This window comes from Falco peregrinus, chromosome 13, assembly GCF_023634155.1.
Source record: "Falco peregrinus isolate bFalPer1 chromosome 13, bFalPer1.pri, whole genome shotgun sequence".
Classification (NCBI taxonomy): Eukaryota; Metazoa; Chordata; class Aves; order Falconiformes; family Falconidae; genus Falco; species Falco peregrinus.
In genome coordinates, this window is record NC_073733.1 from 14,623,578 (window position 1) to 14,695,666 (window position 72,089).

Genomic DNA, 72,089 nt, shown 5'->3' on the forward strand with positions numbered 1-72,089 from the left:
GTGGGAACCATTCTTGTTCTTGCTCAGACAAGCCCTGGGCACATCAGACATGCCCATGGTATCTTAGCACAGGAGAACTGTGCCTCCAGGACCCCACAGCCGTGTGTGTGTGTGCCTGGCTACTTTTCAGTAGCACTCCTGGGCACCAAATGTGCCTTTTGCAAAGGTTGATAGACTTTCTTACAGAGCTGGAAATTTGTGAGCTGCCTTCTCTAAACAAGGTGTTCCCGAGGCGTCGAGGTGCTTCAGGGGAACACCCAAGAGCGATGCCATGTCCCCTCTGGGAGCAGCGTGCTTGTTGGGGATGTTCTGTGCAGTGAATGGTGCTGTTTGTCAGCCCACAGTGTCAGGGTCACGTCTGGGCCTTGGGGGTTGTTATTTAACTGCACACCGACAGGACTGTGTTTTCTTTGGGGCTCTGTACATATGAGGGGGAGAAGCAGGACAGAACCATGCAAATATTGGGAAAAGAGTTTGTTTGCATGGATCAGGAATGGTGAATCCCTCTTATGGTTCCTTAGGGTTGATGGTCCAGCTCCTGCCCATCACTCCTCACGTGAGCAACAGCAGGGGCTGTTTTTTATTGCATGCAGCAGATACTGGGCAGTAACACTACTTCATGTGACACCAAAGAACAGTTTGTAGCACTAGTAGCCCTTCTCCCTGCTCAATATTTTTATTATGCTGGTGTGGGGAAGAGGATCCTGAAGGAGAAATGTGAAGGGTTTTCTGTAGGGAGGGAAAAGAGGAACCGATGTAGGTGAATGCCCTGCGTATTTGATGAACTTAAGGATGGAGCAGGCTGTGTGTCTGTGTGGGTTTGTAGGGCAGCAGGGACAGGACCGGCAGCTTTCTGCCTCCCTGGCTGGCACGGCATGTGGGAGCCTGTGACGTTCCTGCTGCCTGTCTCTGCTGCTTCCACGTCGGTGCTTGTTTGATCTCAGGTCAGTGATGCACAGAAGTGGCTGCAGACAAAAGCTCCTGAGCTGTGGCACTGAGCGCCCTGTGTGAAGCTGGGTTGGGATCCTAACTTTTCAAACCTGACAGCCCCTTGCTCCCAAGCTTGCCGGGGTGTGGACTTCACTTGCTGAGCCTCTTGCGTGGCAGGAGTTGCTGCTCACGCATCCCAGCAGCTTCACACTTGCTGTGGTGCAGAGCAGGAGGGATAAATAACCTTGACACTTGTTGACAGCTACTTTACAGATGTTGGCTGACACGGAGCCCTGGTGCCAGCAGCTGAGTGCTCCAGATGAGGGGCAGAGCCAGGCTGTGTGTTTGGGTGCTGCTCAGCTCCAGCCTACCTTTTCTGAAGACCTTCTTGTACCATTAACTTACCAAATTGAGAGAGGTTTTTTCTGGTGAATCAGGAGATAGAAAGGAGCTAGTCCTGCCTCATCTTTCCTCCTGCTGCAGCCACAAGGCTTCTGTCTGTGTTTTTAAAACTAGGCAGGCTGTTTAAAAACAGCCTGGTCGCAAGAAGAGAGTCCTGCTGACGGGTCCAGCAAGCGCTCAGCAGCGTGTAAAGATGAGCATTGCAGAGGTTCTCCCACACAGACAGCTGCATTTGCTGATGTTGGCCATCAGATGCTAAGCAGGTCATAAAAATGTCTGTAGGTTGGCTGTAATGATTCCTCTAATGAGCTGCTATTTCAGACTCTTCTCCAGTGACCGTGCTTGAAAGAAGGGTGGCTCTGCAAAGGCTGTGTCTTGTTCTGAGCGATGGCAATGGCTGTGGGCTGTGAAGTGGTTCTCCAGGTTTTTTAGGGGTCGGTTTGGTCAAACACTTTCCTGTTTGGCATGAAGAGATGGCATACAGCGTGGCTTAGGTTACACACAGACAATTGCATGGCTATTCTTATCCAGTGGTAGGATAACAGCCAGATGTATTTACACAACTCTTTCTTACCCCCATACCCCTGGATTTATAAACCATAGCATTTCCTCTTGAACATTTGCAGTTCAAGAAAGCCCCAACTCAACAGGTTTCCTGTGCTGTGGAAAGCTGCACTGAGGTTTTTGCAACCTGTCTTAAAACTCTAAGCAACAGAAAAACTGACTGAAAATGGTAAAGACAGCAATTCCTAGGCACAAAGTGGGTGGGAATGTCTATGGGAGCCAACGGCAAGGAACTCCTTATTTAGGGAGGCATTACATATAAATATGTTTGCTAAACAGGCCCTTCCCTTGGGATAATCCCACCTGCCTTCCCACAGGGAATATTGCATGGTGGTGGTGGAGGGGACCACAGGGGACGTTGTGTGTGTTTGCACTACTGGCAGGTTCATCTGAGCTCACCCCATGCTCCCAGTGAGGCCATGGCCCTGTAGCTGATCTGCAGCATGGGTGTTGCTGCAGCAGTGCAGAACTGCCTGCAACGTCTGCCCATCTCTCTGATCCCACCTGAGCAAACATTTCATATTGCCAGAAGAGAAGCAGAAGTCAGGTGCACGTGCACTGAAACCTCTCGTGACATTTACTGGAGAGCTGACCTCCCCTAGGCAGAGTGGTTAAACCCCAAAGTGGGGCAGCCTGAAAATGAGCACCTGGGCACAACTCAGAAATTTGGGAAGGAGCCCAACCGGTGGAATTGAAACTCCCAAATTACCGGTTATGAAAGGAGCTGTGCAACTTTCATAAAGGGCAACAGAGGACAAAGATGTTTCCCTGTTGTAGATCACTTTCACAGAATACCTTTTTGTTGTTGTTTTTGCAAAAGTTTGCACGTGTATCAAGTTTGTTTCGGGATTGAGGTCCGGGAGGTGAGGTAGGATTAGACAGTACATTCCTCCAGTGCTGTCCCTGCTCCTGGCGTGGGACAGCATCGCTCTTGGGCAGTGTGAGCCATTGCAAAGACTGCCCCCCAAATGAGCCTTCTGCAGACACCGTGCTTCTGGGTTCCTGTGCACGGCTTGGCCACATTGCTCTCCTGTTGGCAATTGCGTTGTCTTACAAGTGGTGGGTGCCCAAGGAAAGCCAGGGTCCTCCTTCCCTGCCTTCCACCCCGCCCCACAGAGGGTGCCTCTGGCTAACTGAAATAATTAAAGCCCTAATTCCAGCCCAGTGAAACCAGTGGGGGTCTTTCTGCTGGCTGACTGCCTGACATCTGCCTGCTTTGGGGTTCTCCAGGGAACTCTTGGTTTCTACTCTCGAGGCGCCTTTCCTGGCCTTGGCCAGCACCTGGTTGTGCAGCGCTGCTATAAACACACTTTAACGAAGCATGATCTTGATTTAAGCAGGGACCCATGTGCCCAAGGAGGAGGAAGCCTTGCTGTGACTGCCTTTGCAGACTAGCCAAAGTGAGCTCCAGGTGGAGCATGAAGTACCACCTATCCTGCAGGGGAGGTAGAAGAAAAAAAAACCACAAAACTTTGGCTCATTGAATTCAGTAGCTTTTGTTCTCATGATCGTCCAGATTTGGAGCATGTTTAGATCCTTGAGGGATGGGAAATTAAACTCTGTAAAAATCCACTCTTCAGAATGGCTCATAAAAAATATCTTTTGACGGGAGTTCAATTTCTACTATTATTTAATTCTGCCTTTCTGTCCTTTGGAGCTAAATGATCAGCCAGATTATGTGCTGTGCTTCATTACTTGAGAACATTGCAGCAACGAGCTGGAATAATGAGTGTGAAGCTTCATTCAGATGGTAGCCAAGATCCTCAGAGCTTCAAAAGATCAGATTTATCAATGAGAAATACTGAAATATCCTTGTTTAAAGAAGTGTGCATTTTCTAGGATGGTTCTGAAAATTACAGCAAAATCAGCTAAGGTGATGGACATAAAAAGAGATACAAAGCCTGAAGATGGACTGTGTGATTTCCACTAATATCATCTGAACTGTGCCTGTCTTGGCTGCCCTTTCCAGCAGCCAGAATTTTGCAGTTCTCCTTTCCAACTCTATATAATAAACAGCTGGATTTGGCTTTATGTGTGAGGGAGAGATCTCCCCACTAGCAGTGAAAATAGAAATAACTGACAAACTAGCATCCCAATGTAAAGAATGTAATCAACTTTTCAAGCTTTAAATCCTTTCTGGAGGGAAGAAACGGTAGTACCCATCAAACTATTTTCATCTCTCTTAGCTTCTTAACATTAGGTTTCAAGCACCATGTAATCCAGGAGAATAAGAACAATATCCATTTCAAATGCGCAAGGCTGCCAGGCTGCTTTTGTTCGCGTGAGCTATTGTGTAAGGGGGGATTCAGTCTGCCCTTATCTCCTGCATCTTCTCCGAGCTAAAATATTGGCATCGCTTTTCCAAAAATACATTTTTATCTGTGCAGAAATTAATTTAACTGTATCCTTTAGTGACTATTTGTCAGTTGTCTTTCATGATAGACTTTGAAGACTATCATGAGCTAACTGGCTTTGTTTCTTAGCTTCAGATGAAGTGACACTAAGAAACTTCAGGCTGAGGTATCTCATGACATTTATGTTCTCTCACTGGGCATTTTGGGCATTGTTTTGTCCCTTCCCGGATTCGTTCTACTTTACCAAATCACTCAATGATTATCACTTATACCTTGTGTCCAGTATGACTCCTAATTCCCTGGTCTATAATTCCCACAAAGTACCTGATTAACTGCTGAGGTATTCTGGATAATGTTGTCCTAACTCTGGTTAAGTGTCGTCAAAGCAATTTAGCAAGCCTTGCTGCCTTCATAGTATTAATGTTCTCTTAATGTTGCATTCTGATGATAAACCTTATTTTCAATAAATAAGCTCACAACATGAGTATGCATTTTGATCAGACCAACACTGATCTCCCATGCATTAATATGAATGAGCAGGATTAACACGGGAAAATTTGCAATTTCTGTAAACGCTGGGAGTCAGAGCCAGACTAAGAGTGTTAAAATTTTTTCTTGGCTTGTTCACCCTTAAAGGTTTTTCCCCAAGCTATAACCAAGCATATAAACACAGTCAAAGGCCAAGAGCATGGAATATATTTAGGAAGCCAAAACTTTAATGATATAAGTTGGAGATGTGATAATTAGCAGGGATTTTTATTCCGAATTTCCTACGTGGTTGGCTTGTGGGTTGCTTTTTTGTTTGTTATTTTTTTTTATTGAAATGTATCTCCTGAGCTGGCAGGGGCTGAAGTGTTGGATGCATGCAGAGGGTTGAGGGAGCCGTGCAGCCTGGAGACAAGGAGATGAAGCAGGGATTAATTGCCATCTTTACCTACCCAAAGTGGGGGCTGTAGGGAAAAAGGAGCTAGGCTTACCTAAAAGGTACAAAGTGAAGGGCCAGAAGGCACCTTCCCACCTAATTTATTTTGTGGCTATATGAGTTAAGTGGGTGTTTGTGTGTGGAGCAGTGCCTCCAGATGTATTTTTAACATGGTTTACAAAACATCAGGAATGACAGATGGTCCCTGTCCCCAAAGGCAGTAGGAGGGAAGATGTGCTGTTCACAGCCAAACTGTGATGGGGCACTTGTGGTCTGCAAGCTCGTCCACCCTGGCTTGCACAGGGCCTCCTGCAAGGGCATGGGCTTTCATGGGTAGCTTGCTTTCATGGCCTGTGCATCCATCTGGACTTAAAACCCCCTTCCCAAATGGAGACATCAAGCGAGTTCCTGGAAAGTGCAGTGACAAATGGCATTTTTTGCTACTCCTCTTTGAGACATCCTCCTCGCAAACTCCAAGCAGCTGCAGTCTCCTTGTCCGAGCGACTCAATTGTATACTCTCTGGTGAGCTCTCCTCTTTAGGTCACTGCAGTGAGGAAACAGCTTTGTCAGAACATCATCCATCAAGGATGAACGTGTAATGTCAGTGACAGCTCGGAAATGGAACGGGCTTTACTGGTGCAGCTGTAAGAGCATCACTGCACTTCCCACTACTCTGACACTGATTTATAAGGGGTTTCTCTGGCACTTGGGCCGTAACGCACATGGAGCTGGAAATTGGAAGAAGACACCGTGGACTGTATTTTCTCTCCAGAACTCTCCTCCCTCTGATTACTGCCTTCTCCCTCTGAGCATGTTTTGTTTTCAATTTTTGTTCTCAAATATACATCAAAGCACTGTATGTCATTACCACCCACAAATATTCCCTATCATTATTAAACAAATGAGATGCAACTGCTAGATAAAGTTAGTGAGAGTGCCTAGCTGGGGAGAATGGGGAAAAAAATAATAAAAAAAGGAGAAATCTCTCCTTTTTTTGGGTATTGTTTACTGTGCTAGGGACACTGGATAATTGGGACATGGATTTTCTTGGCGTACCATCTAAGACTGTGCTGTCAGAAAGCACGTCTCCCTCGGGGTCTGGAGCAGGAGTGGAAACACGGAGGCAGACGCCAGGTCTTCCAGGAGGAGGGCTGGCTCTGCAGTAGGCTGGCTTTGCAGCTCCCTGCCCAGGTGACGCTGACCTTTTATATGATGTTCTTAAGTTGTGATACTTCTTGTCTGCAGGGCTGGAGCTGATCCCAGAGCTGAGGACGTGCTGGGAAACATGGCTGTGCTGCCTTTCCCAAGACTGAGCAGAGTGCAGGGGATTTAAAATCACTTCCAGGGATACTGAATATGTATCTCCTATGGGAGCTAGCCCCTGCTGCCTCAGCAAGGGGCTACAGTTGCCTTAAACCCATATGTTATGATTTCACCACAACCGTGCCATTTTGACTGTCCACATTTCTGCAGAGCCATTTATATGCATATGTGTATGAATAGATTCAACTCCCTAGGCTGTTGCTGGGAGCTTAAGTCACTAGAAAATCCTATTTTCAGACAGAAACAACATGGCAACAAAAAAATTCAGACACCGTGGGATCTGTTTTGGTGCTTCCAAGGACTGAGAGCGCTGGTTCCTTCAGAAACAGTCCCAGCTCTTTTTTGGGAAGCTCCGTGGTGGTCCTGCTTGTGCAGAGCCAGCAAAAAAAAAAAATGCCTCCCTGGCTGATTTTCTCCAGTGCAGAAGGTGCTGCAGGCTTGCTTTCCTGCTCTTGGGAAGCGCTAGCTGCTGGGTATGGCTGCTGTCTCCGAATCCTGTTGCTTGCTCAGCCAGGAGAAGGCTAAAAGGGCTGTGTGAGGGAGAACGATGAGGGTGCATGCGAGGTAGCTTGGCTCTTCCTTCCTTTCTGCCAGTCTGTGTTGGTGTGTTTGGGTTTGCAGCAGCTCTCGTGGGTTCCAGGACTGCAGGGGAGCAGACAAACACCGCGATCTTTTTAGCAAAGCCACTCTGAATGCTGTGTAACTGTCTCCATGGAGGAGTGAAATACTTATGGGCACTGTTGAAGTGCTGGAGGCACCGAGTATTTGTGATACCACCCTCCCATGATTTTTTTTATTTTATGATACTGCAGCACGCAGTGAAATACCAGGCTACCTGTGACACAGCAGCCCTGCGCCCAGGGCAGCAACCAGGCTGCTGCCAGCTGAAATGAGCCTTTGTGCTGGAAGGTTTGCTGGCAACCGGTGACGTGACGTATCTGGTCCCCTTGTTTTTTAAATGTTAATGCAGTTTTGTAATTAAAGGGAAAATGCAGGGAAGCACAAAATGTGAGGTATTAATGGGTTGTTTTGTGGGATTTATTTGCTTCCTAGACTGATGGGGGGTTCAGTCTGGAGGCACAGTAAGGTTTCTCCAATTGCTTTCATGCTGGGTCAGGGTTAAGCCCTGGGTTTATCTGGCATTTGGGGACTGGAAACTTCCAGCATTGGGTGAGTCAGCAGGTGGTCCCATGCTAAGGCCCCTGCTGATGAGAAGTCAGACACATGTAAAGAATTGGCGTGATTGAAGGGATAGAGGTACAGCAAAGATCCTGCATTGCCTTTGTGCTGAACTTTGCAAATCAGTGACTTTGGCAGGAACCCTGTAGTATAAAACTTCCACCTCATCAGTGGAGATTGGCCCTGCTGCAGAGGAGATAACGCTGACCCTGTGGCTCCAGCCCTCCTTCACTTTCTGCAGGCTCAGTCACTCAAGAGCTGTCTGCACGTTTCCAAGCAAAGGGCATGAAAGGCACATTTGCAGCTGCTCTGGGGACGATCCAAGCCTGCAATGATGCAGGTTTAATGGTCAGCATGGCAGGGCAATTCCCAGCCCCTTGGTTCTATTACAAGAGCCTCTCCCTGCCCTCAGAAAGATCCAAAATCATGGAGAAAACTTTACTGGCAGATGCCCAGCTTCGCAATGGGCTGCTATTTCTGTGGGCTATAGGGCTGCAACTTGTTCCTTCTCTCCTTTTGTGCTATAATCTTGTTTGTTTGCTGTGAGGAGTGTGTGTGTGTACATGCACGCAGCCAGCAAAAAGCAGTTCAGGATGCTTATTCAGACAGTGCAGTGTGAATTCAGGAAATTGGGCTATGGGGTGAGAAAGCAAAGCCCTTGCTGAGTGCAAAGCAATGGGGAATACAGCTTAAGGAAAGAGGGGAAGCAGGTAATGAGCCTGTTATTTCCTGGCACTGAATTCCTGCTGAAGAAGCAGAGCTGAGAGCACACAAAGTGGTCATAACCAGGTGGAAAAACCCTCCAGTTCTCCTTGGCTTTTCTGGAAACAACCTCGTTCAGTGATGATGTGAGGGTAGGGAAAGTGCCTTTCCCAAGGCTGAGATGGGTTAAACGATACTTGATTGTAATTTTCAATCGCTCTAAATATTTAGTAATATTTGGTGGCAAGATGGTAAAATCTTTAAACGTAGGTCTTGTAGCCAGCAAACTATAACAAACAGCAAATGATTAACGTGTGACTAATATGAATTGACAGGCAGATAACTATCCTAAAACTTGACAAACTGAAATCTGTGAGTGCTTCTAAAAGATCTGCAAGCCAGAAGCACCCTTGAGAAAAACCAATTTATGCTGCCACCCTTCCCTCCTTGGAAGAGCACTGGAGCGAGGCAAGGATCTCTGAGTGCTTGGATATTGAAAGCAGTTCAGTAGAGGCAGCAACTGCCATTCTGAAGCTGCGCCGACATGTGAGGAAGAAGTGAAACAGAGGGTGTAGAAGGTCCCCAGGCAGGCAGAGCAGGAGACATGCAGCATGTGCTAGGCTACGTTTTCTGATGTCTGTAGGTGCGTTGCTGTACTTGGTCTCCCTAGTCAAGGCTTCAGGTTGGGATTGAAGGTTTGTCTTGTATGAAGAGGAGGGCAAATTTCTCTGGGTTATAGTATATAATGTGAGCAGGCAAATTGCAAGGTCGCACAGGGGCATTGCAGCAGAAAGCGGGATAAAACTGGGATGTCTTCAATCCCAGCACAACTCTGAGCAGCAAGGAATGGGGAGGGGGGGGGGGGGAGGGGGAAGAACATAGACATCAAGTTGATTTAACATGGGAATGATTCAGATACTTATGCACTGAGTTGCATAGCACGAGAGGTTACCACACCCCCAGTGCAACCAGCGTGAAGCCAGATGGAGCATCAGTCTGGGCCACCTTGCAGTCCTCTGTTGTGCTCGAGCAGCAGAAAAAACTTCAGAGCAAGACAAAAGGTTTGCATGATGTAGCCTTAAACAGCTCCAGTCCTTCACCCAGAGTGCTGCACTGGGCTGTAGTGGGCTCCAAGTTAAAAACTCTGGTTTATACTTAGGTTTAATTTGAATTAAAACATGCTCTTTAGATTTCATTTCCACCGAGAATTCTCTGATACCCAATGTGGATCACGAAACATGGGAAAGGGAACTCATTTTGAGTGTTTTCGTATTTGTCAGTCATCTTGACAAATTCTCCCAAGTTTTTGATGAATGGGCTCATAAAAGTAGCTACCTACACAGATGTGGAACCTAAATCTCATCTGCTGAAGGGACTGGCAAAAATACTAATGACCTGAATGTGAGTGGCATCGGGCAGGTAGCTGGACTGTTGCTCTGGGGAGCACGCTGCTCACTGCCTATAATCTATAACTTGCATGTAACGATTTTGCTGCCAGGGTTTTGTGGATAAGGCATACGAAACCAATCAATTTATGTGATGCTGGCAAGAATTCTAGTCTAAATATGGTCACCCAGAAGTGATTTTGCTAGTAAGTGTCTTGTTTCATTCTGGAGCTTTTGAGGTGCATTTTAGGGGTCTGAATTTATTGATTGCGCTCTGTGCAAACTGCATCTCTGTTGGGAGGGTTTGCTGGTAAAGCAACACCAGAGAGCTGCCTCTGATAGAGGCAGATAAAGGTGGTAAGTGGGTGAGGTAAAGCACAGGAGGCAGTAAAGACGTATTCATTTTCCTCCACTACTAATAAATTAATACAGTCGATGTCCTATGAGGACTTCACATGATTTCAGTGCATGAGCTCACACGGTATTAATCACTGAGCCTTTCTCTGTGTCACCGATGTGTATCGTGGGAAGAATAACAGCATCATTAATCAGCCACTGTTCTGCAGGAACCCAGAGCCTTGCTATTCAAGAGGGTGGATTTTTATTTTTTTCTGTCTTCAAAACTGCAGTTAAACTATTGGAAGATCTGTAGGAGACAGTTCTCTTGCTGAGGAGCAGATATTTGTGCTCTTGAGAAGCTGTCCACAAATACTTTTAAGTAACTAACAAAAATAACCTCCCCGGTTACTCTCTCATGACTGCATTTCGGGAGGATTTCAATAATCTCTCATGACAGGCTCCAAACATAACATGATTATCAAGACAGGAATAATGTCCTATTTCAAATAATGTCCGTTTCATTCCTGAATGTAAAAATCTAAAGCTGCTGAGAGATAAGGAACACGTGGCGATTATGTAGAGAATCACTTTGCTACTGGAAAGATTTTCTTGTTAGGTTTGCAGCCAGGAAATGTTTGTTTAGCTCCTTTGATCTGCAGATGCCGGGTTGTCTTAGAGTGGGAATAGCCATTTCTAGTTGCCTCAGAATTTCAAAAACTGTTTGATCCAGAAAGGTATTAGAGATAAATTCCCTGAGTTTCAAAGGGTATAGATAATACATCACATGCAGTAGGAGACACCACTGTTGTTTTCTGAAAGATTAGACAGGGCTATCTTAACATCATCGGGGAATTTTAAAACAGGCATTGAAATATATTTGTTCTGTCACTTATGAGGAATATTTGATGAAGCTTGTTTGATTTGATTGTTTCACTGCTGTGTGAGCTCGTTTATCTAATTATGGTATTGACCATTTTCTCATTGTATTGAATTTTAATAGTCCCAAGATTAATTAGATGTGCATAAAGAGCAGCTGCAAGAGATGTGAACCTTTTGTTCTGGATCTTTTTTTGTACTGTTTTGAGAAGAAAGAGATGAGAGATAACTGAATGCAATCAAAATGCAGTCATGCTCTTGATTAACAACATAATTAATTAAAAACTGGAAGTTTTTCAGGGAATATCTGCACTTGATATATCTAAGGCTCTGAACTGACCAGAGAAAGACGATGTTTGGGTTTCGCTTTATTGTTTATAAATATGATTGAATGTTTTAATAACAAACCCTGTATTTTTGCAATAGGAAAATAAACAAATAGGAAATGAACAGGCAAACAAGGAAGGTATGTTGGTTTCATTGCTGTTACGCTAACCTCAAAAGGGAGAGTCTGGTCTCCACTGCAGCTATTTTGCAGCTAGCTTTGCACTAGCAATTCTAATGCGCACCCAGCCCGATGTCTCATAGAGAAATACAGAGGGAAAAGTTGTTGGTTTTTTTTTTTCCCCTGGGATCAGGGCCTTTTCTTTAAAATGCTTCAGCTTAGGTGGGTGTTTTTGATAGGCACCGAAGGAGAAGGGGTGGTGCAGGCTGACCTGGGGTGGCAGCGGCTGACAGCAAGTGGGGGTGTGAAGGAGGCCGGTACCTTTTTAGCTAAGGGCTAAAATGTATATCGTGCTTTTTGGGAAAAAAAAATAAAATATTGTTTTGTCAGTCTTATTTAGCAGTTAGAATTGGGGGGGGGGGGGGGGGGGGGGCGGAATCTCTCAGGCTACAGCTGGTAGGAAAACCCTGAGGATTTTTATGAAGAATATTCCAAAATGTCCTCCTATTTTAAGGAAAACTATTGCCAAAGAACACTTGAAAATAGCTATTTTCACACTGAGTGCAAATCATGTCTAACATAAAAAAAACCCACAAACCAACCAAAAAACATTGTAATTGCTATTATTTGTGAATAGTCTGTTTATTTGCCAAAGATAAGGCACAGGGTAGCAGAACAGAGAGCTGCAAGTGATTACTTTATTTACATTTTATGTAATTATGTTTTTACTTTCAGCTTTAAACAGAATAATCTTTAAAAATATCTTTTGTGGGATGGAACAAACCTGAGAGCAATGTATCTATATGAATTCACAAAATAAAGTGTATGTTCTTGCTGTTCTAGAGGTATTATGCTTCCAGATTTAAGTATCTCCACTCCAAAATTGGTCCTGTATAAACCCCTGAATTCTCTCGGTGTGTCTGCATGTTTGCAGTGCGTTCCTTACAAGCTTTCCACCTGTCAGTTTTAACTTATCAAATTCCACTTAGCAGCACTGCTGAGAATCATAAAAAATGCTAGACTAGAAAGCTAGAAAATTTATTTCTTTGTGCAAGTGAAATTACTAATTTCAAAGTTTGGAGGAAATCTGGCTTGGCTCTAATTATTTCCCCAAAAGTTTTGATTTTTTTTTTTAAATGAAAAATAGATTGATTTTTGTTTGATACGTTTTCAGTGCCCGTAAATCCTTATTCTACATGAAATATTACTTTGCAGGAGGAATTAATAGCATAGATTTCCTTCTTTCGCTATTCTTATAGTTTATAAATATGCAAAAGTAAATTCCAGTAAGGAAATAAAGATACTTTTATTAATAATGTCTTTTCTGAGAGTAATTTTGGGTAAAACACCATCTTCATAGATTCACCGTGTAGATTTGCAAACCATAAAAGAAAGTATCACCATACCTCACAGAAAGGATTCCCTGGGAGGACAGATCCACCCTTTTCCAGCAGGGAACTGGGGAAGACGGGAGCGAGGGTCTGGGGTTGGGGAAAGCCACGCCAGTTTGATTCTGTTCTGGTGGTGGTGTTACTTTGGTTTGAACCCTTTTCTCTGCCCCAGTGTGCTGAAGCACAACACAGAGGGCTTCTCCTATTTATGCTGATGGCTGATAGTTAGAAATTAACGGTGCTTTGCAGCTACTTCTTGGTGGGCTCATAAAAATTCCTTTTAACTCTGCACAGCCCTTCAGTATGCAGAAATTCTCCAGTGCACCATCTGCTCAGGGCCTGTGGACATCTGCAAGTTACCTCTCTGTGACAAGGATATCTGAGAGCTGTGCGTCTTTAGCATCCCTAACTAGCCGAAACATTTCAAAGCCAACTACTGGTGAGAATGCAAAAGGGATTTTAGCACAAAATGAATGTGCGCTATGAAATAAAATACAGGAGCATACTTGCAACTGTTTACCTTCTGCTAAGCTTGTTGCTACTGAATTAATTCTGGAAACATGATCATTTCATTCTGCTGAAACAGTAATTCATGCATAGGATGTGTTTTTAGAGCTTCAGATCATTTAAAAGCACTTAGTTCTCTTAATTTATCACCTGCTTTCCAAAAATCTTAATTTGTAATTTTTCTACTTTGCAATCAAAAACCTATTATTGAAGAGGCTGTCACTGAAAATTTCCTCCTTCCCTCTTGTGATATGCATATTGGAAAATGAGTTCTCTGTCAAATGTGCTTGTGGAATTCACAGGGGCCAATTCTTTTCCAGATCTGATCCTACTTTCACAGCTATAAAGCATGAGAAACTCCTCTGAATATTCACTGCAAATTATCTGATCAGCTGTTAGCCAGTCTCCTGTTAGCAAAACCAGAATGTAACATAAGTTGGGTGGATTTACAGGCAGCTGAATAGCCCCTTCTTGAAATCGTTGTGCTCCTAAGAAGGAGAGTCATGTAATGCAGGAGCGGAGCCGAGATGAGGATGCCCTGACAATAAGGTACTGAAAGGCCACTGTTACGCTTTCATCAAGCAGAGAGAACAGATCATTTGAGTTCTGTATGTAATCTGTTGCTGTTGATAGCTGACCTAATTTCGGAGTGCAGAAATGACTTAGTAGCAATCCCATCTCTTGGATAAAGGCAGAGAGTAGAAGTGGTGTGTTGCTGAACGGCCTCTGCCAAGAAGGTCAGCAAGTTCTTAAGCGAAAATGTTTGATAGATGCTATTAAATGTACAAGGCTTCTGCCTATTGCTTATTGACGAATTCTAAAATGAAATTATTTTCTCTCAAGCTTGAAGGTCATTTCTGATACGTGCCTTGGCATTAAATTCGGGATCACTTCAAATTAAATGCCAGGAGCGGAAATGAAAAATTAAAAATGTTCATATGCTGCAATTATGAAAACCAAATCAATAAAGGAAAGACATTTAATGAGACTCACAAATGTCAGAACGCAACTTCAGGATGCATCCACATCCATGGTTGACTAAGACTTTACTCTGTGCATGCTCATACTGCACCAGCTGATAGAGAGGAAAATTGAACCTCACTGACACCCTTTATCTATTTAAAATAATTGCTTCCAATACATTGCTGGGGAAAGCAAAGTGGATGTATAATTAGACATCTCCCTTGATGGAAAGTCAGCCTACAAGCTTGGATGTCTTTTTTATTTTTAACATCCCCAATGCCATCTGGAGGTTACTCTAACCCCCAAAAGTAAGACTCTTGTGGTAAGACAGCTCTAGAGCAGCTTCAACAGGGCTGGGCCCTGAGGTTCAATTATCATGCCTGGTATAATGTCATAACTCATTACTTTTCAGAAATATAAATTTATAATGTAGTACAGCAGGCATAAATATTTTTGGCATTTGATGTGGAAGGGGTTAGAACACAATCAGAACGGAGCTGTACTTGGAGTGGCCTTTTTGGAAACATCGATGTGATGCCCACTTATTAAGGGAGCAGCCAACTGCTGGATGTAGTTGATTGCATTGCTTTGTGTCTCTGGGAGGGATTTTTCTCTGATTCTACAACCTGTAAAAATAGCCCCCATGAGTCTGGGTTCAGACTTCTTGCTGCATTTGCACATTCCATTAGGAAATTTTGCTATTTCCTGTTGTTTTTTTTTTTTTTTTTGCTATGACAGTATGGAAGGTAATGTAGGGTAGCACTTTTTGATTTAATATATTTGTATACACTTACATAGCATGCCCTGCGAAGCTTTAATTGGTTTTCTCTCTGTGTGAATACTGCTAACCTCTAAATATCCAGCTATCCTGCTACCCATTACAAAGAAACTATGTAATATGCTAAATTCAATCTTACTGTCCCCATGATGGATCCGGGAAATCCCAAGAGACCTTTGGAGAGCCCTTGGATCTTGACCTTTTCCCTGATACTCCCACATAGCCCCCATTTCCCTTGTTTCTGCAGCTCCATGTAGATGCTTGTTGCATGCAGCTGTAGTAGGCATGGGGCAGGCAGCCTGAGGGATAGGGTCAGGCACAGTCCAGTGCACATCACCCAGCTGTAGGGTCTATAGGGTCTGTACACAGCTTTCCTGCCCCTTGTCCTCCTCCAGTGATTTTTCCAGCGAGGAGCATTTGAAGCTGCAGCATGCGGTATTCATGGGTCAGCTCACCTTCCTTTCAAATGAGACTGGTGACTTGGAAAGCCCTGATCGAGAGTGATAATGCATTCTGGAAGATGGATGGAGAAATTCTTGCTATGCATAATGCATGCTTCCCCCCAAGGACAAAGCTGAAAGTAGTTCTTGTAGGATGCTAATGATGGAGATGAGATGGAAATTCCCACCTTGAATTCAGATCCACGGTGCCATTCAGCAGCTGGTGACCTGGAAGCCTGGAGTTTCCTAGTGGATGCTGTGCTGAGTGCTGCCAGGATGGGGTTTTGGGGCAGGATGGCTATAATGCAGTGTTTCAGCTAGCTGTGTGTCTGGATTCAGCCCTCTCAGGACCTGGGACCTTCCCAGAGCTGCTGCCGCAGTCTGATGGTGCTGTCACCACTCGAGGCCAACTATCACTTCTACAGGGGAGAGATGCCAATGGCCCCACATCTGTGCTCCAGCACCAAACCCACGAAGTTCATGATTTGCAGACCTTGGGGCCAGATCCTAGCTTCAGGTGATGAGGGTGGCTTTTGGACTGAAGATATTGCATTAGAAAGGTTGTAAATCAGTGCAGGAGCAAAGGACGCTGTGGGAAGGGATCATTTAAAAAAAATCATGCAGCAATAAGACCTGTTTTCTTTGATAGTACTGGGAGGATTGGTATGTCTGTAGGCTCATTGTGGGGATGCATGTGGGGCTGGCTTGTGACATGCCCTAGAGTCCATCATTTGAGACATGGCTTTCAAAGGAACACGGTTTTAATTGCACTAAAAATACTCCGGGATGGAGCGTTTATTCTGAAACTTTTTGACAGATGTGCTCCTGTTCAATGGTGTGTCTCAGCAGCACACACTGATATTCAGCAGCTGTAGGAGCTGTGTTCAAGCCCTTCTCTGATTTACCAAAACCCACCTGCCTTTATTAGCAAAGTTTGCAAAAGGGTCCCTTCAAGCAAAAAAGCTCATTATAGATGTTAACGTGTCCAAAGACATTCAGGATGCTTTCATTCATATATAACAGGTTTGAATGTGTCCCCAACGTGTGATATATAGTGGGGCTCAGGGACTTGGTTTAGTGGTGGACTTGGCACTGTTAGGGTCACAGTTGGACTCAACAATCTTAAAGGTCTTTTCCAGTCTAAATGATTCTATGATTTCATATATGTAACAAAGAATCCCATGTATATTTGCTTTCTTGGTAAGAGAATTGTCCATCACAGCACTCTGCCATCCTGAAAAGCCTAGGTCATCATCTCCTAAATAACATTTATTGAGCTCCCACTAGAGACAGAAGACGGTTTTTGCTGTTAGGTGTAAAATGTCTTTAATCTCCCCGTGCGTATGGGTGATTGAACCGGAGCAGATGTGTGTATACTACTGAACTGCTGAAAAACCTTTGGCTGCAACACTTGGGTATATGTGAGATTCATACAAAACAGATTAACTGTGGGACCATGTAACAGGTTAGCAGATGGCCAGCACAGTCTCTGGCATTATTCTGGGCTGGCAATCCTGCCTGGCGTGGATGCTTGTGTGGGTGATGAAATGGAGGAATGATGCACTAGCATCTGATGCATGAGTGTGCAGCCCTGGCGTTGCGTGGCTCCTGCCAGCAGTGCTGGTAGACCAGTGGGTTTAGATTGTATTAGCACAAATGACCATATAGACAGGCCTTCCTTGGATCTATGTTAAATAAGTACAAAAGCATGAAGTGATTAACAATTACCTTTCTGTTTCCCTGTCCTGAGATCAGAAATAACCCTCACTGAGGTCCTTCGCTCGGATGTTGCTTCTCCAGTGGCAGAGTCCCTCATCTTCCCCCCGTCCTAGCTCAGCTGCCACTTGCAGTCATGGGCTTGGCAGGGGGATGCTGGCAACAGGGGCTGATTCCTGTTCCCTGGTATGTTCAGTCCTTCCCAGCAGTATATATACAAAATGTGGCGCAGGAGGCTTTCGGCACCAGCAGGGAAGGGAAGGCAAGAGCCTACAGGTCAGCTATGAAATGCTGGGTTTGCACTGCAGCGGGGAAGAGCATCATCAGATAGCTGGAAAAATTTCCTAGTGGGCAGCGTAGTGAAGTACTTAAATAGTCTGAGGAGGTGGTTAAGGACAGCTGAGATGTATGTCATAGGCAGAGGCTCAGCTGATCCGGCCTCAGGCAAGAAAATGTATGAGCAGGACCTGCAAGGTGCCTTCCAGCCCTGTTTTCTGTGATTCTGCAAATCTGCCACTTTGAGTCACACAGCACTGCCCAGCGTGCTCCGCTGGCTCCCAGCCCTCGTGGGCCCTGCACCGTGCTCAGCACCAGCGCATCTGAGCACCGAGTGCTATGTGGCGTGCTCAGCCTGAGGGGTCTTCTCGGGTCAGAGGTACCTTGTAGAGTAGATGCAGGAGGAATTTTTCATACAAATAACATGTCCAAAACTGAGCGAACTGGTGGCACCGTGTCCCTCAGCGTGTCGGTATTCACAAGGGTGAATACCTGGCCTTGAAGTGCTTGTGCAGTGGGACAAGCTGGGGGGATTATCACTGCACTGAACTACACGGGTGCTGGCAGTCTCCAGCTCACCTAAATGACAGTGTTTGAGCATGGCAGGTGGGACAGCATGTTTCTTATCCTACACCTAGAGAGCACCTGTGAGGGGCAAGAAGAGCACAACAGGCACAGTGAGATGCAGCAGCTTGTTTTTGGAAAAGCGGCAGGAGCTGCAGGCTGGCTGCCACTCTTTATGCTCAGACACCAGGACAAAAACCCCTACTTAGGAGGCAGCTTTTTATCCTCAGAGTGGCTTGCCATCTTGCGAACGGAATAGCTGATTTACTCCCACTTAAGCATACAACTTTATGTGCCACAAAGCATCAATAAGCACTGATCAGCCCAGTTCCTGCACAGTGGCTTTAGTCAGACTCCAAGGCCAGTTTCTTTTGTCCCTTAGGAATCCTCTTCGTGTCGCTGGGACTCCTAGACAGGGCATTTAGCATGCTGTGGCAGCCCCATCGAAATGGAGATTTACTCCAAACTCTACTGTTGTTGCCTGCAACATGGAGGTAGTAATTCTCTTTCTATCACCCCAGGTTAGAAAGCCTTTTTGCTTGTCTTCATAACTTTTGTTGCAATAGAAATATGAATGTTCACTCTGCTCACTATGGCGGAGAGAGAAGTTGCATTGGGTTATTGAGAAATGCTGCGTATGTGGTTGGGCTGTAATAAAAAAAACCCCTGCTCTTTCCAGGCTGCTTGGATCCAGGACTTTGATCCATCATTGTCATCCTGGAACAAAGGCCTGTGTGGAAACTGAAATCTGGTTCCAGATAGTTTCCAACCAGTCAGATCCATGGCTTGGGTCAGGAATGCTCTTTTTCTGGTGTTTGCTTTCGTGGACTTTAAGGTGCAGATGTAATTTTTTTTTCTTGGTCATCAGCATTGCCAGAAGTAAAAAAGCTTTTGATGAAATCACTGATTTGAGGCAAGTGTGTTAAGACCAATGATAGGCTTGTCGCTGGCACCTAGATTTAATTTCACCTCCTATGAAATATAGGTTTCATAAAATGCTCCATGACTTCTCTGAGCCTTTTCAATTTTCTGAAATCAGTTTTGAAAAAATATTTTACCTTCTTCAGCCAGTCAATTTTCTTGACTTTTTGACCTTTAAATTCAATCTGTTGTATCCAAATTAGTTGGCACAGAACAAAAATACAATACTGGAAACTTAGCTGCCTTACAGAAGCAATGGGCAGAGTTCTGCCTGCAGTACAAATCTGGAGCAGATTTAGTGGCTGTATGCCAGGTCTGAACTGAAAGCAAAAGCGGGCTGTTTATTTTGTTGCCAAATTATATATAAATGCTGCACAAATTGTGTCCTTGCAGAGCATCACTCTTTCTACACACACAAATATTTATGTGATGAATAGACTGTATAGCAGAGTTACTGTGGCACTAAACTTGCAGGCATTTGTGCTGGAACAACTGTGCAACATGCTGTTATTTTTAAAGATGCTGCCCTTGTAAGTCTTTACACCTCATTGTTTTTGTATGGCAAATTTGCCATTTCTCTGGATAGCTATAAATGTGACCATAACGTATCTACAAGGTCACAGTAAATAAATATATAATTAATAAAGCCTTATGCAATGTAAAGATGCATTCAAATGACATAAGATACTACATTTCAATGTTACTTTTATTAAAGATATTACAAGGGGAAAATCAGGTATCTACCACTGAAAAGCCCTTGGCTACCTGTTGGGAGATGGGTGTGTGAATTTTATTGTCCATCTAATTACTTCGCTGAAGATTCTGCGATTTAGAATCCCATTTCACACCCTGGTAGGGATGTTAGATATTGTTTCCTGGCCCAAATCCAAGCCAAAGAGTGAATTTCTGCACACCAACGTGCCCCTGCTGCTACAGCTGAATATACCTCTTGATGGTTTGCACCGAAAAATATGTAATATTGCTTTTGCGCTCTGCTCCCCAGGCAGGTGATATGACAGCGTACCTAAGCAATACGGTGAGTGACATTTTGCCAGTTGGGTGGAGACTCTGCCAGAAATCCCTAGTCGGTGCAGGCTGGTGCCCTGAGGGTCTCCGAACTCCACCAGGCTATTATCCCACATTTATGGTCAGTGGGAGCCAAAGTGAACCTGATGTGTAAAGGTGGGATGCAGCTAGGGGCCAGCTGTGAGCCTCTGTATTGTTCTACAAATGTCAGGATCCTTTGGAAAAGCTCTGTAAGAACTGCTGGATAATGCACGTTGCAGGGGAAGCCCCTTCAGTGTTACTGAAAGAAAACCTTTGTCCCATTTTAAATTACATTTATTAATTGTCTGAGCAATTTTGAGCTGGAAGACAAAATGGTGATGTAAGGAATAGCAGTGTCATGACTGCGAGTGTTATATCAGCAGCTCGGAACTCCTCCAGCTCCATCCATGGACCAGGTATCACCCACATGGGGAAACCTGTAAGGAATGATGCTGTCATGTTCCTTGAGTTCAAGGCAGGACTTGCATCTCGTCTTTCATTGTCTAGGCAAATCTATGGAATTTGCTAGGTAGAGCAGTGTAAAATTCCCAGAAATGCAAAGCTAATGGTTTTTTGCTTTTTTGCTTGCATGTGGTGCAGACGTTGCGATGAGGATCTGGTAATTTAAATTGTGGGGACCTGGAAGCCCCACCACGAGGTCTGTAGCCATCTTGCTGATTTATAAAGAGGCAAAAAAATAATGAATTAGGCAAAACAAGGAATGAGACAATGTTTCAGATTTTCCCCTCCAAAGAGTAGTAATTTATTGAACATTTAAAGCTCCTAATTAAGTATATAAACCAATCACTCTGTCTCCCTCCCTCTCCCTTTTAATAAGGTTTCCAGAGCAAAGCAAAGGTGTGAAGTCGGTCAGGCTCTCCTCAGAGGATTAAGGAAAATTGTGTAAGTTATATTTAATTCAATTAATCTTTCCAGATAGGTCCTAAATCATGTCATCAATCTATTTGATTCCACAGGCATAATCCTTAACATGCAGCTGCCTCACACAATAAGCCAGGGACATGCTCGGCTGCATTCAAGGGAAATAAATTTAATTATAAACACATCATAGAGTCGAACATTTCCTGAATTTGGAATTCAATGTCTTGTCAGCCTTCCAGACGAGAACAACATCAAACTTTTATAGGGAAGCAGACTCTGTCCTGAATTTATATGTACTGGCAAGCGCCTTAACTGGAGGAAAGCATAAAAACTATGGTTTTTAAACATTTTAAAACTTAAAGCTACTTTCATCTTCAGTAGAACTACTCACAGTGTCAAATAAAGCCAGGAGTATGGTTACTAGAATTTGTCATAAAAAGGGAGAAATACAAAAATCTATCTGGTCCAGATGGCCACAGCATCACACTCAAAATACTGAGGGTTGCAGAGGGACTGGAGGGGCAGGGGGCTACAAGCCATTCACAGCCCATGTGAGTGGCCAGAAGTTCAACTTCTCACTGTGTTTAAAACCTGGGGGCTCCATTTGGTGCCAGTTGTTACTCAGTGATGCCACCGAGGACCTTACATGTGAGGTTGATCTCGCTGTGATCGTGTGACTTAGTAAGCTGAGGTACACGGGGACCAGAAGTCACTCGGTAAGCCATGACCTGGTGCGCAAGGAGGGGCAAGCATCCTGCAAAGAGGGTCATTGGGTTCTTCCAGGGGTGAAGAAGCCAAGCCCTGGGTGTCCACAGGAGGATCAGAGCCCCTCCTGACCAGCAGAAGCCTGTTAACGCTAATTAGGCACATCATAGGGCATCTGGATTTATTAGGACATAAATAATTCTGTTTTCCTCTTTTATTTACCTGTTACTCTAACTCAGTATTGCCTCCTCAGCCATACAGATGCCCAGTTCTTTCTGGATTCCTTTAAAAGTAATGATTGATGGTTGTTTTACTGCATGAGATTTTTTAGTATAACCTCAGGTTATGCTAAATAATCCATAATTTATAATGGAATATTGTATAACAGATGTTTTCAAGGAATTTTATGCTTTGGAAGTTCTATGAAAAAGTTGCAGAAAGAAAAAAGAAGTTTGAAATCCCTGAAACATCCCCTTCCAAAATTTTCTCACACTTTTCCAGTTAGGGAGGCAAAATTAGTTTTTATTTAGAAATGTGAAGTTATACTTTAAAGAATTAACAAAATGAAGTGTTTTCATTGCTCCTCCAGTGATAAAGCAAGAGTCCAGGCAGCAAGCACCAAAAGTGTGAGAGGCAGCACAGCTCTTGAGGTGCTCGTGAGGCTGAGCAATGGCTTTTAGTGTTTCAAACGAAGGTGTCTGTATTAGTGTATTATATATCATAAATGTATAATGGGGGAAAACTGTTCTGCCAATAGCTTCATTAGTTCAGATTAAATTTTTAATCTTCGCTTTTGGCAGGCTTAATTATTAAAGCTAATTTCACGGTAGTTGGTGTGTTTCTTGTTAGCTTTGGCCCCTCTTGGGAGGTAACACCTATGTTTTATGTGGCAGTTTTCCCATGACCTGCCAGCTCCCACCTACCAATTCACCCTCTCCCATCCTCCATGGTTTGCGTTTAGCTTGTTGTTTCTAATGTTTCAACAATAAATAGGTTTAGTTTATCACCAAATCAAAGTTGTGCTGGTCTCAAGGGCTTGTGGTTGCTTCCACACGGCGCTTTTTTCTGTGTCTGAGTGGGATGTATCGGTGTGTTTTTTGTATTTTCTTTTCCTCAGCTGTTCTACAGACTGTCTTGTGGTATTTTATCAGTCACTGAGATTGAGAAGTTTTGAGCTGAGGCATAAGAGATCAGGCATTTTCCTCCTGCCAGGGAGATGCGCTGAAGCGGATGCTGGGGGAAAGGCACAGGTTGCTTGGTGGGGCTGGGGGGGCCTGGGAGGCAGCCCCAAGTCCCAGGGCAGTGGGGAGGTAGCAATGGGCTCACCAGCAATGGGCTGTCACCTCCTGCACATATCTGGGATGGTGGCAGCTCCCCTGCATCATGTGCAATAACCCCACCATGCCCACAGCACTGTTCCTGCCACAGCAACAGAGAAAAGCTTTGGAACTATAAAACCGAGCAAGTGCAGAAGCCCAGGAGTAAATCCCAGGGGATGAAAAGGCCACCTTTATACTATATCAATTTCCCATACAGCCCATCAAACATTTTCTTTACTTGTTACATGTTAATTTAGGTTGTGACAGCTTTTTCTAAGTGCCCTTTAAATTCGCTTATAATGCAGAGGAAGAGCAGGAGATCAAGAGAGATAATTATTTGTTCAAACCTCTGCTGCAACTTCATGCACAAACTAGAAAATCTCAGTTCAAGTCAGAGGAAAGGAGAGCCCAAGCACTGCTTATTGCCTTTCTGTAGTATGTAGCGTTAGCCACATACAGTTATTTCACCTGGTATTTTATTAGTCTTTTCCCCACGCTTCCCTGGCGTGGTGGCAGGGCAAGTGTAGGAGAACAAAAACCCGCCTGTGGAGAAAAGGCACCCGTGGTTGCTGAGCTGCATCAGAAGCCATTATTTTTAGATGACATCTTTATCTGTGCAGGATTTGCATCTCTCTCAGGTAACCCGGGGACACCTTGCCAGAAAATTTAGTTGTTTCCAGTTTCTACTTTTGTTTTTACACAGTTAGTAGCTTCTCAGGAAGAGCGAAGCTTTCACCGATCAAACAGCAATATTCATGATACTTTTTACTAAAGGTTCTAGAAAAAAATCTGTTACTCAAATTCTAGGATATTTTATATTTACAAGCAACTAGATAGTATTAATGAAAAATAGGTGCCAGGTATTTTGGTGATTGTTTACAAGTGTTTTCATAAGCATCTCAATACAACGATAATTAAATCTGTAGAAATATTTTCCACTGCTACTTTTTCTGTTGCAATTAATACAGAATGTTTTTTTCAACCTCTAGGTGATGCCTTCACTGTTGTAAGTGCATCAAGCTAAAGACAGCATATATCAAGGTAAAGATGTCACTGTTGCCTGTGATTAACCTCTTAGACTACAATCTCTTTATCTCGAAAACAGCAAGGAGGAGCAGGCAGGTCTTGCCAGGGGTGGCAAGATATCGTCTGACAGCGCAGAAGCAAATGACCGTGGCTACGTGGGGACATGCATGTTGGGAGATGGCCCACAAACTGGACACTGGCTGCTGCTGCATGCCACCTCGTCCCACAGCAAAGCAAGTGATGGGCTCCTCTTGCATTGCACCACCTGGTAATCTCTGGGGAGGAAAGCTGGGTTATCACTAGGGACTTCAATCTGACTGTCATACGGAGGTCTCAGGCTGTCAGTGCTAAAATGTCCTTGAAATATTTCATACTTATAGTTGGCAGTCTCCTAACCCCAAAATTGTTGTGTTTGGCACGGGAGAAATCTGTATTAGACCTTCTCGTGATGGGGAAAGAGAGAAGGTAAGTTTTTAAGAATTGAAAATGAGTGATTTACCTGGCTACAATTAATTCTGGATGGGCTACACTGCCAAGACAGCTTTACTTGCCTTCATGATGGAATTTGGTAACAGCAGGTGTTGCAGTGTAGTAGACCAAGTATAATAAGATTCAGTGGAAACAGAAGCTAGTGCAAACTGAAAAAAAAAGGTAGTGCATTTTCTGGAGTGAGGAAAATTAACTCTGGGAACAATTTGCAAAAGAGTTGTGGTCAAGTCGTTATTACAGAAACACAACCAGATTTTTCTCTCTGAAATCTACACTCTGGATCCCACAGAGACTGGACGTGCAGCAGGAATTAATGCGGGACAGCGCGGCGGCCAGCCAAGGCACTGTGTTGGGAGGGATCATCACAGCGGTCCACTCCAGCTCGGCTCTTTCTGAATCTATGAAAACATCCATCCAAGTGGGTATTTCACTCTCTTCTGCGTTTCCCTGTTTATGTTTAAAGCAACGTGTTTAGGCACAGTGATGTGGCATGGCAAAAGTTTCTTTAGACAGAAATTACGTTAAGAAGAAGCAAAAGCTTCAACAGAAAGGAGAATGTTTTCCTGATGCTCCTTTGCACCCATGTGGTCCCTGAGAAGGGTCTGTTCCCCTATCAGTGCTGGGATTATTTGGGGTCACACGTTTTGATTACAGCATCGTCTTCATGGGCAGTGGGTGCCTCACAGCCCCATGTTGTCTTGGGTAGGTGTAATATGGGAGTGCCTGGAGGGCAAGTTGGCATCCCCCCCTATTTTTGGGCTACCCAGAGCCAAGTGAGATCCCTCCCAGGCCCCAAGTTTGGCAGGTGGGGTTGTGGTGTGTGCCTGGAGCAGGTACAGCACCCAGGACAGGCAAGTCTGGCTTTAAGGCTTAATTTTCAAAGTAATTTCAGGGGAAGATCAGGGGAGAAGTGCAGTTTTCCAGACCCTGGCTCTTGCTTGGGAACAGTCTTTGGGATGAGATTTCATCTTTATGTGTTTGGGGACGTTGGGGGTCAGAGCAGCTAATTGAGGTTAAATTAGATCCAAGTGACAAATGTTCCAGCTTCAGCGGCATTGCATTTAGTTGCCACAGCAGAATTTTGACCCCTGATTTGGAGGAAAATGGGAGTTTTGCCTTCAAGATTCACTTTGCTTTACTCAGCTAATACACCAGCATCAGACTGTTAGGTGTATTGTTATGTTTTTGCTTGTGCCTTAATTATTGTTAACGACCTGCCCTTTACATCATGTAACATTACCACTCTCCTTCAGATTATCTCTGCTCTCATAGAGATAGCAGCATGCCAATTAGTGTCTCTATTGGTAATTGCTGCCTCAAAAAGGGTGAGAAGTATGTCTTTTGGAGGGCTTTGAAGCTCAGGTAGACCTGATCTCTCCAGTGTGTGTTTAGCAGGAAACTAAACCACAGAGAAAACCCAAGGAGAGAAAGCCAGAAAACTGGGAAATGGGCTTTGGTGGAGGTGGAAAAAAAGATGGGGAAAAAAGAATTTTTTAAATGGTATCAGGCATGGGCATGCACCTGGATGAAAGAAGCTGTGACTCAGCTCACTCAAGAGGGGTCATACTTCCAAAATATCAGTGTAGTTCTCTGCAGAGGGTATTTTCTTATGGCTTTAGTACTGGCCATCGCCTGCTCCGTATCTTAGAGGAGTTAGCAGGGCTGATGGTACACATTACTTCTGGTCGGGAGATATGAAGACGACTTGATTTTACTTTGCAACCTGTTAGGCAGGTTCGCCAGGGCAGCTGGGCTCCCCGTAGGACAGGAGGGAAAGGTAGCTCCTCCACCAAGGACTAAGAGCAGGACTCTGACTTGCTCCAGTCCTGTTAGATAAGCCACCCTGTGAAAGGTGTCAGCAGTGCCTCACAGGGGCCTGAGAAAAGCACAGATAGCTCTTCTGCAGTCAGAGCCAGCAGAACCCATGGTGTCATGACAGCCCTGCCTGCAGCCACACGCCTGGAGTCAGCCACAGGACTGCACACTGAGCCATCCGCAAGCACACTGCCTGGCCAGTCGGGAGGAGGAGGAGGAGGAGGGGTGCATCTCGAAACGCTTCCCATGCAAACAGTCACCAGCAAACACTTGGGTTTTTTTAGCAAGAGCAAAGTGCAATCCATTCACATTCTGCTGCATTGAATTAACGTGACAGATTAGCTCACAGCGATGGATCATTGTGGGGGAAGATGTCTGGAACAACTCACTGAGAGCAAAGTTCTCTGAAAATCCTGCAGAAGCTATCCTTTGACCAGTAAAAGGCCATCCTTTGACCAGTTTTGAGTGGGGATGCTCTTTGTCCATGACATTTTAGCCTAAAGATGTCACACGTAGTTGAATTCTCCTCCTCCATGCTCCATCCTGGTAGTCTCATGGTGAGAGAAGAGATGTAAATCCACTGTCACCCTGTCTCAATGTATAATATGCTTATCCCTTTGCCTGATAAGCCCCTGAGCAGTCTGGAAAGAGGTGTGTGTAAAGGAAATGATGTTTCTGAGATGTAAGTGAGCAGTACTGGGTTTGGGGCAGAGCTCTGTGCTGAGATGATTACCAGTGGTGTGGCAGGGATGGAGAATTTGCTACAAGGCAGTAGCTTTGCCAGCTGATGGAGGCTATAATTAAGCACAGCATCTGCATATACACGCTGCTGGAAGAGGCTTCCGAAAATACCTTCCAAAAAAGGTTTCCCTACCCGCGAGACAGGAGCTGTCTCCTGTCCTCCCCTTTGCGTTGAGTCTGGCTCTGAGCAGATTGAGGAGTGTCGAGGGACAGGGGGAGGCCAGGCCCCCATCACTGGTAGCTTGGCACCACCCTGGCGTGGAGTGGTGTTGGCGTCCATCCTCCCGGTCCTCTCTTCCACTCCACCTTAGCAGTTGTAGCAAGTGAGCAGTTCTGTTTCATCGCATTGGAAAACAGGAGTAAAGAGCCCTGCTGTGATTATGGCCCTTTCCACTCCTCCAGACCTCTGGAAATGGATCTTTATTAACATTATTGTCAGCCATAATGAATTCATTTCCATTCCCATCACTAAAACAATGTTGGTGCCTGGTAAGTCACATTATTTTCACTTATCTTCAGAGTTAATTGCTTCCCAGTGTTTATTTTCTCAGGAGCAGAAAAAGCATCACTCATTGCCGAGCAGAAGCTTTCTCCACCCTCATGCCTGCTCTTTCTCCACCACGGTGTGGTCTCTCCTCTCTTTTCCCATCAGTTAGGGAAGGGTGAAGACACTGTGCCTCCATCTCAAGCCTGAGCTCCCTCTCTGCACAGCCCTGAGGGGCTGGCTGGAGGAGGCATGGAAAGGTGCTGTTTTTTCTGTACCAACAGCAGGGTCCTCCAAGTGTTGCCAGTCCCAGCTCAAAGCATACAGGAGGAGCAACCCACACCCCCCCTGGTTTGTAGGTGAGCATTAATTAGCCCATAGCAGATGCACAGACACTTGCTATTCTTTGCCTAGAAAGTCATTGCGTCCAAATGTGGGAGAGGGAGACCAAAGGCAGCTCAGAGACGTTGCCCCCGGGCAGCCAACGTTGCAAATAGTGATTTTTCTTGGCAGGAGGAAGGAGAAAGGATTTTGCTGTTGGATGTCTGTCTTTAAGAAAATGGTCTGGTTTCTTTATAACTCTTCCTTATGCTTCTAAGTCCTTAAAACCCTTATAAATATATATAGGACAAAAAGGTGTCTTTTTACTTGTTTTGTATATAAGCAGGATAAGGCCTTGGTTTCCTCTTTCAGCTGAAAGGGTCAGAAAAGTCAGTGCCATGCTACATCCTCTTAAGGGAAAAGACTGGAATCGTATCCAAGGCTTTAATATTTGTCAGACAATGGTTTCTTATTTTTGTGTCAAAGAACAGGACAGAAATTAAAGAAGGGGCACATTTATTTCAAAATCTAATTGTTGAATTTTACATTTCTATTGCAACATATACGTTGGTAATGTGCGTACAAGGACCTGAAAAACAATTATAGAAATCTAATATTAGAGATCAAAAGTAAGGCAAAGCAGGGGAATCAAGCATGTAATTTGTTCATTGTTCATTTATCAGACTCAACACGAATATTTTTGTATCTGAGACTTGGACTCAGGGGAGTTACATCATGCAATCATGGAGCCTTTCTTTGAAAAACGCTTTTTACATTAAAAAAAAAACAATAACAACAACAGCATTTGTCTAACAGATCACAGCTGAAGCAAAGCAGTTTTATTTCCAGCAATAGAAATTGGTTAAGAGAATTAGTGGCTGTCTGAGGCATCAAGCTGTGTGTGATAATGAGATGGGTTATAAATAGTGTCATTAATTCACATGTCCTTCCAGCACATGCCACTCCAGTTAATGTACAAATCCCAAATCCCTCAATGCAAAATACACTGACCTCCTCATTAAAGTATCTAATAGCATGAAGCCTGTTTGCACGTATCTGCTTGTCTAGTGCTCTGGATCAGGGATAATTACAGGGGAGCGTTTCTGCTCCTAAGCTAAGAGGTGGGAGCATTTCTGTCACCAGACAATAAGGCTTTCCTCATCTCTCGTGCTGCTTTTTCCAAGTGTTGAGGTGTGTTATGGGACCGCACGTCTCCCTGTGCGCTGCGAGGAGAGGCTGCTCCGGCACCAACGCTGGGGTGATTCAGCACCCTCCAAAACCTCTGTCTCGCAGCATCCCCTGAGATCTCGCTGCCGGGCCCCTAAAGCTTGATATAGATATACCTTCTTCATCCCTCTGCTTACTCCACTAGCAGCAACTTTTCTGCCATGGAAGGGTCACTGCTGACGGCAGCTGGCGTTGGTCTCTGTTGAAGGCTCAGCCGGGTCCCCAGGGCAGCTGACCAGAGGGATTTCCTGCAGGAAATTTCCTGGCCCCATCCCTTGCAGGCAGCCCTGGTGTTTCTCGCTTGTTGGAAAAGAAACACTTTTTATGGGGAGCAGAGACGGGGTGCTTGCTGTGCCTGGGGCTGTACGGAAAGGGCCCAGCACCTCAGTGTGCACCATTGCTAGCGAACAGCCTTATACTGGAAGGAAAGGCAGAAGCAACCGTTGTATTTTTTTTTTCCTTTTTCACTATTTTTCTAACAGGCCTCTGGAGAAGTGAACATACTTCTGGGAAGTGCCTGGAGAGAGAAATTATTGTCAACATGGTCTGAAGTTTCCAGCAAATGCATCCTGCCTCGCCTCTCTCAGGGCTCTCTGGGAGGATGTTGGTGCCACAGACGTGAGTACAGCTGGAGCATCGACCGTAGGAAACCACCGCTGCAATCTGTAAACTGGTCTTTAGTTCTCTGTCAGCATCACATGCAGCCTGAGTAATATTTGTCCTGTTTCCATATTAAGAAAGAGAATATACTGGGTGTTTTTAACGGACGGGCAAACTACCCCTGTGCAATATTATGGCTCTTGTCAGTGACAGTTTCCATGGCGTTCATGTTCTCTTTTTCCTTCTCGGAGTTAGCACAATTTCATTAGCTCCAAAGATAGTGTTTAAATTGCCCATCTTGTTAATAAATTAAACCCTGGTAATTATGGGCTTTTCTAAATAATCTAATAAGAATGCTTCTGCTTTGACGGGGGGAGTTTAACTGTAAAACCAATATTTATAATGTACTTACAGAAACTGTGATCAACAGGAATGCCTTGCCTGGAGAGTAAAGGTCCTCTCTACCCAGTATAGCCAGAGTCCAGCTTCTTGATGGGAAAAGGAGCTACAGCTTTAAATGCAGGGACCATTGAGCCAGTTGTCATTTCATCAAGGGATTCAGAGAATCTTTGCTTAAAGTTCTCCTTTCCCACTGCTGACACCTTCCCCAGCCAATCTGATCCCACTGCAGCCGCATGGGGCACGGTGCAGCCCACGGGACAGGATGCCCTGCGGAGCAGGGATGGTGCATCCCCACTGGCCACCTATGTTACGGAGGTACAGTCTGGTTTTGTTTGGTTGCTTTTTTTTATTAGTGACATGGCTGATTTTGATGTTGCTCGGGTGGATCTACACTGTAGCCGAGCACGGAGCTGTGTCAGAGAAGTTGTGCGGTTCAGCTCTCTCTAATGTAAAATATTCACAAGAGCAAGAGCTAAGGTGGAGCAGGAGACTTGTGCGGTGTGTCCCTCCCATGTGCTGGCTGCACCGCCACGATTCAGCTGTGTCTTGGAAAAAAACCCATTCAGAATGAACTTTAATTAGCCTGGCTATTGTTTGAAAGAGCATTAAAATGCATGCATATGGATTGGAGCAACAGAGTGATAAATAGTAAGTGGGATGAGAGCTGCCTTCAGCTCATCTGTGTTTTGGGGGATTTTATTCCTTAAAGTATCTTTCTGGAGATTAAGTCATGAGGCCAGAACAACCTGAAGGACCTGCAGGGAGTGAAGCTGCTGCTTTCTTTCCCATGACTTTCCTTGCGCTGAACTCTGCATCCCTCCCAACAGAGACCACAGGCTGCTCCTGCAGCACCAGCACAGCCAGTCTTAAACCCTCCTGTACTAAGGGATCATTGCTTTAGAGGGTAGTTACTGCAAAATGTAATCCCACAGCTACCAGGTCACTGAAACACATCAGCATTTGCTTATGCAGAGACAGAAGGGTCAAGCCTGCGTTGGAAAATCTCCCTGTCTGGGGTTTGTGGTGGGGCATCCACCCTAAGACTGCTTGCCAAGCCCAAACACCCTCAAATCATGCTATTGACTTACAAACCATGAGATTTAGAAAGTAATTTAGCTGGTGGGTTTTGGTTGTTCTTTTTTTTTTTTTGCCTTCTAGGATTTAAGTCTTCAGAGAACACATATTCAGGCTTTATTCTGAGCCTTTCAGAGAAGCAAAGAAGACACCGAGATCCTCTGTAATCACCTGCCTCCGGGAGCTGCAGCTCCACAGACGGTACCAGGTATCAGAGCTGGCAAAATCACGGCGATTCGGGGCTGGCTTGTCTGGCTGTGGTGGGTAATGTGTTCACTGCAATGACAGGGAAGCGTTACTGCTGTTGTGCAAGAATACTCTCTATAATTCCCAATGCGTGTGTTCAGAAAAAGAAGCCAGAAATCCATGGCAGGAGTGCGGAGAACTGAGGCCCAAGTGGCCTGTTTGGGCACCTCCAGGACTAGGGGGACTGGTACTGAGGGCAAATGAAGCGGTGAGGGAGCTGGGCTGTGATTTTGGGCTGAGAAGCCAAAAGTCAACCCAAGCGGCTTCTCTGAAACCAGCCCAAAGCTGCAAAGAGCCAATGTCTATGAAACGTCTACAGATGCTTCATTATGTAAAATTATTCCCTTTTGAAACTCGGCTAAAATAATCCGGTTCTGTGGTGCGATGCTGCTGGCTGGGCAGTGCTGGCTCGCCGTGCCCACGTTGGTGTTTCTCGTTCAGCTTCTTGCAGCGCTGGGATGAAGATGAGTCTGAGTGTCGGGCTGGGGACTAACGCCAGAACAACTGATTTAATACCTGGTCTGGTCTCAGCGGTTCCTCTGTGGATTAGGTATGGCATTTGGCTTTTTGGCGTTTATAACCTGGTTCTCAGGACAGTGGACTTTGCCTTGGTGACAGCTGCAGGCCTGCCTTCATCCTCCGCTATTGCTCTGAGAGCTGCCAGTTCTGGAAGTGGCAGAAAGCATATATAGCTTTTTCTGGAAGAAATTAAAGATGGCTTTTTTATAGTGGTAGATGTCACACACCAACTGGCTTATAAATATAATTTTAATGCCTACAAAAGGTGATAATCACCTTTATACTTGCTTAATAGTATCATTTAAAAGTGAATTACTGACATCATATATTACCTTCTTCCCCTGTAGTAAATGGTCTCTCCCTGCTGTATTTTATTACTTATTGTAAATTCATTCAAGCAGTATATTTTGCTTTCAGCAAGGTACCCTCAGTTACTTTTTCTGTCCAGGATAAATTGAGATAAATTTTGCCTGTGCCTGGGTTTTGCTCATGGCATCCATCTTTGCCCATGAAAAGTTACATCTGGAGTTGAACAGGACTTGAGAAATGATAATATCATATCGCAGAAAGTTACAGATCACCAGTCCGCAGTCAGACTGTGTACAGAGGGCTCATTGAAGCAGCCAGGAGTTTAATAGGAAGTGAAAAATGTAAAGAAATGTGATGTATTCTGGAATGTTTATCCTGATAAAGTAATAAGTACATTACAAGAAAATGACACTAGTTATCTACCATGCCATCATAAGAGTATACAGTAGCATATCACCCCTGGCACCACTGTTTGTCACTAGTTACCATTTTTGTCCTTGGAGGTCTATGGATTTATTGCTAGAGCTATAGAAATGTGAATTGCTTCTTTAGGGGGGAAGGGGAGACTTCAGATAAGAGATCTCCATCCCTTTGCTGACAATTCTGTGCTTCCAGGGCTTAGCAAATTGCGTAGCTATGGCCACTGTGTTGTCAAATCAAAAAAAAAGCCGGGAGGCTGGCAATGTGGCAATGAAATGTCTGCATGCCTTTTAGGAAACCCCACTAGGTGCCCCGAGACGCAACAATTCTACTCCCAGCTCTGGATACCCCAGGATCGGTCCATGACGGGGTCCAGTGGCTGTGTTAAGGATGGACTGCTGTGGCTAGTCAGAGCAGTAGCTCAAACACAGAGTGCTGGATGGAAAAATAATAATTATTCAGATCCCCCAGGTTACGGGGCTGCCTGCAGCAGCACTCAGCATCCCAACTGCTTTTTCCTGCAGCAGTGGAGAGCGCAAACAGCAAAACTGTTCTCTCCTGAACTGTTATCGTTCGCTCCTCACCAGCATCAAGTGTTTTATTTAAAAGCGTTTAAGTATGCAAAGCTCATTTTGGATTTGTATTATTAGAATTTTTAAGTGGACAAGGGTGTGATTTTTCTCATTACAAGAAAGAAATGTGACATTTTAGCTCAAAGTGAGTTTTTTGGTGCTAGGTTACAAAACGCAGGTAATGAAATATGCCGACTTTTAACAACGGCAGTGAACGCCTGGCAGGGCTGCGCTGTTCCTAGGGAGGCAAACCTCTCTTGTCAGCTCAGGTCCACATGGCAAGGGGAGGGAAACCTGGGAGTTTCTGCTCATCTTGTGGCAGAGTGGTTCAAAACCTATCTTTGGGGATACTTCTGGGCATTGCTGGAAATCCTATTTCAAACCTGAGTGTTTTTGAAGCCAAGCAGTGTGTTAAAGCCTACTCTGTTTCCAGTTCCCTCTGTGAGGGCTCACAATACATTTCACTGCAAATTTCCCTATTTTTTTTTACAGTACTGATGAAAGGGCAGGTCCGTATGGTAGGAGCACTTGTGGAAGGAGATGCCTGGGCTCTGCTGGGCTGTCTGTGTTGGCTAACCACTGTAAAACCTCTGAAGTTTATTCTGTCCACACATGCTGCTGAGAAGAGAAGAGCAGTTCCTCTGGAGGCTTTAGCATTCTGTAAGTAAAATCGATTTTTAGATCATGGGGCTGAGTTGAAAGCCAGTTGGGATGGATTTTGTTTAACTTCCCTATTTAAATAGCTCATGTTGTTTGAATACTTATATTTGCTTTTTGATTAGCTCACCCATGTTAGTGACTTGTATGTCTGTATCTTGTGTCTTTGGAAAAAAATAAGCAGCTGTCATGTAGGGCTACAATAGGTATTAACCAATGTCTGACGTACAGAAAGTTAATGTTACGGCCCCTTAACCCAAGCAGGGCATGAAAACCTCAGCTCATCAGGTGCCACTAGGACATCATCTTGCCATTCTTGCCAGCTCTTCTCACTGTTGATTTCTCCTGTGGTTGGTATTTTTTGGGCTGTCAAGAGCGCTAGGATCACAACTGTGCTGTTGTTATCTTGCAATAACCTCGCACACCGCTATAATAGCTAAGCTGTGAAGGGCAAGGTCACCTCTGATGCTTGCAAAGCCAATTAGGACTTACAGAGCACTAAACTCAGATTTCTTCAAGCCATTTAATTTTATTGATCTGACACATTTTTATTTCCAGATTACTCACTCTTGGGAACCATCCAGGTTTCATAGTGCGAAGGACTGTGTAAAATGTAATGATTCAGCACTCCCAGTGTGGCCAACTGTGGATTTTGTTAACCTTGCAAGCTACATTTAAGACGCAAGGCAGGGCTTGAAGAGCACCATCATATATCTGATGCTCTTCTGAAAGAGTTCTCCAATTTGCATTTCCTTCTTGTCGTCTTTAAAGTCAAAACACATCCTTCACCTCTTTCTTGGTTAAATCCTAGGATTTTCCTGGAGGGGAGGTTCCCAGCACATAAGAGAATTCAGCAATTCAGACAGTGCACGGATTGATACTTAACTAACTCTTCTTCCAAAAATTACTGTACAGGTTGTTAAGTTTTTCCCTGTAGCTAATGGGTCTCAGATCAGAGAGGTGGCACTTCAGGGGAGAAGCTGGAGCTCACCCTCACCCACGGAAAGTGCAGCACAGCTGCATGCTGTCGCTGTGTCCTTAACAGCCTTGTGAGTGCTGGCTCCAGGCACACACGGGCATTTCCTGGAGATTCCAGCATGAGCAAAAGGACTTTGCTGGCAATTTAATGCCTTTTTGCACGGGAAAGATACATTCTTTTTGCTTCAGCTGAATTGAGAGGCTTAAAATCCCAAGAAAGGAAATACAGTGCTTCTAGATTAATAGAGAGAGATATACTGTAAACACTTTAGTATGTTGTGCAATAAAAAGAGCCCTCATGCCTTATAAATACAGGCACTTAGCTTATCATGTGCATGTAGTCAGTTCTCCAGTATCCACAGGCTGCTCGAAGGGCACACAGCTGAGCTGCTCTGAAGCCACTGAAGCTGCCTTTGTACGTGTTTCTCCTGCTTTGGGAGTTATCTTGGACTGAGAACGACTCCGGGAAGAGCAATCGTCATTGCCCTGAGCCTGGGTGCAGGGCAGAGAAACCATGCTGGCTGTGTGAGGATCTGGCTTGTGTTTAAAACCGGTAGCAGCCATTCTCGTTACTCTAGGTAACACGGAAATCCCTCTTACGCTGCTGCTGACACACAGGATGCCTGGACGTAGGGACCGGCAACAAAGGTATGTGGCTGTAGAGTGATGGTCGGAGCATCTTTGTGTGAAGGATCTGCAGAATTATCTGAAGAGCTGAGAGGGGTCTGTTATCTGCAGAGTTATTCTCCTAACTGAGCTAGCTGTGCCGTCGGGGTTTGCAGACTTTCCTTGCTCTGTAGCCAAGCAATCCTATAATCCAGTGAAATCTGGCTGATGAAAATCCATGCTGTCACACTCCATTAGAGGATGGCCAGGGACAGGCACTAGACAGGACAAGCTAGACTGATTGCAAATGCCTCATTTCTTTCAGAAATCAGACTAGAAATCTTCCCAGCACACTTAGGCTGGTTGCAAGCAGCTCTAAGTATATGTGAGATGGGAATGATGGCCTGCAAAGTCAAACAAGAGCAGGATGCTGAGAGCTGCTAAGATGTAGAACCTTTCCTCATCAGCAGCCCAGTTTGAATTTTGTGGATTTCCATGGTTTTTCTTTTCAGTCTTTAGTCATCACCTCTTCCTTTGAGGCTATTATGGCTGTGGCTGCCCGGCTCCTCTTCCCCTGCCCATGTGAGTTCATCCCAGGGACGCACCAAGCCCCGAGCTTGCGCAAACCCAACCGGGTGCTTGTGGGGCTGGTGGCAATGGGCTGGCAGCCACCCTCTGCAGGACCGTCGGTTACCTCTCCTCTGAAAAAAAGTATCACCACTACCTTGAATTTGATGTGAGATACTGTATTTCTATCCATCACAGGAATTAGACGTTTAGTTGAATGGCAAGTTGCGAATTACCACGCTTTCCAAGTATTTGTTCCCCTGGCCTTGACTACAAGCCAAGGAGGAACTGATCCAAACAGATTTCTCCCTTTGCTCACCTGAGGCTCCCATTCCTCCTTCAAAATGCTTTTTCAAATTTCTTTTGAGGAACAATACCTCCAAATAAGGTAGTAGAGAATATATAACGAAGTATGAGAAGATTTCTGTGGGATCCATCATATTGTCACGTTCCCAGTTCACCTCCTTGCCTCAGATTCCCTTTGTTCCCCCTCCATCCTCCCACCAGCCTCCCTGTTTGTTCTTTTTCTGTTTGACTGCCTACTTTCACATTAATTTTGGCTTTCCTTCAGTCTTGTAATGCTGTATCTATTCCTTGAATTTACTATAGTTTGATATCGTGTTTCACGAGTCACTGCTGGGAACGGTAGAGTTTGAAGTAGATAAAAAAACCCAACAAGCTGGTTCTTACAGATCCATAAAACTAATTTGAATTCATGCTCTTTTTTCCCCCTTATAAACCTTTGTGGATTCTTTCCTCCACACACACAACCCAAAAGCTGATGAAGTAAATACATGTATGTATTGCACGTGGTGATGACTGTATGCTGGGGATGGAGGGCACCCACAATTTCTTTCCTTTTCCATCTGCATGGGTGCTAAATTAACACGCCACAGAAAGTCTGAATCATGTTTCCTTCCTAAGTTTTCTCTAATCCTTTTTCCCCCTAGTTAAATTAACTTTACAACCCACAGTGAGGAAATTCAGTGGTAGCAAATTGAGCATGCATCCCCATTTACATCTTTCCTAGCGAAATGCTGCATGGCAGCAACAGTGAATCCCCAGCACTTCTCTGGCCAAATATTACTTTTCCCCACTTTTTCTTTGATTATTCTTTATTGAACTTGTTTTCTCTAATACAGCAGGAAGAATGCTGATGCTTAGAGGAATTCGTACTCACCAAACAAGTAAGTTCTCCATGCAACTTCACTTTGGTGTTTTATCACCTTCAGAAATTGTTCCTAAGCTTGTATATGCTGCTAAGAACATTAGTCTTTAAAGAACTTTGTGCTATGGTGGGGTAAGATGATTAAGTTGGCAAGGATTTCTGTTGTGGTGTCATCATGATTTTCATTAGTACAGTGAATTATGACAGCTTGTTCTCTGCTCAAATTGATGTAATTACTGCTCTGGATCCCTGGCACATTTCACTAGCACCTGACATCTGGAAGAGAAAGGTGGGAGGCAAAGCAAGCTCTCAAAGTTGCTGTGTGATGCACACTGACAGTCTCATTTGTTCCAGCAGCTGCAGCGGCCAAGGGTAATGGCCTTTGTTGGTCAGCAGAGCTAATGCAATTCTTGCAAAGATAAAACAAATAGCTCTTGTGATTAGTGACGGAAAATGCCATCAAATGATGTGTTGTGCTGAATAGGCAGTGACTGGAATTGGCAGCACGTCCTTTACTTTAAAGTAACGTGTCAGAAGTGGGTGGGCGAGTTGGAGAATTATTTTAAAAAGAACAGAAAGCCTGCACCAAGTGTACACCAAGCTCAAGGCCCGTATCGGAACAGAAATAATTGTTCCAGTTTGTTAAATGGAAGATAGTTCTACCAACAGAACTATAAAGGGATTAATTTCTAGCTCGTCTACCGAAGGATAAACTCTAGCCCTTGCGTGATGGTGATCCTTGGCGGGCTGGTACTGCACAGGTGCCATTGCTTCTGCAGGAGCTGTGCGGACACGGAGCCTAAAGTGCAGCATGCCCCTGTGTGGTGCCCCGCGGCAAAGAGGGAGACAGATGTACCTGCTCTCCTCTGGTATGGGTACAGAGCAGCTGGGTGCTGCGACCTGAACAGGAACAGCCACCACTTCATCCTTGTTCTCCCTTTAGGGGAGGCCAGTGATGCTGCCAGATCAGTTTTCACACCGTAGCTGCCTGCAGGAGCCCCTCAGCGTGGGATAGCAGCAAGGGTTGCCCAGCGAGGCTAGGGACACCCACAGTGGCTTGGTCACAATCCTTCCCGTGACCCTCAACAGCCTGCAGTTCACCAGTGTGCATCCAGCACTGCTGATAAAAAGCGATGCTGTCAGCTCGCCTTGCTTTGTACCTGGCATTTAACAGCGGTAGCAAAGGGAGCCACCAAGAACAAGGCAAGTTCACAGGGGAAGTGAATTTTCTTTGCATTACAACAGAAGCTCCTTTTTTGCAGCATTAAGCTTCTCACCAGCAGCTCAAAATGCAGCCCGTTGGCAATGTGGTTTTCTTATGCAGACATATATATTCCAGCACTCATTGCTGGTGATGAATCTTTTCACGGTGATCTTGTTCCCTGCGGAGTCAGCAAAGCCTCACACGCTGCCAGTGCTGTGAGTGTCCGACAGGAAAATCTGATCTGCACTTCCACCGTTAAGCTTCTATTTCCAGCCCTGAAAATTATGCTGGGTGACGTTCAGCAGCCAGGCTCTGTAAAACAGTGTAGACAAGATTGTCAGACGGCTGCCTTGGCAGAAAAATCTGCTCTGGCACTGAGGAAACCACTATACAGGTAAAACAGAGCCCTGACCCAGCCAGGGACACGTGTGAGTGTGAAGCACCGGCGCTGCTGCTGCAAGACCTGAGGAGCCCTGGGTGTGCCATACATGGGCCACCACTGCCCAGGGACTTGGCCAGCACCGTGCATCTCCAAGCAAAGCCAAAGCAACATTTGTGCACGAGCTGCACCTGTATGAAGCAGATTCCCAAAATCCCTGGTGGTGTGGGTCCCCTCACAGAAGTTGTCCCAAGCTGCTGGTAGCAGCCATGCCTGTGGCAGGCTGTGGTGGGGGCACTGGGGGGGGGGGGGGGGGAGGGGGGGGCTGACAAAGGTCTTGGCAGTGCATCCAACTCTTAGCAAAATTTAGGTGCTCTTAACAAAAACCACACACAACTTTCACAGCTCTACACGCAACTTCCCTCACAACAGAGTGAGGTCTTGTGGCTGTCATTATCAAAGATATTTTCTGTACAGCTATGTATTAAACTTTTAAGAAAATAACCAAACCCCATTAATCACTAGCATTACTTACTACTGTGCCAGCCAAGGATTACTTCAATACTTATTTTAATGGATTGCTCAGCTAGGAATGATTTTAAGGTTAAAGGTCTTGGAAGACTCTTTTTATAAGCTTTCTGAAATCTAGTCCATCTCTAATTTCCATATGTCTCACACAGCACTAGGCTAATGTAATGCATCACCACATAAATCCCTCTCTGATAAAATTATCCTGGGTATTACAAAAATTCAAAGCATTATTCTTAACTACGTGTGTCTTTTTCAGATGTCTCACAAGTTGAGACATAAGCCTGGTGTGTTGGAGACTTTTTTTTCCTTAATGATAGCTGGAATAGGAAGTTTAAGATGATACCTGGTAGCTTAGATCGTCCATGTCAGCACATCACAGACAGAACTGGCTTTTTAAAAAACAGCTCTTAATAGAAAAGAGCTAACTTCCATTCTTGTGTTCTCAGACTCAAATTTTGGCCCCACTTCCAGTGTTTTTTATCCCACGACCCAAGCTGCTTCCTCTAACATCATGTAAAACACTGATGTGACTCCTTTGCTCTTTCATCATAGATTTCCCTAAACAATTTCAGTATATTCTCTGCTACCCATGATGTACAACCAGCAGTCTAAGCAGCAAGAGCACTCTGCTTCTGATAGCTGCCTGGTTGACTGTCCAGTCATGATCTCCTGCAGAGGAGACAGGGAATGCTGTTATCCAATTAATTCTGGTGTGCATGACTCTACACTCAGCTAGGACCAGACAGCTTTTTGCCTTCTCTATCCCTTGAGTCATTAAGAAATTTCCTAGAAATGGTGTGAGAAGGGCAACATAAGAAGCCAGGCCAGGTCTACCATGGTATATATTACAGGGAAAATTCATGTCTGGATACAGAATCTAGAAGGCGGCAAAAATTTGATTTTTCCAAGAAACGTAAGGAAAGCTTGAAAATACAAGCCTGTTAACACCTCACAAAGTCAATGCAGCACCTGGAAGGCTATAGAAGAGGAGACAAACTGGAAAGGAAGCCTTTTTTCTACATTGGCAAAAAAACACGGTAAGGGAAAAGTCTCATATGTGAAGTCATACGCAATGGCTGTAGCAAGGAAATCATTATATCAAAGCCAGCAGACTTTGTACATAAAAGATATGAAGAAAAAACCAAGAAAAAACACACAGCACGTGAAGTGAGCAATGATTCAGACAAGGAGACTGTGCCAGTATCTAACACTACCCCAGCAAACCAGCAGAACAGTGTACCTTAAGCTATCTTCAGATGCAAGAACCAGCCCCACGCAGCCCCCAGGAGCCAGCTCGCTCAGAAGCAGCCAGGGAGGTTACCTGCAGGAGCCTGAGTAACTTACCTGGGAGTTAGTAAGTTCCATGTAAGCTGTGTCGCATCTGTTCTATGCCAAAGCCGGTTGTAAAGCAAAGCTGAGCCAGCAGTTCAGAATTGAAGGTGGCTGAAGAAAGCAAAGGCAAACTTAAGTTTACAGAGAGACCAAGGGCCTCAGAAACCATTTTAAAAAGATTTGTTGTTTTAACTTAACCTAATAAAACTGTCGCCCTGAAGTCCTTGAATACCACCACCGGCATAGCTGCACTGCGCATGAAAGGAATACAAAGTTCACCTTTGGCTGGGTAAGTATCACCTATTCAAGGCTGTTCAGTGCTTCTGGGTGCCAAGTTTTCTTTTTCAAGTGTATCTGAAATTATGAGATGCCCAGACAGCCAGGCTCTTGCCCTTACCAGCAGTGAAGGTGGTTACTCTCTGAACACAAGTTTTGTATTGGCTTGCAATGAGGAGGACTCTCCTCACAGGGTTATTTAATGCAAATCCCATGACAATTCTTAAAACTGCAAGCTGCCAGCCAGGTTTCCCAAGCCAATATGTTTCCAATAAGAAGTGCTTGTTTTATTTACAGGTTACCATTAAAGAGTACATTTGCACCACATTATTAAACCGATATTACTGAGAATGATGTGGCCAGAATAGCTATTCATGCCTCATGGCCATCAATGATTTATGCTGAGCCCACTGCCATCCTTCCCCCTCATCTGTGCTGACATTCCTTCGTGAATATTTAAGGTAATGTCTGCTCTCATCTCTCGTTCAGAATCAAACACAAGCACACTACAGCACACGATGGGTATTTGCAATTCAACACAGAGCGCGCTGACACGTGATGAATGCTGGCAATGACCGGGTACAGCACCGCTTTAGTTGTAAAGGGGCAATACTTGCGAGGCTGCTTTGGGGTGCAGACTGTATAACTCTCACCAATAAGCCTTTGAAACTTTGCCTGGGAAGTGAATGCAGATTATTGGAGCTCTTCCTTATTCAAGTACAGGAACGTTTGATGGGGCAGGAGTTGAGTGGCGGTGGTGCCATCAAATGTGAAGGGCACCTGGCTGGCTCAGCCCATGGGGGGAGATTCACCATCCCAGGGCATGAGCACGTGCCCTGCCTCAGCCCTGGGGGCTTCCCCAGGAGGGCAGCTCTGCTGCTGGCGTGCCAGCACAGCTAACCGTGCGAGCCAGCAGTGACAGCAGAGCTCATTCCTCCACGAGCGCGCTGACCTTGCGTGACAGAGTTGGTAGTGAAAGACATTTCAAACCACTCCTGAATGGGAACACCAGGTTATTTGTTTGTTTAGTGAAGCGACACCTCGCTGCCTGCAGGGCCATGTATGCCACTGTTAAACCTTCTCAACCAATATATACATAAAGCAAATTCTGCACAGCTGTGGTTGTGTGTTCTTCTTATTGTGATCCCTTGGACATATTCCTGGCCTACAATTGGGCTGTCAAAAATACAGTAATCTGTCCCCAGTGCCTGCAGCATTTGTGCTGCGGAGCTACTGGGAGATGCACATGATGCAGGAGGGGCAGGAGCACCAGGGTTATTAATAGCACCTGCCTCTGCAGCTTTTTAGCAGAGCACCACCCATGCAAAAACAATCTCCATCTTGCCTCCGCACACCCTGAGTGTGGCATTGGAAATAATTCAGCTTGCAAAAGAAGGACAGGCTTGAGGCAGTGAGGCTGTCACACAGGACACTGTCCTGCCACATGCCCCCTCCCTCCACCTGCTCTACCTGAATCCTCCCATGGGACTGCGAGGTCCCCTGGGCTGAGCCGTGGCTCTGCTCCCTCCTTGACCATGGGGACTCTGCCAGAGCTGAGTGGGAACAGGATTGCCCGGGGTGTTGCTAAGAGCAGCAAGAAGGATGCCGGATGCCCTCCAACTCCCCTCTGCACCTCGCATCCACTTGGTCCTCCAGCATCACCTTGGCACTGGCCTGAGTTTACAGCTCACCTTCACCAGGATGCATGCCAGCGAAACAGAGCAGGTTCTACCAGCTTTCCAAAGTCCTTCCAGTTTTAGGCACTCCAGAGACATCACAACATTTAAGCAAAATACCGTAAGCATGAGTCTCCTCCCACCTGTGTTTTCTTACTATACCTCAAAGTCAGGTGGGAGCCATGCTCCTTCTGCCTGGCTTGCTTTTCACTCTCTGCAAGTGGAAACTGGGGTGTCACAGGGCCATTTGTGACTGAGGGAACTGCCTCTCTCCATCTCCTCATGCTTCCTCGGTTCAATTGTTGCAATCATTCTTGCTTGGAGAGTGTTCCTTGCATTTGAAAATCTCTCCCTGCTTAGAATCCCCTGGAAACACCACTGCAAGTAGCTTTGCCTGTTACACAAATTACACAGCCTGCTGGAAGATTTAGAGAGTTTTCAATACCTCTGGCAGTGCCAGGGCAACACCACCACAGCAGCCTCAGCTGCAGGCAAAGTCACCCGGCCACTGCCCTTGGGCCAGGCTGGGATGCAGCCAGGACCCCTGCAGGTGACTGCCACACCGAGAATGGGGACATCCTTGTGTGCCACTTGGGTTACCACAGGCTCCAGCTGTAACATCACTGTTGATTCAGAACATCTTCTAAATAAAATCCTGTGTATTGTTCACAATTTATATCTTTTTTATCACTATTTATATCTGGGGACTCTCCCATTATGTCTTCGGAATGAAAGAAACACAGTAAAGCGCTCCCAAGGTTATTAGTGATATAAACATTTAAGTTGTGCAAACCTGTGAATATTCACTCACATGAACTTAGGCTTTTCTTACATCCACCTCCTGATCAAGGTGTCAGACAAAAGCAGACATTCTCTAGGATACTTCATATGTGCGTTTGGGGGCTAAATAATAACCTGCATCATTGCTGTAGCTGCAAATATACATTTCAATGTATATGGGAAATTACATTCTTCCAAACATAAGAACAAAAGTTGTGGGGATTATGTGGTTACATAGTTGAAATATGCTTGTAGAAATAGCTGGAAAATGTTCTGGTGGTTGGTCTCAGCTTGCCTCCTTTTTAAGGGGAAATAGTGGAGGAAATGCAGGCCAGTCTGAACCTGCAGGATCTAACAAGATGTTGGTGTTCAACAGCAGAGTTTGCAAGACAGTATGTTCTGTTTAACTTAAAAAAAATATACGCTCATTGCAAGCAGTGATATAGTGAAACTGCCAAACAAGAAGGAGACTCCTTTACCCAAATGGAGATCAGACATTAGAACAGGCAAAACCTCCTTGGCTTCAGCGTGATTTATTCACAGCACGATCTGAAAATCCTCTGTGCTGCTTTGCTGGCATAAAGAGCCACCAAGGGATGAAAAGCTTCAGCAGAGACCAAGCGAGGTGTGCTGAGCCTTTTGTGGTCTCCCCTCATTGCTCACCAGTCCCTGGGCAGCAGCAAAGCTGGGCACCACAGAGCTCTGGCTCTGCTCCAGCTCAGCCTTTGCTGGCATCCTGAGCCATACAGCAAGGGAAAGCTGGTGCCAAAGCAAATGCATTAGCACAGTCCACTGGCAGCTTGTTCTCTTTATTATAACTGAGATGTTTGAAAAATATCCCTGGTTTTGTTCACCGGAATGCTGGCAACAAGGCAGGGAATCTAGAGGAGCATCACACGGGGAATAATGACAGGTTAAGTGTTATTTTCATTACAGTCACATTAGTGTGATTAGTGAACGTGGTCACAGCGCAAAGGGAATTTGCTGTCCTCTCTCCATTCTCCATTACTGGAAACATTAATCCAAAACCAAACGCACCTCTCCTTCCCAAAACCTTGCTCACATCTTTCATTCTCCTTCCCTGCTGCAGTCTGCAAGCCTTCAGCTTGCTGGCGTGCTTTGGATGGTTTCTAAAACATCATCAGATGGCATCCATGGATAGTTAATACCCATGGATGTGTTTTCTGTGCATAGGTTTCCCAGCACAGGGACTGTCTTCCTCATTGTGCACCACCTAAATACAGAAATCTTCAGCTGTAAGACGGTCCCATGGTACTGTCAATACAGAGCCGCTTTTGAGCTCTGTTCTGTGCAGTCATGCACCTTGCTTCACATCCCTAAAGCATCTGAAAAATGAGCAAAGGGTCTCGCCCTTTCAGAAAAGGAAGAAAAAAATCCTCTAAAAATTCCTGTAAGTCTGGAAGATAGAAACACAAGGAGTGGGCAAGGGCAAATGATGCCCAGGGAAATCATCACCCAAACTGAGGAAGCAAGAACCTTGAAGGAAACAGAAAATTGAGCTTGGATAATTTTCCAATTCATTAACTGCTGAAATGGAGCAAATTCCACATCTGGACCTGGCTTCATTTAATTGCAGGTTTGGGTCACATTGACATCTTACTGCCTAAGCCCATCCCTCTCTAACCAGACTAGGAAGCCCGTCCCCCAGAGAGGCAGTCACTCAGCAGTGCTGTCCCATTGCAGATATTCCTGTCAAACAGCTCTAAGCCGCCCATCCAGGATTTACACCCAACCTTTTGAACCCAACTCTGCTTTTCAAAGCCACAGCAGCCCATGTTACCTCATGCCCTGAAATCCTGAAGGTAAACCAAGCATCATCTGCCTGCACAGAGCTACCAGAGGTTGGAAACACTGTTGTTCTCACTCTTTGATCCCACTGAGATGGTCTGGAAATGCTGCACTGTGACAGCACTGGGTGATGAGGAACAGACCCAAAGCACCAGGCTGCAACAGGACAGTTGGCAGTTAAATCGTGCAGCGTGTAATTGTCTGCATGATTCCTGACAGCTCCAAAAGTTTGGGGGCAGGAGGGCCAAACAACAACAACAACAAAAAAAAACAACAAAAAAAAGTACATGCACAGATTTAGTCACCCTCAGCCCATATTTAGGCACCTACATGCATGGCCCACTTTCCAGCTGGGACAGACAGGATTTTAGTTGCAAGAACTGAGATCAAACTTAGCAGGATGCCCACACACTTCAGCATCCCACACACTTAATACCCATGATTGTTACAACATAGCAACTAGTCTGTAATTAGTTCAGATGTTGCTAGAGCTGCCTTTGTATTACTTATGAGTCATGCTACTAAAATATTCTTTATTCATTATCCAAATCCTTTTCATTTCAGTGCCAGCCATTACCATGTTGCCGGCTACACAGCACTCTGTCAGGCTTGTCAAAGCCAAGTGCTTTCTGATAGGGATCTTCATATTTAATCTGACGAAGAGTTACTTTACAAAAAAGTGAGATCAAAAAGGTTCATCTCTGTGCAGAAGAAGAAAGAAAAACTTAAACGCATCTCAAAGTAAGGGATTTTCTCCTTGTTGCTTCTCCAGGCATACATCTACGATTCGAAGAACCGCTTTCAAACTTGGCTTAAATTGTTCTGTCAGTTAATTAAATATTTGTATTTTAATGCCTTTCTAGTTAACTAGAGAGGAAAAAGGCTCATGAAAAACTCAAGCTGAATCTAAAACTTTTTTTCATCTTTAATATAATATATGGAACAGAAAAGGGAAAATGTAGATGAAATGTTTATGACAAGCAAATAAAAGTAATATCAGAAAATTCCTTTGGGCAGATTCTGTTCTAGGCCACTAGTATTTACTAGGATTTATTTTTTTATTCACTGTGTTATTAAATCACTGGGTTGGAAAGTCCTTGGGTCATTTTAAACTGCTGCCTCATTGATTTCTTATTCCTAAAGCATGCTTAATACAGGATTGTTATTAGAGCCAATAATGATGATCCCTCGATCTCCCTCAGCACTGGGCTGATTGTCTAAATGCTCTTGCTGTTGAAGAGGGACACTCTCAGATTAATTCAGGCCTCAAGATCAGGCTTGTAAATAAAGGAGTAGGTTAAAAAAAATAATAATCTGACATCATCAGTAAAGTTCCTATAAAAAACACAGTAAGAAATGAGCACCTCATCTCGCTGTTTGCCAGCTTGCGTGCAGCCAGCCCGATGCAGGGAGCAAGCAGAGACTGCAGCTTGACAGGAGAGCATCCTGCTGCACAGCAGGGCCCTTGGGTGCTGAGCCACTGCTGATTTAAAGACTACACATTTGGGTGCTTTAGACTGCATCTATTATTTCTCACTGCCAAAGTACAAGCTGGTGTCTCCTCCGAGTCTAGTATTTTATGGGAGTGGTGTTTTTCTATTTGTTAATAGAGTTAATTTCATAATCTCATCATGTTCTGCATTTCTAAAATCTTTTAAAGTTCTTCCTGAATGTTGCTCTTCTTTTCCAATTCAGTTGTATGCTTTAAATAATTGGTTTTACCACAAACTGGAATTCATGACTTTACATTTTGGAAAATACACTCTCAAATGCATCTGCTTCTGAAGCCTAAAGAAGAGATTCAATTTATTTCTGAGGTTTCTTGCACCCCTTTTCAAATGGCACACCACCTTTGCCCTGCAAACAGACAGCTCTGCGCTTTCCTGTTTAGTACATCTAACTGGTTAATGTCTTCTAACTTCATCCTTCTGTTTCTGTTTTCTACTCCCTTTTACTCCTTGTTAATTTACTTAGTATTTCTCTTTAGCCTTTGGAAACCTGCTGTATCTATGCTTCAAAGAGCAACCGCTCTCCTTCCCAGATCTGCACCAGATCTGGAGATTTTTTTCTGAGCCCTGCAAGCACTGGGGAAGGGAAAAGGCCAACCCTGGTACCTCTTGGCACAGCGCTGCACCAATATAACAAGATTACTGGTGCTAGTGGTGCCCAAGACAGGCCTGTGATGTATTATCTGTGCCAGAGGAAGTCAAACTGCAGTTCAGAATAATCTTTGAACTATTCAGTTTAGCAATCTAATTATTTCCCAATTAGAAAGGACATTGCAGAAGTGGAGTACAGAACGCTATCAACAAGACAAAGAAAACTTCCAAAGCATTAATCTAGAAATAAAATTAAATTTCTATTTTTAAGTGGAATCAAAACTTTTTCCCCCTATGTCATCTGCCTTTTTGCTTTCAATAAAATCTCTGGGTGGATCCCTTTCTGAAAGCGCAAAAGCTCAGCACTAGGATGTACTTGCTGCCTTTCAGGAGAGGCCAGACTCAGTGGCATCATTTCCTACAGGCATTACAGACCCAGAAAAATACATCCACGTCTGTACGGAGAACGGCACCAGCTCCTTCTCCCAGATCAAAATCCAGCAGCAGTGGCTTGCCAAGGAGCTGAAAAAGCTGGACTCTGTGCTGCACTGAAACAGATGGATGTGGATGACTTGCCCCACACTTGAAGACCCCAAATTCATGCCACACAGGCATTCATCTTTGTTTGATACATATGGCTATTTTCCTATGGGGACAAAGTTCACTCCTCCAGAGAACAGTACAAAGCACCTTGGCTGGAGATACTGTCTCCCAGCAAGATAAGATGTTGAAAGCAGTGCAGCATGGGCTCAGCAGGTCGAGGGTCATGTTTTCACCTCGCTCCTGTGCTGAGACCAGCCTGCACATGGAGAGGATCTCTTCCCTGCTGGGAACAGACTTCATCTGTTGTATCAGTACAACAAGGAGGGACAGGACCAAAGCAACTGGGATGAGCCATCAGACAGACACCAAAAAAGTGCTGGTTTTACACAGCTTTTTTCTTCTTTCTTTTGTAGGTGCTTTTGACCAGTCCTAAAACGACATGCCTCTGGTAAAAGACCCAGTGGTCAGTTTAGTACATCGTTCGGCTTGAGCAAAGAGAGGTAGGTAACTAAAAGTTTCAGCTGCAGGAAGGATCACAGCTGCTGTTTCCAAATCACAGCTGAAGGAGTTTAAAATAATGGAAAATAATACAAAACTACTTTTGAGACCCAGCATAAGCTTCTCTGTAGTGCTAACAGACACTAAGTCATAAATTTCTTCATTAACTCATTTTGCTACAGAAGAAATGAGGTTTCAGGGGGAATTCAGAAATCATTTCTTCCACATGAAAAATTTGTGCACTTAATTTGTTGCAGTAAACCACCATTCTGAATGCTGAGGAGCTCTGCGATAGCCAGATGATGGAAAAGCATCTGCCTTAACTGCTTTTTTCTCCATTTAACTAGTAAAATATTTCCATTTCAGTGATGAGATGAAAAGCACAGTGGAGAAAATCACAGAAGAAAAGATGTGCCCTGTTTTCTAACCAGGGCTGTAGAGTGAAATAGCTGATATCACCAGATTCAGCACAAAACAAAATGGTAGAGAATTTTTTTACAAAACTCTTACGATGAGCAGATAGAATAAGAGCATTTTGGAGGAGCATATAGCACACAAGTGAGATTTCAACACAACGTAAGGGACTTACAGATACAGAGATACATCTCTTCCATTACCCAGACGGTTAGACTTGGATCTCTAAACAAACATTGACAAGGGAAGGATTTACAGACTTGGGAGTCTGAAATCTGAGCCTGGTTTCTATAGATCTCCAGGTATTCAGAATAAAACGGGATTTGGAAACCACAGCCTCAGAATTGCGTGTTAACATTGGCTCAGTGAGAGTTAACATGCGCAGTGAGAGCATCTATCCTGCTGGAACTTCCTCCGGGGACACACGTGCAAGATGCAGCCTGTGTAGAAGGGGGGACAGTGAGACCAGCCTGAGCTCACTCAGTTCTTCTGGGGCAGCACAAGAGATATCAAGGACCCTAGGTTTTTTCTTTAAACAGTGTCCCAGCGGCTTTGACCCTACTCATTTCATGTAGAACATGCCTTCCTTTAACGAATTCTGGCTCAAACATTATTAAAGACTTTTTCCAACTGCTCCTACCTTTTCCCCTCCCTCCAAATATTCAGTTCTCATATATTACTCTCGACACCTCACTGAATATAAAAATACATTATTAAATTTGAAGTGAAATCAGAAGAGTTTTAATTGCTCAGAGTCTTGGGAGCCCTCAGCCCCATCTGCAACAGGAACGCATTGACAGATTCAGCTGCTGGATTAGTCCCACAACTGAATGGATGGATCCAAGGTTCAAATTGAAGAGGCTTGGAATAAGAAGGTCACTGAACCCAGAAATCCTTATGGTCAGTGATGCCTGGCAGTGGGGTCCGTCTGCCCATGTGTGTGTGTCCCCAGATTTTTTTACTGCAGTCCTCTTCCCCACGTTAAGTGCAGTGTCCGGTGCATAACTGCCCCACTGCTGTTGCACTGTGTGCAAGGGACCTGCAGACCAAAATTATCAGGAATAACTACATTATTGTACCAAGGCTTTCGGAGACGAGAAAATGGATGACTGCAGAGCGTATTTCTTTTTCTTGCAACATTTTGGTAGAGCTCGGAGCACAGAAAAGGCACTATTCCCAACAGTGAGTGGAAGAGGCAACCGCTATGCACTATTGATTCTTCATGGTTAATACAATATTTCAAGCTTAGTCACAGACTGGCAAGCTCTCTTGGCATTGCAGATGTTGTTTAGATCTTCTCCCTAGTGCACATAACGCATGGATTCGGAGAACCAGCCCTTACAAATGTTTATGTAATATAGAGGAGCAGTGAATATTGATGTGGGGGAGCCCTGTCTGAATCCCCTGCTCCTTTTGGGGAGATTTCCAAAGCCTTTTTCTGCCTTTCAATATCTTATCTCGCTGGGAGACAGCATCTCCAGCCAAGGTGCTTTGTACTGTTCTCTGGAGGAGTGAACTTTGTCCCCATAGGAAAATAGTCATACATATCAAACAAAGCAATCGTGCAAATTTGTACCATCATTATCTGCATTAGCAGCTACAAGTATCACAAGAAGAAATCATGGAGGGAGATGTATGTAAGTCTGTAAATGGCCAAAAAAAGCTGAAAGCCACATTTGTCAGAACTTTTTGCTGTGATTAGCAAAATGTTGTTAAAAACTGGTTACCAAGCATACCTGTCTGATCACTGTTTATAAGTTCAAAACACCATCCTGGTTATACCCTGCACACTCTGCTTAGCAGCCACCTCGAAGCAGCCAGGATTTTCTGGGTAAGGAGAAATCAGAACATGCCAATTCATTCACCAGTGCGCTACTAGCTTTGCTGCGATCAAATTGCATCTACCCATCAGAGTCGCTTGGGTTACAGGAAGCACAAGATAGCGTCAGCAAAGAAAATATGTCCCTAGGAAAAATTACAGAAGTGATCTTGTTGGAAACAGCCAAGCAGCATGGATAATGAGAGTCCTTCTGAAATGTCAGCAGGCTGAGCGGGGGCTCTCAGACCAGTGCTGGTACAGTTCAGCCACCTCTTGCCGTTTAAATGTTATCACAACAATTCCTGTAAGTTTCTAAATTGAAAAAATAATGACCAGTACACCAAAATTAATCATTGGCTTGTACAGGGAAAGCAGCTGGCCAAAATACAAAGGACCTTTACAATGTCACAGAGGTGTGTTTGATGTAGTAATGACTAGTGGAAAGGGTTTCTGCTTGTCCCTGTTCTGCTGTCAGCCTAATCAGATCAGCACCGCTAATAAAACTTATTTCCCTCTAGCTGAGTTTGAGCTTGCAAATGTGTGTGCAGCTCGAGGCAGAAAGAGTTGCCCCCACTTTGCTCTTTACATGTTTCAGGAGAGGGATGACACCAATTTTTAGGAAATCGATGTCCCAGTCCTGACCAAGATCCACAGAGGTGGGGTGGATGGGGTGAGCGCCCTGCTGAGCCCCGTTTCAGCCACCCTTGCTGAGCTCTGCCTATGCAGAAGGAAGCTGCTGTAGGGCCCTGCCCAGCTGCACTTGTGCAGAAGACCTCTAACCTCAGCATGGCCTTGGTGGAGTGGAGTGGCTGTGTGACAGATCCCACCTTCCCCACCATCCCTGAGCTGGACCAGTCCTGCTTGGGCACCCTCCAGCCATGCACACTGGTTTAAACTGCCTGTGCGTGAAATTCCCAGCAGAGCTGATGTTTTTATTTTATTTTATTTTCCTGGTTTTAGCAAGTATCTTTTGCTAGTCTAATGAAATACTGTTCTAATTTATGAAGGAAAGCCAGATGTGCAGCAGATGAAGCTGTCCAGGATAACACTGGTGACAGCACTGCAGATGCACTGAGGTGCAATCCATTTATGATAACGGTGCTGAGCAAAGGAGCAGATGTGCCAATCTCCCAGCTCAGGTTTGAATACTGCGCCTCCTGACACCTTTAATCCTCCTTCTCTCCGCCACGTTTAGCTATGAATTTAGCCTGTCACCAGGCTGAGGGTTATCCAGCCCAGACAGCGGGCCCACCTCCCTCACTGTGCACCGACAGCGAGGAGCAGGTGGTGCTTTGGCGTATGTGCAAGCAGGCTGCTGCTGTGCACCGCTCAGTGAGCAGAGTCATCTTTTTTTGGCAGCCCTGAGACAGTTTACTCTTGCCTCTGTGTTGGGCTGGATGTCAGTTTGTATAACTACAAGGACTGGCTTACTGTAGAAAAGCAGGTATCGTGCTGATTTTCTTTAAATGTTCCTAAGTGGCCTTTCATACCAACTATAAATTACCTAGCCCACTGCTTCCCTGACAAACACCTTTTCTAGCTTTTTTTATTGCACAGCTGTAAACACATCACTTGGTATTGTACATGTAGAGCCTGCTTAGAGATCTTTCCACCAGCAGTATTTCATCTTGCAAAAAGTGCAACATTGCCAAAATATGTGGTCTTTGAGGTAAGGTGTGGTGGCCACCTAATCGGAACCCATGACTTACAGGACAAGCAGTCCCATAGAAATTCAAGTGTTTCAGAACAATCATGCTACCTTGGCTCAGTTTTCGACAATACCTTTCTCACTGAAACTTAAACACAACATCTCCAGGTTGCACTGTGCTTGAAGGATCCTCAGGATGCATGACATGGGCTAGGGCCAGCAGAACATTCTGGCTTCATCTCCCTGTAGATTTTGCTACAACTCCGTCATCCAGGATTTCCCAAACACAGGGCTGCCATGTGGTCCCTTTGCATGCTTCCCCTCCTCCCACACGTGCTAGCCTGAAAGAGCCCTCTAACACGTATTCATTGAACTAAACTACCAGGCACCAACACCTTGGTAAAAACTGCAGTTGACACCTGGAAACAGGGCATCACCAATGCATATTAAAGGGGATTTCACATCCTTCATCATAATTTCTGAAGATGAAGCCGAGTTGTCTATTTAGATGGGTAACATTATGGGGTCAAGCATAGTGTATAACCCCACGGCAGCTGCCCTCTGACAATGTCACATTCACCAAGTCAAAGATTATTTTGCCTTTTGTAATATCTTACACTAGCCCTAAACATAGGAAGAAGAAAAAAAAGTGCCTGTTTTGCACATCACTAGCTATTAGGCTCTATCTGGTTACATCACATCAGCTGACATAACGTAAACTAATGTAAGCAGATAAAATGTGACACAAATGTCATGTTGTGTCGGATTTTAAAGGATTTGGCAGCTTTTACACCAGGGATGAAAAATATCAAGTTTAACCATCATACCTGTAGGCCTTCAGGATAAAGCAATGCTAACCACCCCCTGCAACACACATTTTCTTACTCTAATGGCTCATTTCTAGCTTGAATGTAAAAATGTAAATTACAATGTAAAAATAGTAAAAATATGTAAAAAATGTACAAATGTAAAAATAGTAAAAATGACCAGTTTTACTCTCTGTTATTCTCCTATTCCTTCCCAAAAGACATACAAACATGACGAGGGCTAGCCTTGACAAAGCACACGTCGGTGGGGAATTAATCTACTGAAAAATGGATAAAACATAGACCTTGTCTCAAAAAACCCCCACCAAAATCAATAGCAACCTTTCTATTGATTCAGACAGGAAATGGATCAAGGTCTCCGTGCCTCAGTAAATATTTTTACTGTACAACTAATTTCCCATTAGAAAGAAAAGCACAGGTTTTTTTGTAAGCCATGGGGAAAAAGCAGAACAAATTTTATGTAACAGAGCAGATAGATTACGAAGGAGAGGCAGCGCTTAGGTGATCTATCAAGTGCTAATACCATGTTTGGTTTTTCAATATTTTCTTCATTTTCCACTCACACAGAAATTTTACAGTGAGGAAAGAGCAACCCTGGTGTTTGCACCAGCAGCAGGACCATGACCCACGTACATGCCCCTCCTAGCTACAACTGTCAGAGAAAACATGGTACCTGGGCATCACAGAGCCCACTGGGCACCGGCCCCCTCCTCACCCAGCTTCTGGAGCAGAAAACAGCTCTAGGACCTTAGGAGCTTACCCGTGGTTTCCAAACCAGTTGTTTCAGAGCCACATCCTGTAGGAGATACAGAGAAGCTTGACAGTCCCCTGTAGGAACTCCCCTCAGCCACAGCTGCAGCTTGTATCAATTACTTTCAGCCACCTGAGGGTATTCATCATGCAGTGGCTTGGTAGGATTCTGCCTTTACAGCAGATTATTGTCATCAGGCTGGAAACTCTAGTGCCACACTAATAAGATAATGCTCTGGTAACACAGTTGGTTAATAACATTTGTTACAAACAGAAGCTGAGGCAAAAGTACAGACTTGCGGCCTGACAAAGGAAAGAAAACAGAAAATGGCCAGCATCAGCATCGCCTGCATCCCTCACATACCACCTGCTCATCAGCACACTGCCTGCACTGCAGCACTGAGCTGCAGCAGCGTGGGGGAGGGCATGGGCTGGCTGAGGGACTTTGCTCCCCAAAATACATTACCTGGATGGGTTCCTTACATGCTGATTTTCCTCTGCTCACAATATCGTGGATACATCCGAAAAGTTTCCTTTTCCTGGTTTGCATGTCCTGGGGTGAGAGAAAAAGGACAGGTGTACCTGCAGGGGCAGGGATGCTGAGCTGTCAGCTGAAAGTGCTTGTCAGGGGTGGAAGAAATTAAAAAGACACTATCCAGATCACATAGTTGTCTATAAACTTTCAGTAACCTCCTCCTTGGATTTGTGTCCATCGCACACTAATGCTTTAGAGAAGAGTTGCATTCAACACCCCTCTGCATACCAGGTCTTGCTCTGTCATGCCACTCATTTCACCATGAATCGTCTCTTTCTACTTGGTAGGAGTAAAGGCTTGTTCCTTGCTTGCTTCCCACCCCCACCTCCCCACCCCCCAAAGGCTCTAACAGCTTCTTAGCCCAGTTCTGGGGGCAGAGGTGCAATTTAGTAATTGTCGAAGTAATACTCAACTAAGATTTTCAGTACATTAAAAAAGGGACCTGTGCTCTTCTCCAGGCTCCCTGCATTAGCTGCTGTCAAGGGCAGGCTGCACAGAAGAGATACCACATTGCTGAGGCCAGTACTGCCCGGTGAGAGTTTGCCTTTTGTATGGAAACTCTGATAAAGGGCAGTCGAACAAATCAGACATTTTCTCTGAAGTGAAAACATTTCTAGCTTATCCTCTTGATCCTTCGGATTCTTATTCATCACGTGCAGGAGAGTAGCACCTGCGGATGGACCCAAGCAAAGGTATCAATTCAATACTGAATCCAGCAGTTTACCAGCAGAGTAAGACTCAAATTGCAAAACGATTCATCTTAGAACCTGTTTATAAGTGAAAAACAGGTATCTCAAAGCTGGTAACCTTTTAGAAACACCACGGCAACAGATTCTGCCTGACAGCTTTGATACGAATTTTGCCCACTGTATAAATATTGATGGGTTTAATGCTCAGCACTGCAGACTTAATCTTCTTAGCAGGTACATTTCCAGATCGAGAGCTGCAATGAGCGTGAGGTCCCCCGCCCCGGGGTGGCAACCATGCGGTGCAGCGCTCAAGCTGTTGTTTGGAGTCATTAGTCCTTGAAAGGAAAAAGTTAATTGACAAGTGTTCATAAATGTTGTGTACTTGAGAGTCTCAGGGGAATTGCTCAATTAATATACTCTCAACCAAGCAGATTTGGGATCATTAAGAGCCTCTGGCATGTTAAAGGAGGCACGGGGAAGGCAAACAAGCAAGCAGGGACTCCTGCTATCACATTGCCCTCATCATGATGTGGGAACAAGCCACCCTGGCACTGCCGCTACACTGCCATGTTCCCCGCAGCTCCCCAGAACATCTCTGTGATCAGGATGAAAGGAAGCAAAGAAGAGCAGGATTTCAACGTGCGTGTCTATTTTTAGACCCTGTTCTTCTGACCGGCTCTTCCGAGAAGGTCTGTGCCCACAGAGGCTCGGAGCCCATCTCTACCAGCCAGACGTGTAATTTATAACTCCTTTTCTTCAGTGTCAAAGCTAACTGCACAAAGGACATACAATATTGAGAAAGACCCAATTTTACTGACACTATGAAGGATTAAGGAAGCAAGATGGGAAAAGAATATTAAAAAATCTGTACATCAGTTTGCTTTGCTTTCTGGCTTAGTAGACTGTGCCTGCTTGTTTATTCCACCTGTACATCTCAGCTCACCTTTAGGTAACTTAGCTGTTGAAAGTTTATCCTCACTTTTAAAATAAAGAATGTTTTAACCTAATTGTTTAAATTAATGAGCTGCCCTGCAGATTTCCTCTTTTGAACCAGAGCCACTCTCAGGCGGTCCTGCCAAACCAAATTCTTTGACCCAATTTCTAAGAATAAATTCCTTCCTGAAAGCTGAACGCAGCCGCACTAATCCATATTGTCCAGCCTGCTGAAACTGGTTTTTATAATGGAAATACGCAGAGCCCTCAGCAATGGTGATACAAATTAAGTTACCGTATTATTTTTTTTTTATGCCAAAGCTATTCTGAAATTCTGAGGTCACTACTTATATGGCTTGGTGACAAGGGAATTAACTGCACAAAGATCAAGTGACATTAGAATTTTTTTTAAAAAAAAGCTTACTGGGAAAAAATAGATGCAGTCAATAATGTATGAAGGATAGATGTGCCATTGTTTAAAGAAAAGAGCTAGAATGCTACTTTTTTATTTTTACACTGACAAATATGTGCAAGGAAGTAAAAGGCCTTTGTGCTCTCTATTAACAAACATACTTTGAAAAAATTATGATCAGATCTCTATCATCAAACTTTTAAAGATGCATTAAATAGAATAAGATAACTGGATATCACATCATATATTAACTGCCAGTTACCTGCAACCACACAGATCATTTCCCCTTGCCTCTCCTTTCTGTTTAGGCTGCAAACCCATGTGTCATGGAGTGTATCTTACTGTGACCTCTTGCCCGCACCATAAATCAGTGGTAGTTTTGCTGCTGAGCTGCTGTGCTTAAATCAAGTCCTATGTGTATTAATAAATATAAAATCACATAGCAGCTTGGTGCTGTAATCCTGACAGGACTCTGAGGATGCTGCCATCAGAAGCATTGTAGCCTGGTAGCAATTGCACCCTGGCACCCAGCATGCTCAACACTGGCTAGAGCAAGACTCCAGTTTGCTTCAACTAATGTAGATTAGCCCTCTTTAATCTCTCCTGGTGATATTTTTACATGCTATTTTTCAGGGAAGGTATCCCTGTATCACAGGGAGAACACATGATCAGCCTTCCTACAAGGGCTTGCTCTTGCAAATTCTTCACTCAGCGAGACGATGGGGTACCCGGTGCAGAACGCGGTCTGGCTGCACTAAACCAGGGATAAAAGGAGCATCTCAGGGAAGAATTGTTTGTCACGTCCCTAAATCTTTCTAAGCAGAGTGGGAGGCTGCAGCAGCACAAGCCCAGGCTGTCAGAGAGCAGAAATCACTGCTCTCCCAGCGCAGCACTTGCTGTAGACACAATAACAAATACAATGCCCAAGTCTGGAAGGACACCAGATTGATGGGGATTTACAGGCGGAATTGAACCCCTGAGAGAGAGTTGTCAGCAGCACCTCAAATACTTGCCGCAGAGACCAGGTTTCCTGCAGAGCCTTTTACCTCTTTTCTGAAAATGTAAAGACATAAACCAAATGTTGTCAATATGAACATCTCATGAACATGGGTGAAGCACCCTCTGCAGCAGCATTGCCACCCACTCAAGCTGGCATGTGGCAGGACAAGGCACAGACTGTGCTCCAGCTACGCCGAGCTCACCCAGTGCCACGGAGCCCAGCACGGTCACCCAAAAATACCACTTGGAAAAATTTATGACTTACTTGAGCTCTGCTTTGTCTCTCGGAAGTATTTTTTGCTGCTGAAAGTATACAAATTTATATTTTTATTTTATAAATTTTTATAGATTTTAAGAGTAGAAACTTTGCAACTCCATCTATTTGCTTCAGATAGAGGACGTATCTCTGAACGAGTGCAAAGAAGAGACTTCTATTTGATTCAGAAAACAGTATTGGTACCTTTCTAAAAGAAACATTCAACTGTGTTCAAATGGGATAAAATGGTGCTAGAAGTTCTTGTCTAGATTTATAATTTTAAACAAAAATAGCTTAAAGCTCTTCCTTAGTAAACCCAACAAAATAAGACAACTTTGATGGAAAAACAGGCAGAACTGTGGTTCTATGCAGTAGCAAAAGTACATTCAGAATTTGAAAGAAAGAAAATACCCAACTTATTTGCAGTTTTTCTTTTAAGGGAGAAAAAGTTTTTTGTCTCCAGCTGTAGAGCAAAGAGCTATTACCAGTCCATCAAAGAGAGAAACACGGCACAGACCTGGTCAGCCATGCAATCAATTTCCATTATTATTTTTTTCTGAAAGCAACAAGCTTCTGTGAAGCTGTATTTGTTCCACTTTTTCCTCAGTGAATGATTTTGCATTAGTAACGAGATTATCATAAAACTGATGTACATGCCGATTTCCCAGAGCGTCCTCTGTGCCTGTAACTGTGGGGTTTCTTTCCCTTCAGATGCAAGAGATCAATAGGGAAAACGGTGGCACATACGTGATGGTCACCTGCACTGGTCAGTAGAAGACAGCGATGAGATGAGAGAGAAAATATAGATGAGAGGAACCTGCACAGCTCTGTAAGCCAGTAGGCAATCTTAAGGGTCTTGCTTAGTTTGGATGAAGATAGCTTCCATCATTGCTTTAAATATCAAGATTCGGTTAGGATGCTGGCAAGTTTTACTTCCATATGCTGCCCACGATCCTGTCTGAATTTAGCCAATAGCAGCATCAGTGCTTGATGGAAGACCTCAGCAGCAGTCCTGAGGACTTACATCTCCTCCAGCCAGAGCTACTCATCACGTACCGGCTGGAGAAGAGCTCTCCCGGCATATGGGACCGGCATGATGCTACAGCCGAAGCACTGCAGGCACAGCAGAAGGTCCTGTCAAACCAATATTTTACTTTCACCCAGAGTCTCGGGACGTATTTGGACCACTGCTATCTCCATGGCTTGCCCTTGCTTTTTTGGAAACAGCAGCACTGGTTTACAACCCCGCGTTGTCTCCCCTCGGGAAACAGATCAGTATTGCTGCAGAATGGGGCCCATCAGCTAAACCTCTGCTGCAGGGCACAGCTCAGCTGGGCCGTTGAATTTTCTGTGCACCCCCTCAAAAGCCTCTGGGAAGCCTCAGGAAACTTAAATAATGTGAGGGCACCGAACACCAAACCTAGTCCCTTTATTTTTTGAGTTCAATCACTTTGTCTTTAGCCTCGTAACCCAGTGTGGCGAAGAAGAGGGAAGCGGTGTTGGCAAGGTTTGCCTTGCAGTGGGTGACAGCAGGGAGAGGCACACAAAAGGCATAGGGAGGCACTCCAGTGCATGGGCACGCTCCTCAGCAACATCCATTTTCTTCTTCTTCTCACTTCTCAGGGGCCCGGACCCCTCCTGAGTCTGGGCGTGTGGCAACTGCATAAGCATATTTTGTTTGTACAGTAACTTGCAAGGACGAGAGACCCAGCAGGGCACACTGCAAAAGGGAGCCAGGAGAGTATTTCGTGCATCGAGGTGATGTGGGCTGTGGTTTTGCATCTCTACCCTTGCTGGAATGAAGATACAGTAACTGCTTGTATCAGTGGAGAAGAAAACCATGGCAACAGAAACTTAGTTTGTACTTTAATTTATTGCCATCAAGATATTTGCCAAGTGCTGACTCCCTGGGAAAAATGCATTTTTCATCAGTACTACACAGAAATTAGCATCAGAAGAATTAATGCACTTAATAACTGTCAAGGGACACCAAGAAATGTGCCTGAGACATGAAGACAACTGGATTTATGAGTCCCTTCAACCTATAGCAAACATCAGCTAACTGGATAAATGTCACTGCAGGTTTGAATCATGATTTGGTGTCATTTTAAATTTAAGTGAAGCCAGGATTTTCTTTATTTAGCTAACACTGGAAATGACATAATGAATAAAGGGCACAAGCTCCTGTTTGTGTCAGCCTCAAACCTAGAAAAGGGTGAAGGTATTTCCTTCAAATAGGTCAAGTCATAAGTTAGCGTGACTGTTTTTAACCAGAGGAGGAAGGTTGTATAATAGAGATGGAACTGGTCAGACAATTAGCCAAACAGCCTCGAGACTTATCCCATCTTCTCCTCCTCTGTTTTCCTCCTCCATCTAAGCAAGGAGCAGCTGAAGCCCACTGGCATTACGGGGCAAGTGCCCCCCAGCCAGGAGAGCTCTCAGGAAGCCTGTGCAGCCAGCCTGCTGCTGTTTCACAGGTGGCAAAGCAGCAACGTATAAAATTTAGGAGTGGTTATAGGAGACCCAGGGCTACTGGGCTCAGTGCTCCCAGCTCTGCTCTGCTGCTTTGTTCCCTGGCTTTACTCCAAGATTATCCTCCTCCTACCCCACACTTCCAACAGCACAACTTCCCATCACTTCGGTATCTCCCCTTCCTCCATGTCCCAGCCTCCTAATCTGAAGTGACAGAAAATAAGCCACCACCTTCCCAGAGCATCTCCAGGCTTTACATCTTTATCTCAAGAGAGTCCATGTCTTGGTTTTGGCCCAGGTACAGTAAGAAGTAACTTTTTTCCTCAACACTAATGTTGAATCACAGCTAATGCATTGAATATAACATACAAACTTCAAATACAACTAAGATGACTACAGGTAGCATCACCATATTTCTATGAATATTTCTGGAGAAATGTCATTCTCTGCTTCTTTTTTTCTTTTTTTTTTTTTTTTTTTTTTTTTTTTTAATATACTGCCTCATCAACCCATAGCAACACCTACTGTCAGACACATACTGCAGAACTGAGTTTTGGGTTTGCTTTCAGGAACAGAAACTTCAGGAAATTTGGGTTGTGATGGGCCTGTTTTCCCACCTAAAGCAACAGCTTGTTCATACATTTCTAGATGATGGTGTTTTCAGACATGTCTTGATCCAGAGCCAGACTTCCTCCTCCAAATTATTAAACACCATTTGCTTGCACTGAGGGCTGTATTGCTGAAATTCATTCTGTTATTAATCTGTAAGCTGGTAACAAACTGACCACTTTATTCAGCCTCATGATTTTAGCAGAGAACATTATTTAGCACCACATACGAAATAGCATCTTCACTATGAGAAAAATAGCAACTGATTCATTGTTCAGCTGATGGGAGGAATTACCTCCATCACAGTGTGATTCATCATGATTCATTCCACGCCCGGAATCACGAAGGAATAATTTAAAGTCAACTCAACATATTGGTAAGCTCTAAACTAACTGCAGTCACTGGGCATCGCTATGGGCAGCTGGGGAAAGCCTGTGCTTTGTACATATTGCTGATGGACAGAAGCAAAACGTGAGGATATCTCAGCTGTGGGGTAGCAGTGCTGTAAAGATGAAAGCATAGTTATAGAAAGGGATGATGTTCCTTCACCTAGGGTTCACTGTGAAAAGGCAGCTCTAAGGTAGAAAAAGAAGCAAGTTAGAGAAAAAGAGTAAAAAATTTATTGTAGGCAAAGCAAGATCTGCACAGGGAGAGTGACGAAAATTGAGCTGTTACACAGACTGATGAGACAAATAGGACAGGACACGGTAGATCGTCCTAAAATAGTGCAAAGCCTGGTGCATGCCTGCTTGCACACAAGACAAGCAGAGGACAGGTAACAAGGAAAAGCATGCAAGCCAGAAGCAAATATGGGGAGAAGGGAGTTGGAAAAGTAGCAACGCAAAGTAGATACTCCAGGGCCCAGTGACATTGAAAGACAGGGACAATGAGAGCAGCCCAGAAAATAACTCAAAGACCAGAAGGATTCAGGTCCCCTGAGGAGTGAGGGTAACAGGGGTGTCCTTATAGACAAATTGTGGGGTATTTATCTGCTGCAGAGCACCATTTCTTTCAGGATCCTGCTACAGCCTGGACAAAGGGCCGCGTGAGACGATAAGGCAGCGTGTATCGTTCCCACTGCACAGCTTTAGCGTGCCCAGAAACAGGGTGGGGGTTAACACTGCTCTAGCTCGGGCTAGCAAGCATGCTGCGCTGCCGAGGGGAACGCATGCGGGGCAGGCCTATGGAACGGACCAGATTATAGATTCACTTAAGTGAATTCTCTGAAACGCTGTAATTGCTGCCTGGGATGCATTACTGCAATATGAGGGTTTTAATGGAGAGTTAAGAGCAACGCTGACCTTTAAATACTCTATGCATTCTAAGGCTGCACTAGATGATTTTACACCAATTATTTATTAGCATTATAAGTAAATGAGTTATTATCATTCATGAATTCTGTAACAGTCAATTTGTTTCTCTGCCCAGAGCCTTGAAGTGTCTATTTCACAATTTCTTAGAGATGTAACCATAGGAACTAAGCGGTTGCCAACATAAACCTTCATAATTAATGATGATAAGCTTTCACCCTATTGAGTGATACTGAAATGTATACAGAGTCAATAAAATGCACCTCAAGGGCCATGGGACCCTGAAGGCAGCGGTACATCGACTTACTGTATGTAACACTTACGTGCTGCCTGAGTGAGTACATTGGCTGAGCTGCGCATTTTTTAAACTCTCACACAAAGAAGCGTGCTGTGAAATGGAAAACCAAGGCGGCAGATTTTCTGCCCTGGAAAGCAGAGATCCCTCTGAGCTGTAATAGAGAGCAAAGGCAGTGCCCGTGACCCACGGCCGGAGCATCACAAGGGATGGGAAATGGCAGCAGAGAGGGGCCAGACCCCCCTCCCCGGCACTGTGTCGGCAGGGCAGTGCCACGTCCCGTGCCCCGGGCTGCCAGGGTGGGTGCAGCACGGAAGGGTTGGGCTCTGCCACGCAGTTTGAAGCAGCCCCCAGACCTGGAGCCAGCTCCCTTCCTGCAGCAGAGCGCTCACCTCAGGGGAGGTATTTAACTGTAGATACCTCCTGCAAGGTCAAACGCATAAAGGCACTCAAATAGCTTCTGTGGGGATCCTACCTGTCCCTTTCACACTGGGATGAATATTGCCACTCTGTTCCCCTCTAAAGAGGTTTTTTTCCCCCTATGTATCTAGTGCTGGAGGATAGACAGCTCCGCTGAAGATGATCATCCTCAAGTGGGTGTGTGGTTTCCAAGCAATAGTGTGACTTTTGCTAAGAACATATACAGAGACACAAACAGTCCACCTCTGGAGGTGATAATTTTACATACCTATATACCAGGCCAGGGAAGAATGTTTTTGTTCTTGCTCACCTGTGGCTGGGAAGGCACAAGACCCTCTTACAGGGAAAAAATTTCCGTAATCCCACAAATCTGGCTGGCAAACTGCTTTCTTGCCAAGGACCGCGTATTGACCAGAAGTGAGGCAGCACAAAGTCAGGGAGCTTTTGCAGACTGAGCCTGACACTATAGGTCCAGAAAGCTCAGCTGTGGGTTGCCAGATGGCCTGACCAGCCGAGGGGCCTGCCTGTTCCAACATGCATTTCACAAACGCAGCCCAGCCAAGGAGCACTGTCTGGTTGTAGACTGGCTCCGCAGTTAACTAGCAACAGATCATACTAGTTTTGGGGGAAAAGGGGGAGAAACCTACAGGGTTGAGATGCAAGGGACTGCGTGAGATGATGGGATCAGCCTGCAAAGGAACAGAACTGACAGTTTGCTACTTAAATGTTTTCTGAAGGAAAACATACAAAAACGGACTCAGCAATAGCTTTTTCATCTTTGGGGAGTGCTACTAGAGCAAAGCAAAGTGATTCAAGAGATAGTATAGGCTGGGTACACCTCCGCGCATAGATATATACACACACATCCATTTCTAGCTAAGCTGTCTCTATACAGCACCTTGCATTAAGAAGCCCCCATTTTGCTTCTGCAGTGCAATAACCCTAACAATAAAGAAGCACATTGGAATATTTGACTTCATTAAGTAAACTATCCTGATCGTCTAAGCAGGTTTTTGGTTATCTTGATTGTCAGAAACACTCCAAATCCTCTATGTTTAAATGTATCTGTCTTCAATTTGATATAGACACACAGTCACTGGCAGATAACATTGTCACACAAGATAATAGGCTCCTGCTGCTAGATAAACACTTAGAAGAAGATGCACATTTGAATTTCTATTCCGTTTGCTTTAACAAGATTGCCATCAGCTCAAGTTTGGCCCTGTGTTTAGATGTCATTAAGAGAAGCTCTATACAATCATAACAACAATAAAAATGTTCCAAATAATTTTTAGGATAATTTCTACTGGAAATAGGCTTTGCTCGCAAACACATTTCTTTGCAGGCTTCACGCAGCATTGCGTTGGCAGGTAAGGAACCACGTGCAGCAAGGATGGACGGAGAGAGCTCATGGAGTGACCCAGGGCTCGGCCACCTCGTGTGGGCCAGGTGTCCCCCCCAAGCAGGGATGCAGCCTGTGCGCTGTGGTAGCCACGTCCTCTGTCCAAAGCCCTGGTGTCAGTGCATGGCATGATGCTGCTGCAGTTATATTTGGCACAGACATAGTGTGCAAAGCTGGCCACCCAGCCACACGGGCAGGAGAGGTGCGGGCCTGCTGAGAGCCCTCGTTTACAGTGGTTTGAGCTCCTTCGTGCTCTGGCACACAGGACACCATCCATCACTCCCCAACAGGGGCTGCTCTCTACAGCAACAAAAGGCTCAAGCCAGTTAGGTTTACTACTTTTCCTCTCTTTGTCTGCTTCATGTGCTGCTGGATTCCAGTGTGTCCACCTCTACATCCCATTCTTGGTGACCTCTGAGGATTCTAACATCTCCCAAACTCATTTTCTCCTTTGTATTCCAGCAGGGATAACTTGGAGGAATATTAATCTGGCCATATATATATTTACATCCTATCATATTATACGCTAAACAACTGCCTCTGGGTACAAGAAACCACGTTAAAATGCATGCAAACCAAGTTAACAAATGTCAGCTAGAGGTCCCAAATACTAACTGTGCTTCTCAGCCCCCAGGCTAGGAATCTGAATAAACAGATGTTCTTTGCACTGTGCCCTGAAGGTTGAATTTAACCTTTGTTAGACAAACAAGGACACTGAGGTTCTTTTCTAAATAAGAAGTTTATGCATATATAATTGAGGTTTAGACCATTTGACATATTTTAGGTTAAGGAGTTTAGCAAAGGAAGAGAAGTTACAATATTTGTAGGAGAGGAGAAGCACACAGATTTATTGTATGTAATATATCAATAAATCTAGAGGTCAGAGACATCCACTGAGAGACACTATCTCCCTGTTTCCATACCTAGTTTTGTTGCAGTTCAGGGTCCACACCAGCCAGAGAGATGATCTCAAAGTCCCCTTAGATGAATGGCTCCTCTCCGACACCCTGTTCCTGGCATGTTTTCCAGGTTTGCTCAGAGCAAGACCCAAGTTTTACTCATTCACATACCAGTGAGTTAGGGCTTGAGATCTGGATGTAATTCCACCAGAGAGAAACCATGTCAGAAGTACTGTTATCCATAAGAAGCGCTTCAAAAGCCAGACCCGTGACCATGTTGCAGAATGCCCAGCTCACGTCCTGGGCTTAGCCCACTGATTAAAATCCATTTCTAAAGTCTGGCAGGTTTAGACAATCGAAGCATCCTATCTATTTTATGTATACCTCTCCCAAGTCAATGCATGCTAGCAGCATCCCACCTAACACAGGTAACAACTTAAACACAATTAAGAATGATGTAACCTTTCCAAAGACTATTTTCCTTATTAGCTCAATATGATGTTTACCTGGGAAGGTATGTCCAGCCAGGGTTTTGCTGCTTCGTTGCACCATCTGTATCTCTCCTGAGCAGCACAGATGGCTTGCACCATGAGAATGGGATTCACAGAAGTACACAACATTTCTGTGGGCTGCACAGCCAGTGGATGGTGCCTCTGTGGGCTCAGAAATGTCCACACCTTTGAGAAAAGAAAAACACCACAACCACATATTAATTTCCACCTAGCAAACACAAATTTATATAAAAATATGGCCACATGCAGCTGCTACTCACATTTATATAGCTTGCATAGAAATCGTAATCTCTGAGCTCCTCGGTGCTTCTCCACACACAAGTGAACTGTTAAAGAAACAGTTTATTGAAAAAAAGAAGAGAAGCTCTAAGGGCCTGGTGGTGCCTCTAGCTGACAGAGGGAAGGTTTACAGTCTAATACTCACAAAGAGCCTCAAAGAAAAATCCTGGAATGACCTATAGAGAAAACTGTGCAACATCTTCCCATGAACAAAAAAAAATGAACAGAAAGCCGGGGAGAATCCTAGCTATTGTCTTGGTTTCCCCCCATGGAAACAGGAAAACTAAACATAGTAAAAGGCCATTTGCTTCCTCACAGGCTGGTCAGTAGGGTTTCCACATTTTATTGGGCTTTCTGGGGGGTTTGCAATATGAAACAAAGCACATGTTCCTCTTGCTTTTGGGGCTGTCTCTATTGCTTTACACATCTCTAGGCTGTGCTGCTTTTTCTTAGTGCTTCCATTCTGTTCTAACCTATCCTGCATGTCTTTATCTATTGATTTTTATTTTTTTTCATCTCAAAACTTCTAACCCGTGAACATATCCATTTTTCTAGTTCATCAATAAATAATGTCAATATGAGCAGTCCATGTTCCAGCTGTAAAGTGTTGTGTGTGGTCTGGGCTGCCTCCTGCACTTGGTTCCTTTAATTGACCAGTTTGATTTATCTTCACGTAACTAAGTGAATGCTTTCTCTACCCAGGCCATGCTTGCTGACCTCAGGGATTATTTTTTTTTCTGTGGTTCTTTACAGGATGCTTCAAGGTCTGCTGAATTAGTTCCAGATTTTCTCAGAGTCTACCAAAAGACATTCTTTTAGCTTGTATTTGGCAAAGCGAGACAGGCTGCTTTAGTCTACCTGAGTGCTCTGCAGGTGAGATACAAGAACCCCATGGAAAATAGAAACGGGTGGGCCAGCTCGGCACAGCCGTGATGGAACAGCAGCCCCATCATAATCTAAAGGAAGGTGTTTGGGACATTCTTCTAAGAGCAGGTGAAACTTTGAGGCAGGTTTAGATTTGAAGACTATATGGGCTTAGTTCTCACAGAGAACCAGAATAAAATATATACCCCAGTGCTGCTCTCCATGAGGGACCCTGTGGCCAAAGGTCAGCCAACCCTACAAGAGCAAGGGTTGCAGAGCTGGGGAAGCAGTTACTTACGTTCCTTGCTTTGCTGAGTTACACATCACTAGCTGATCTAGAAGGACTTTCAAGGAACACTGTTATTCAACAGAGGGCCATCAAGAGGACTTCTTCACGTTTTCCCATGTTGTTTCAAGAATAATGGGTTCAGGTGCAGAGACAATGCCTTGTGAACTGTCTGCAATAAGATGCTTTGTATTAGCAAAGTACAGAACTGTGATTGTTGATCATCTAATTAAATTTCAGGCTAAGTTTGCTGTAATTTGATCTACTGATGTGTTCTGAGTGAATCACAAACATTTTGAAATAAGAGGCCAGTACAGCAACTGCGCACAATGATACAGAAAATAAAGGCCTTTTCCATGCCAATTGGAAATAAATCCACTGTTATTTGAATATATGCATGAATTATTTATGATATTTCTGTAGCACAAATATGCTGATGCAGACACTATCATAACACAGAATATAAAAGCAGAAACTAAATATGTGACTTAAATGCCAATAATTCTGTATCATGTCTAAAGAAATATTACCTTGTTTACTACAGCAGAGTATTCCCCCCAACACAGAGTGGACATGAGTTTTTCTATATTACATTCATGCAATCAGCCAGACTACATTAATATCCTCATACTAAATATTCTCTTCCTAAAGCTGACTCTTATTAATATTATTATACAGAGAAAGTATCTGTTGAATATATCCAACCAGACATGCCCATATCCTTCATAAGCTCTGCAACAGTTTTAATGCCTCCCACTGAAAAGTCATCATTTTACAGGAATTTTTAAAAAGGGTTGAAAACAATGAAGAAGTAAAATATCATTGCTATTTTCCATGGGAACAAAGTCTTCTATATTGAGGACAATTATTCCTTTTAAAGCAGAGCTTCCACTGTTCTGTTGCAAGTTGCACTTAAATAGGGACTGAACTCATTATCTCATCGCGTAAGCATCTGTAAAGAGTCTAAATACAGGATATTAGATCTGGATAAGAAAACTCTGCAAAAACGTTCATTGATATTTTGTGCAAATCAGAGCTAACTCCATTTTGTACACGACAGCATCAGAACTCTCTGCTCCTCACAAATGATATGGAACAGTAGGTATTTCTGCTAAATGGTGGCATTCTGGCTGCCTTGAGTGAAAGCTGAGGGAGCATGGCTGATGTAAGTTGTAGTTAAACATTGGTTAAAATCAGTAACAAGAGCTTGGTAGAATCAAAACAGAATCCATGGAAAAGGGTGTGAACCGCACTACCCTGCTTCAGAGACCCCCTGATAGTGTTGTATTATTTCAATTATAAGCTGCCCTGCAGGTATTAAAAAGAAAAGATAACCTAGAGATGTTGCACTTGCTGCATCTGTAGCATTAATGATGGTCTCACCCCATCCGTAACAGGTCATAACTTAAATAATATCCTTTTAAAACACAATTGGACTCTCTAGTCCTAAGAGATGAAATCAGTCCCCTGGTGCTGACACGAAAGCAGAGCTGCCACACAGAAACACAGCAGCTAAAGATAATTTCCAGAGGAGCTCTTAATTGACTGTACTTGTGGAAGATGCATCAAAATGTCCCAAAATGAGCATGTTGTTGCTTTTTTAATTTGCTGACAGTTTGCCCCCAGGTAAACCTCTAGCACACTAATAGTTTTTCTTGGCCAGCATAACCAATATAGTATCTTTCTTTGCTAAATAAGAGGAACATTTACAATAGCTGCTGGCTAGAAAATTAACCAAGTGAACTCTTCAATTTGTCTGTCCCTGTCTGTCTCCCTCATTAATTTTTTATGGAAATCAAAGACTAATTCTGTCTCTCTGCTTGTAATCACATTCAAAACATGCTCATGACTCAGTAATCTGCTTATGAACATTGCCGTTCTCTGCAGTAACTCTGCAGACACCCACATTTGGGGCAGCCTGAGCGCTCACACAGCTTGCGGTTGCCAACACATTTTTTTTATTTGCTGTTTTTGTGGTCTTAGACTCTCCCCTCCATTATGAAAGGTAACAGCACGAACAGGAAACCCATCAAGCTGAAGTCAGAAGTCGTAAGAAGCTATTTAGCACACTGCAAAACCCTGGTAAAGCAATTTCTGATGGCTTTATTCAAAAAGTGAAATTGCTGCTGGTGCCTTATCAAAACAAGCCCAGCCTGAAAGGCCAGATGTGAAATCCCACACTTATTATCTCAGTGCAAGAGAAGTCTGATCCAAATTTGATATTTTGGCTTGAGCAAATGCAAATGCCACAGTTCCTTTGCATACAGAACACACTGTGGATTAGGTTTTATTTTAAAATTAAACTAGTTGCCAAGATGTTAACTTTCCGAGCTGTGTTCAGCATCATAATTACCTGTTTCAACCAGTAATCGGTTGCCTTCATACAGCGGGGCCATCTAGTTATTATCCCTCATTCTGCCACAGTCAAAAAGCCTCTGGGGAGGAACTGTGAGCCGGTATCCGTGTCACCTTCCCACCAGCTACTGGAACAAAAAGTGGCCAAGGTTAATCCACATTTAATGGCAATACCATAATTTCCCTGTTACTGGAAGAGAAGAGACAAAAGGCAGCGAAGAACAAAGGACAAGGAGCGGCTTGGTGGGAGCACAAGGTACACAGCTGGGCTGATCATTGTTAGCCTTTTAGCTGCGTTCTGATGGCTTAGCAACCCGGCTGATTTTACCTATGAGAGAAATGGTGAAGCAAAGCGATAACAATTCTCTATTAAGCAAATGCACTTTTATTTATAGCCAGATTTTGGATCACAAAAAAAAAAGAAAAGGAGCACAGAGCTTCTTCTCTATTTTTACCTATCATCAGTATATGTGGTTTTCCACTGTCAAAATTCGCACCAAAATCAGCTGTCTTGCAGTGTGCAATTTTTTTTCATGACTCTGTGGACAGCACAAAGACACTGTCAGAAGAGCTTGTAGCAACATGATTAGAACATCAATACTTAAAACCTTGCTCTGTACACAGCAAACATACATGTATATATTGTACAGAGCTATGGTAACGTATACTAATGCTCCCTCATGCTCCCTGTGAACATAGTCCCCAGAGCATATTTTGGAAGAAGCTAATTGGTCATATCAACTGAAGAAAACAAGCACAATCTTCCCAGCTTTGCTCACATGACAACATATAAAACCAGAAAGGATTTCTTTATTCCTAAAGAATGAGCCATGAGTTGCCTAAAAATAAGCTTTGAGAAGCACGTAAAAATAAACACCACAAATATGAATGAGACGGAATTCTAAATGAGACATTTATTAGATCCAGGAAGGCAAAGGAATAATGAAGCAACATGTGCCTTCTCTTCAAAACTAATTCTGTTTGATTTGACACGTTCATTTCTGTGTGTTCATAGCTGGGCAGGGATTTGCTGAAGAGATACGGTCATGGGGACGTGCAAGTGGGTCAGAATGACACATTTCTGTGAGCTGAATCACATCATTTTTTAACAATTACCTCCTGTAGAAAGTGTAAGGATAAAAACATGCCACTGCCAGCTAAGCAAAACCTCTTCTGAAAGTTCTTATGCAGAACATACTGTACTTCTGCTTATTTACCCCATTTCTTTGTTTTATTTTGCCAGCTACAGTATTTCCGTATTCATCTAGAGCATGCTCATTTTAGGCTTTAAAACTGGGTCAACACACCCAGAAAATTCACACCAAACTGCAGTTCTTGAGCAGAGATAGGCAGAGTTGTCAAAATATTCTCATCACTGAGTAAGTTTGTGCTTAGAGCAAAATCAACAGCCTGGAAAACACAAGTGCCCTGCAAGCTATCAATTAGCCCCTACATCAGGACAAACTTGTGTCAAGAGGAAATTACTTCCATTTTACATGAAGAATTTCAGCTGTGCTCTGGCTTACGGAAAAGGATAGCTTAGGAAAGACTCCACTTGCCTCAAGAAAGGCTGTGTTTTTGCTGTGCTGTTTGGTAAGATCCTATAGGGTAGCTCCTATACCCTCAGTGGGGTACGATTTAATCTGAACATCTTCTGAGAATTTCAAAGATTTCCCATTCCTCGTCAAGATGAAACAAAAATGCTTTCAGGACATGTTTTCATAAAACCCACAAAGTCTCCCCAGAGCACCCAAAGCTTTGTGGCTGGGGCAGCAGTTTGGATGCTGGACTTTCCACACAACCCCCTGGTCTGAATCAGATGCAGTGGGGCGATAAAGCAGTTCTCCCAGACCTCGTGTAACTGCCTGCCCAAGGCTGTTTGCAATCCAGGGAAAAATGCTGTATTTCAGGGAATGGATATTTTCCAGAGAAAACATGCCTCCAGACATCGTATTGCACACGGTGCTCGCAGCACCTTTAGATGAACCAGGGATTGCACCTCATCCCAGCGTGCTGGCCAGGCTCAGGACAGGGCTACAGGTTCATGGGGATTTCTGAGAGTAGAGAGGGGTTTCTGCTCACACTGCCTGTGCTGTACTGGACCTTGCAGTTTCAGCAGGAAAATTCAATTTGCCATATATCGTTAGCCTCAGTAACCCTGTTTACAGATCTGTTAGCGTGAGCAGGGACCCAGTGTTTCTGGCGATGTGAATGACATGTAGGAGACCAAAGAGCAGCCATAAGGGAAACCTCAGCCTTGGTTGTAGTATGAACTGATCTTTCTGGGGTCGTGCAGGTGAGAGCACCAACACAAACTGTTCCAGTCCACCCCAAAGTCCTCTGCTTTCAGCAAGGGTCACTGATGCAGCGTGCATTCTTCTCCAGGGACACATGCCTGGAGCTAACAAAAGCTCTGCAATGCCAGTGCAACCTACAGGTTAACTGTTTTTCAGCGAAAACTGATCTCCACAACAACCTGGATGGCAGGGAAATCCACCTTCCTACAAATACTCTGAAGAGTCCCCTTTTTCCCCTGCTGGTCTCTCCTTCCTTACAGCCTCCTAGGTCCATGACCCCTTTGTTTCAGAATAGAAAGATGAATCAAAAATACTGAGATCTAATATAACTAAAGCTGCAGGAAGAATGCAATATTTTTAAATTTTTGATGTTTTTTTTCATTTGCAATGGCTCAAATTGGGCTTTCTGTCTTGTTTAAGCTTCTCTTACTGTCTCTACTTTAAAAATTAATGTATTTGACTAACATATGAAGAGATGTATTCCATAAAACTGTACCCGAACCACATTTTTTCATTAACTTCAACAAA

General features: G+C 44.3%; 1 long non-coding RNA gene across 11 annotated transcripts; it reads left to right on the forward strand.

Moving 5' to 3' along the window:
• The first annotated feature begins 18,726 nt into the window (after positions 1-18,726).
• On the forward strand, positions 18,727-46,088 carry LOC106112182 (uncharacterized). Of its 11 annotated transcripts, none has more exons than XR_008749708.1 (4): positions 18,727-24,864; positions 29,517-31,906; positions 33,669-33,836; positions 35,390-43,226. It is a non-coding gene; the product is annotated as an uncharacterized LOC106112182 (long non-coding RNA). The 11 variants fall into 11 exon arrangements; XR_008749706.1 differs by having other exon boundaries at positions 29,517-31,318; positions 31,798-31,906; positions 33,669-43,226; XR_008749705.1 differs by having other exon boundaries at positions 29,517-30,684; positions 31,195-31,906; positions 33,669-43,226.
• The last annotated feature ends 26,001 nt before the right edge of the window (positions 46,089-72,089 follow it).